Consider the following 72089-nt stretch of genomic DNA (forward strand, 5'->3'; position numbering starts at 1 on the left):
AGTGATAACCCAACCATGATGACCAAAGATCCCAAGATCATGATTCAAAAGGGACACCTAAGCACAAAATTTGAGACACCTATGAGTAATTATTTCAATTCATTCTTGGAGACAAAAAAAGTGTGACCTGTAAAATGAATAAAGGATACGCAAAAGCTCTTAATGATTCCTGTATTATATTGTAGATGGTATAATGGGGTCAAGCATTACAAGATATTCTTAATAAAAAATCACCTATATAAATGTGAAGATGGGGTACTTCGAAAAAACTTATGAATCTCAAGTCCATAGCCAAAACAGACATGATAGAGAACTAATAGAAGCTTAGGGGTTATTGTGTGGGTATATTTGTCTTGGTTTATACTAATGGTTGAACAATTCAAGATATAATTCATTTGGCAAGCAACTAAATCCGATCGGATCCCACTATGGAAGGTTCAAAGTGACAAGGCAACTCTCCTAACGTGATAATCTTCCATTGAAACTCTTATTTGGGACTTAAAAACTTATTCATAATTTTCATTCATGTGGGAGATTATTAAAAAAAATTAATTTTGATAACTAATAAATTAAATAGTGATAGGATGATTATTTTGTAAGTAGAACATCATAAATAAATTTCTTGAGTGAATGAGAAAATAATGTTTAAGATTATTTGATTAATGAAGGGTTGGTCTAGTATAATTAGATAAAAGTTTTAGCTTGCATACAAGCTGAGTTCATGGACATGAATATATGAATACTAACTCGAGTATGCATGAATGTGAATCCACGTGGAACTATTAAGGGGTAGAAAAAGTAGATTAAAAATCAAAATTATTTTTTTATATTTATTTGCAAATTAAGATTGAATAGTACAAATCTTGGCTCGATTTGGCTTGTCAATAGGCCTATTTAGAGTCTTAAGATTGAATAGCATAAATCTTGGCTTGATTTGGCTTGTCAATAGGCATATTTAGAGTCATCAATGACTTTGTACCAAAAGTATTTCATGTCTCATGATCAAAGTGTTTAGTGGCTCTAAAGATTAAGATTTGTGTCAAATAAACACAATTACACTCTTAGAGACCCCCTTAAGTCTATCCATATTATTTATTTTTTCAAAATTTTGAGCTCTGTAAATGTGTCAATGAGTTTTGATCACAGAGTCATTGAGTTTTAACTTTTTGCAACCAGTTTCCGGCAGCCAAAAGCCCTGCCCTGAAAGCTGAAGTCCACTCCGTCAGTTGAGGCCAGAAAACCAACTCTCTCTCCACCCACTGGAACGACTGGTGCTTCGGGTTCAATCCCATATTCATTAGCTCCCGGTGGCTGGCGCGCGAGTAGAACCCACCGTTGATGCAGGTGCCGCCGCCGAGGCAACGAGCTCGTGTATTGATGACGCCATCCTCGGAGACGAAATGCTGCGCCGGCGAGGTCGGGGTGAGGTCGGCGAGGGTGTCGGGCCAAGAGGCGAGGTTGGAAACGTTAGGATTCCCGTAATTCAGCACCAACACGTCGAACCTCTCCGAGAGGGTAGCGGCCAAGGGGCAGCCAGCTGTCCCGCCGCCGACGATGATGTAGTCGTGGTACGACACCCGTGGAGCATCTGCCGCATGCTTCACGAAGCCAAACGCTGGCGCTGTTCGCAAAAACCATGCGTATAACAACTAATTACGATAGGTATCATGGATTAAAAGGGCTCTTAATCATTTAAAAAAGGTATTGATTAATTAAGAAAAGGAGAAACATTACAGTTCTGAGCAGAGCAGAAGCCTTGACTTTCCAACTCCAGGATTCCCTAACTTCCACTTAATCAATTTATTCGGATCGATCTCTATACTTGTGTTTAGTCTTTTTATAAACTTTATAAATTCGTGAGATTGATTGTGTAGGACCGCTAAGATGATACATTTTATTTTTTTATATAAAAAAATAATATGATTGAAAATTAAAATTTATTTTATGATATTAAATTAATATAGTAGGTGGAGATAATAATTGCAGCAGCAGTAAAAATAAGCATACTTTGACTTTCCAACTCATTCATTAACTGCCACTTAATCAATTAGCAGCATCTGCGGTGCATGGATACGATTGGATCGATCCTCCAACTTTTATATAAGATAAGGATGACATTGTTGCAGAAGAGGATGACATTGTTAATTAAAATTTATTTTATGATATTAAAATAATATAGTCGGTGGAGATAAAAATTGCAGCAGCAGCAGAAATGAGCATACTTTGACTTTCCAGCTCATGATTCGCTAACTGCCACTTAATAAATTAGCAGCATCTGCGGTGCATGGATACGATTGGATCGATCCTCCAACTTTATATAAGATCGCAGATGCATGGATACGATTGGATCGATCCTCCAACTTTATATAAGATAAGTGTGACATTATTGAAAATTAAAATTTATTTTATGATATTAAAATAATATAGTAGGTGAAAATAATATGTTGATAACGTGATAAATAATGATGGTCCTGCACTACAAAAAATATAGCTGTTTAACAACGAAAATTTACGACAAATAATATTCGTCGTCAATTTGGGACGACTTTTGCGACGAAAATCGATTTTGTTGCAAATTTGTAACGAATTTTCCGACAAAATATTTTTTGTTGCAAATATTGAGATGAAAATTATTCGTCGTCAAAGTCGTCGCAAATTTGCGACGAATCTATAATTCGTCCCCAATTTGCGACGAAATCAGTGGTTCGTCGCAAAACTTCAAGTTTAGGGTTTCACTTAAGTGGCTGGGGTCCACATGATTTGGCGACGAATTTGTGATTCGTCGCCAAAATTGCGACGAATGACGGATTCGTCGCCAAATGGCGACGAATAACAGATTCGTCGCCAAATTGGCGACGAATAAGCAGGTCGCCAATTTGGCGACGAATATGGATTCGTCGCCAAAGCCCTAACTTATACGTTCCGCCGCCCGAGCCCCTTTCTTCCTTCGCGATTTTTTCTTCGTTTTTCCTCTCCTCTGCGCGACGCTGCTCCGGCGATCCGTTTTCTCCTCTCCGATCCGTCCTCCGGCTGCAACGGCGACGAAATCCACTGCCGAAGGTGTCTCATGGTAAGATCTGCTCGTTTTTGTGCATTTAATCGGTTGAAATAGGATTTAGGAAGGCTGGAAATGGAGGAGGATGACGGTGGCCGACCAGTGTGGGTGCATTGGCCGGCCGAAGGTGTGGCTGCGGCTTGTTGCTGGCGGTCCGTTGCGCCACAGGGGTTGCTGGAACTCGCCGGCCAGCAGTGCTACGGTTGCTGGTGCTGGCCGGCGGCGGGCGGCGGGCGGCTGCTGGTGGCGCCGGTGGAGGGGTTTGCCGGAGTGGTACTGGCCAGATTTCATTGAATGATGGAGGGCTGCTGGTGGTGGGTTAGGGTTTATTGGGTTAGCTAGTGTTAGTGGTGGGTTAGAGTTAGTGATGAAGGTTAGTGATTAAAAATAGGGTTTAGGGTTAGTCTTATAGTTAATGTTTAGGGTGAAGGATAGTTTTTATATTTAATATTAGGGTTAATTAACATTTAGAGTTTAGGGTTTAGATTAGTGTTTAGATTGGATTAGGTTTACGTTGGCGGGCGGATAATGTAACGCCCGCCCTTCTGGCTCTCTAAGAGCGGGGTTACTTACTTACTTTACTTACTTTGTTACTTGCAATGCTACTCTAATTTAACCATAATTTAAATTTTCTCTAACTTGTGCGGAAACTTTTCTAGCATGCTCATTTATTACTTGTATTAAACATGGTGGCTTTTCTTTCTTCCAGACTTTTCTTTTAACTCCTTTTTTTCCTTTTTATACTTCACTAGTCGACTGTCCATATCCCCAGTCGACTGGGCATCAGTCGACTACCCATAGCCTCAGTCGACTGCTCAGTCGACTGGCCTATAGTTTTCACTCGACTAATTTTTATCTGCATCAGTCGACTGATATCTGCACCAGTCGACTGGTCTCAGGATTTCAGAACTTCTACAACTTCATACATGAATCTAAACCCCATTTAAACACCTAACTATTAGTTCTAAAATAACCTAAAGCATTTCTATCTATAATGGCATGCATAGGATTATAAATGAACTTCTTAAACTCTTTAAAACTAATCTAAACATAAAGTATCAAATCCTATGTTCTATGTGCCAAGAATATTAAAAAGTAGCAATATTAAAAATAGATCATGCATTGGTTCATGTCATTGCTTTGTAATTACATGAATATTTATTGAAAAGACATGGAATCACAATATGTTACTAATACTAACCAGAACTAATCTTATTGATTATTAGCAATGAAAATACCAAATAAAAATCTAACGACTGAAAACTAACAATTCACAAGATTTTCTTAACAATGCATAACAGTAAAATCTCTAAGTTCTCTTAGTAATTTAATATCTTAATTTGCTCTTAGCAAATTCCCAAGGCTTTCCATAGTCCAGGCACCACACACACCACCACGCATCCCCTTGTCGTCTTCCTTCACATTTGCTTTCCTTTTCCTTTGTCTGCAGTAAGAGGAAATGCAACTATAAGCGGATAGCTTAGTAAGTACTATCTAGCTCACAAAAACTGAGATGTGCATATGTATACGGAAAGTATGAAAACTACATGCTCATGATAAGAAACTTTTCCATGCTTTGAAACTCTTAAAACATAAAACATGTGATCTTTCATGCTCAAGCTATAATATCCTGCAATTACTAAAGATTCTCATTACATAACAGGAAATTGCAGATGATACTCTTTCTTAACTAAACTTGCTGAAACTTGAAACTTTTATAAAAACTTATTACAAAAACTTGCTTTACTTGTCTTGAATACTTAAAACTTATACTTCAAAATAGTAATCAACTTTCTCTTGGGGCCCAGGCGTAGTACCAAAGCGCGCGCCCTAATAGAGATTGGGGTAGCGAGCCACCAATCCTAAGAGGGTAAGGACCTCGGTCCTACCAGGGCCAAGACCTCGGAATTGGTCACCTGGATTTGTTTTACGACAACCTCGGAAGTCGGGTACTAGCCTTTTCAAAGTAAAATACTTAATATCTTTTTCTTTTCTACAATACTTGGCATTTCTTCAAACACTTGGTATGCCTAAACCTCTAAATCCTCGGATTAGAGATTCTTGGAAGGCCTCGGCCTTGTAACTTTCTTATAATATGATCATATAACGATAAAAATATGCTTTTGATCATATAACAAAACTTCTATGCTTAAAAAAAAACTGAGATTTCATGCTTAACTTGAAATAGAGATTTCTACTAAATCTTAACACAAGAAATATGCCAAATAAATTCTAAAAGCATGAAAACGACTTCGAAACTACTCTTACTGTAGGTGAGCAGTACTTACATCGATTCTTGCACTTACTACGTGTAGATCACGGGATTTTTAGGGAAAACCTATGATCTTTGGAGCGTTGTAAGCCTTTCCTCCGCAAACTCATAATCTTCTCTATATATTTTCAATGTAAGACTTTGATTGTAATCCCAACAATATATACTTCTTGAGGATCTCTCCAATGTGAATGTAATCTTAGTTGATACTCTGATTAGACGATTATAGCTGTGACTCAATGAAATTGGAAGACCAAGGCACTATATTTTCTAGATTGAGCATTTTCAAGAACAGGTGCAATCATGGTCATCATTCTGATTAGGTAATCACAGTTTTGACTCGGTGAAATTAAAAGATCAAGGGATACATGCTCTCTAGACTAATTGATTCTTAAGAACATACACAACTTTGGTCAAACTTTGATCAGACTGTCGTAACTTTTGATTCAGCATGATTAAAAGACCAAATCAGGATGCATGGTTCTGAACGAGATTGTGACTTTATGTCATGCAAGGGGAACTTTACCAAAGGTGTTACAATCTTTGCCTTTTTTTTCAAATGACACCCCTTCATTAATTATTGAAGGAGTTATGAAGACTTGCTTCTAAGTAAGATTGAGACTCTTGAAGTGTTTAAAAAATATTGAAAATGTCGTTAGAAAAATCTGTTGGGATACAATCAAAGTCCCACATCAAAAATACATAGAAAAGATCATGGGTTTATAAGATAAAAGATATCTTCATTGATATGAAACCTTTTGGGTTGAGCTCAAAAATAAAATTATAAGGGCTTAGGCCCAAAATAGACTATATATCATACCATTGTAAAAATATTTTAATTTCATCTGTACTAATAAGTAGTATCAGAGTCATGCTCTATGTAGAGCCATGTGGGGACCCTCAAGAAAAAAATGAAAGAGGTAGGGGAGGTCCGGACCATAGGGATAATGGTAGGGGGCTCTTAGTAGGAAGAGTTCGGACCTGGACCATGAGAATAATGGCAGGGGGCTCCCAGGGGGAGTTTGGACTCGAATCATGAGAGTTAAGACCCGAAAATTATGGGAGGAAGTTGTCCTCTTGGAAAACCATAAGCCCCCATGATATAGAAGTGAAAAATCTCTATTAGTCATTGCACAAAATGCATCCATATGTGCCCATAGATCATTATGGTCTCTATGAAGTTACAAGAAGGGCACTGGTGTGATTTGGTAAGTCTTGAAAAAATTATCAAACTTAATATCATTAAAGAAATAGATCTCTAGTGGTAAAATTTCTACTAAATATGGAACCATGATGACCAAAGATGCTAAGATCATGGTTCAAAAGGGACACCTAAGCACAAAACTTCAATTCATTACGGGAGACAAAAAGGTGTGACTTGTAAAATGGATAAAGGATGAGCAAAAGAATGGTATAATGGGGTAGGGGGTTACAAGATTTTCATAATAGGAAATCATCTATATATATAAATGTGAAGATGGGTCACTTGGCCAAAATGAACATGATAGAAAACTAATAGAAGCTTAGGGGTTATTATGGGTGTGATTGTCTTGGTTTATACTAACGGTTGAACAATTTAAGATATAATTCATTTGGCAGTCAAGTAAATCCGATTGTATTTCACTACGGAAGGTTCAAAGTCACAAGGTAACTCTCCTAACGTGATAGTCTTCCACTGAAACTCTTATTTGGGACTTGAAATTGTTGGGTTGCAAGGGTGCAAACATAGTCCCACATCTAAAGTACATGGAAAAGATCATGGGGTTAAAAGGATGAAAAGTATCTCCATTGATATGAGGTCTTTTGGGGAGAGCCCAAGAACAAAGTCATGAGGGCTTAAGCCCAAAGTGGACAATATCATACCATTGTGGAGATATTTTGAATCCATCGGTACTAACAAGTGGTATCAGAGCAAGATCGCTCTTCACCGGACTAACCGCTGGATGAGCCATAATCCAGATCTAACCATGTGGTTTGAACCTTAAATAAAGAAAGTGGGTACTCCCGTGTCTGAATCAAGAGGATCAGACACCAGGTGAGAAGTCCTAGTAGGTCGGATGGACCGAGGGGCAAAAAGTCCTAATTGCTACTAGGTGAGAAGTCCTAGTAGGTCGGGTGGACTGAGGGGCAAAAAGTCCTAGTTGCGACTAAGTGGGAAGTCCTAGTAGATCGGGTGGACCGAGGGACAAAAAGTCTTAGTGGGTCAAGGATTCAGACATCAAAAAACGACGTTGAGGGGGGTCTGTGGTTCTTTGTTTGAGGGGGAGATTGTTAGGTTGTAAGGGTACAAACTTAGGCCCAAAGTGGACAATATCATACCATTGTGGAGATATTTTGATTCCATCGGTATTAACAGAAACTTATTCATAATTTTTATTCACGTGGGAGATTGTCAAAAAATTAGTTTTGATAACTAATAAATTAAATAATGATAGGATGATTATTTTGTGAGTAGAACATCATAAATTAATTTCTTGAGTGAATGAAAAATTAATGTTTAAAATTATTTGAGTAATGAAGGGGTTGGTTTAGTATGATTAGATAAAAGTTTTGACTTGCAGACAAGCTGAGTTCATGGACGTGAATATATGAATACTAACTCAAGTATACATGAATGTGAATCCACATGGAACCATTAAGGGTAGAAAAAGTTGATTAAAAAATCAAAATTATTTTTTTATAGTTATCTGCAAATTAAGATTGAATAGCACAAATCTTGGCTCGATTTGGCTTGTCAATAGGTCTATTTAGAGTTAGTCGACTGATGTAGTGAATCAGTTGAATCGATTCGCTTATGTTTACTTCCAAAACAGAATCAGTCGAATGATATAGTAATTAGTCGAATCGATTCTCTTCTATTTGCTTCTGAAATAAAATTAGTCGACTAATGTGGAGAATCAATTAAATCGATTTGCTTCTGTTGGCTTCTGAAATAGAATCAGTTGATTGATATTCTTTATCCGTCGAATCAATCCTTAAATCAATCTGACTGACATGGTTATCAGTCTACTAGTACATAGAATCAAAGCTGAAACCCAGTATCAGCCAATTGCTTATTATCTTTCAGTCGACTGATACCAATATCAGTCGACTAGATATCAATCAATCGACTAATGGAAGTTTTTATTGAATTTATCTAAATTACCTCTCATGCATTTAATCCGTGATGCATTTGATGTTTCTCCTTTTGCCAAGAATCTGGTCATCAACCTTCTTGGATTTCATTTGCCTCATATTTTGTCTTTTAACTTATAAGAGCTTTCGCTCGTCAAGAGTTCGCTTTTCGACTTTGTTGGACTTCCCTTTGCTTCACATCTGATCTTGTTACCTATAAAGACTTTCCTGCACTCTTAATACACAATAGAGAGATTCCTCATACTTTACTCTAAGTTTTACTGATGTCAACCATGAAAACTATAGGTCATGGGCACGATTGCATCAACACATGATACACCTAGTTACCCCACTTACCATGAGTTACCTCTTTTCTTACAAGGCCTTAGGGCAGGCAGTAGAGGAGCACTTGGGATGAGCATTATCATCTTTTATAACAATAATACACCCTGGTTACCTTCTTCACTGAGTAGATTGTGTTTACCTCGTATTAAATTGTGCATAAGAGGTTTCAAATCAAATATTCAATTAAAGTAGGCATTCTCTGTGTATATATTTGGCTTCTATTCTAATTTTCCAAAGCTTTAATAGTGATGTTGAAAAATAAAAACATTAAGAAAATATATAAACAATTTCGTAAATACATCCTGAAGCAAAAGTACACAAATATTATTAACAAATTAACACTACAAATTTGTAACTTTTCAAAGGACACTTAGTATGAATTTCATTACTACTACTACAAAGAACGCTTTCTTTAAAGTCATTTTGGCAAACTTAATATCTAAGATTATTTGAATAATAAAGGGTTGATTAGTATACAAAAGTTTTAGCTCACGTACGAGTTATAGGTTCATGAACGTGAATATATGAATGTCAACTTGAGTATGCGTGAATGTAAATTCGTATGGAACCATTACCTTAAAAAATTAAAATTAATTTTTGAGGTTTATCTACAAATTAAGATGAACTAATTAATCAATAAATTAATTTAATTAATTAGTGAATTAATTGATGATTAATTAAATATTAATATGCGATAGCATTAATTAATTAATTAATTAATTGATAATATGCACAACCATATTGATTGAAAGGATACATGGGTTATATTGAGTAAAAGACATCCTTATAACTTTTTACCTCTTGGAAAAAGTCTTTCACCTTTTGAAAATAACCTATTATCCTTATAAAAGGAACTCTACTCTTTTTCCTCAAATAACTCAATTCAATTCAAGTTGTGAAATCTCCTCTTGAACTCTTTTCTCTTAAAAGTTGTAAGTCTTCAAAACTTCGCTAGGACTCAAAATTTGTAGTGCTCCTATTTCAAGCATAAGTCATTATATCTCGGGAGGCGATTGTTGATAAATTGGAAATACTTAAGCAGGGCAATATCATTTTAATGAATGAAGGTCTTGTCTTTACCTCGACCTTAACAGGCTTACCCGAAGGGGTATGTTGATATCCAAATGGATAACTTGATAACCGATGAGATTAAGTCAGTAACGATAATACCAAAAGGGTACCTTTATTACTCAATGAGTGTCTTGATAATCGAAAAGGTATGTGAAGAATATAAATGGGACCAGTTGGCCCACGTTGCCATACCGAGGTTCTACTGGTTTGAGCCATCGACTCATTGATGAATTGATTGATTAGACTCAAGCTATTGGATCAACACTGACAATCTATCCAACAATAAACTTAAGATGATATTGGCAGGTATGATGGCCTGGGCCCCACTCCTACTAGAGAGAAACAAGACATACAAGATATATTCTCTGTAATCATTTTCAAGTAATGATAGTAAAAGCCATTGTATTATTTGAAGAAAGTAAACCGCATAAGGTTACTATCCAAAGATGCATTCAGTGCATCTGAAGGTGAACCTTATGTGAAGGGAGAATTATTCGCAAGGAAAAATAAAATTTTCCTATGCATGAACCATGCCTTAAAGGGTTGAATGACAAAACTATAACATGGGTATAATGTAATGGTCAAGGCTTTGTGAAGGTCATTGGGTTAAAATCACAAAGTTAAGGATGGTGATTTTAACCAAAAAAGGGCAATGGAAGGCTTTAGGTAGAAGCTTAAACGCCGCCCTATTAAGAATCGAAAAAAATGGAAACCGCAGAGATCGCGACACCTGATCGCGATCTCCACCTTCCTCGGAGATGAAATCGCGAGGGACACTATATAAAGGAGGAAAACCCTAACTGTCACGTTCCGGGAGGTCGTCCGAAAAATTTCGACAGCATCTCTACAGTAACTATGACAATTTCCCTGAATACATGCATAAATACTCAGCCACAAGCGGCTGGAATAGGACTACTCGTCCAATCGATACACACAACCACAGACAATTATAAAATAAGGCCTACACGGCCACACAATCATATCACGTGCACTATAACCAAAATATGCAAAGTTTATAAAGCAGAAACAGCGAAAAATCTAAACGACACAAATAACCACAGTGCAAATCCAACATAACTACAGTCATAGCAAATCTAACCCACCACTACAGTCCAGACCATAACTACATGTCTACGAAACGTAAAACATAACCCGAAACAACAATAAACCACATGCGAATTGACAAGAAAACCTTCTGATGTGAGACAGCAGCAGTTGATCGAAACTCCAAGCTCCAAGTACCTATCTGTTACTTGGGGAGAAAATAAAATAACCCCAGGGTCTGGGTAGTGAGCATTAGGTGCTCAGTGGGTACAAGAAATGTGCATGTAAAATAATCATAAGGAACAGCAAGGATATACAAGTCTGAGTAAACATGTATAGAAGAAACAAGATAACATTTACATGGTAGCAAGTATCAACAGAGTATCAAGAGTATCAACTAATCAACAGGGTATATCAGCTGAGATGTTATTACTCAATGAGTGTCTTGATAATCGAAAAGGTATGTGAAGAATATAAATGGGACCAGTTGGCCCACGTTGCCATACCGAGGTTCTACTGGTTTGAGCCATCGACTCATTGATGAATTGATTGATTAGACTCAAGCTATTGGATCAACACTGACAATCTATCCAACAATAAACTTAAGATGATATGGGCAGGTATGATGGCCTGGGCCCCACTCCTACTAGAGAGAAACAAGACATACAAGATATATTCTCTGTAATCATTTTCAAGTAATGATAGTAAAAACCATTGTATTATTTGAAGAAAGTAAACCGCATAAGGTTACTATCCAAAGATGCATTCAGTGCATCTGAAGGTGAACCTTATGTGAAGGGAGAATTATTCGCAAGGAAAAATAAAATTTTCCTATGCATGAACCATGCCTTAAAGGGTTGAATGACAAAACTATAACATGGGTATAATGTAATGGTCAAGGCTTTCTGAAGGTCATTGGGTTAAAATCACAAAGTTAAGGATGGTGATTTTAACCAAAAAAGGGCAATGGAAGGCTTTAGGTAGAAGCTTAAACGCCGCCCTATTAAGAAACGAAAAAAATGGAAACCGCAGAGATCGCGACACCTGATCGCGATCTCCACCTTCCTCGGAGATGAAATCGTGAGGGACACTATATAAAGGAGGAAAACCCTAACTGTCACGTCCCGGGAGGTCGTCCGAAAAATTTCGACAGCATCTCTACAGTAACTATGACAATTTCCCTGAATACATGCATAAATACTCAGCCACAAGCGGCTGGAATAGGACTACTCGTCCAATCGATACACACAACCACAGACAATTATAAAATAAGGCCTACAAGGCCACACAATCATATCACGTGCACTATAACCAAAATATGCAAAGTTTATAAAGCAGAAACAACGAAAAATCTAAACGACACGAATAACCACAGTGCAAATCCAACATAACTACAGTCATAGCAAATCTAACCCACCACTACAGTCCAGACCATAACTACATGTCTACGAAACGTAAAACATAACCCGAAACAACAATAAACCACATGCGAATTGACAAGAAAACCTTCTGATGTGAGACAGCAGCAGTTGACCGAAACTCCAAGCTCCAAGTACCTATCTGTTACTTGGGGAGAAAATAAAATAACCCCAGGGTCTGGGTAGTGAGCATTAGGTGCTCAGTGGGTACAAGAAATGTGCATGTAAAATAATCATAAGGAACAGCAAGGATATACAAGTCTGAGTAAACATGTATAGAAGAAACAAGATAACATTTACATGGTAGCAAGTATCAACAGAGTATCAAGAGTATCAACTAATCAACAGGGTATATCAGCTGAGATGATACGAAAAGATCAACTGTGCAACATGGTATAGATATCAGGTACATGTAAGCATGTATGCAATGTCATACAAGTGCAACAATCATAGCAAGTAAATGCAACAATCCACAAGCATATGAATAAAGTAAACTATGAAATAACCTACCAACAAATGCATGTAATATGCATCAACTATCGCAATAAAAAATAACACGTCAAGTCACTGTCTGTACTCGTCGTCCCCAGCCACTCCTCTCGGAAATGAACATGGGGTGCACAACAGGACATACTGCGCAAACTCCAACAACTGACCACTAAAAATAAGTGGGGAGTGGCAGTGTAGTAGGAGGGCAATGTAGCCAGTCCTGGTCGCACCTAACTGTAGTGCAACCTCTTACCCATGTGACACCACAACACGGCGTCGGGTAAGAGCCAACAACATACAACACCTACAACTACTATGGATGCATGATGATCATCCCAACATGTAATAGCTAACTTAATTAGCATGCTCAATTGGAATTTATGAAGGTCAACATATGTCGAGAATACGGTAGTAATACTGGTCTAACAGTGGATAAATAAATCAGGATCAGATAACATGAGTCAAACAACATCTAACACTAGTATCAACAGAGTAACTGACATAATTAGCAAAGGTATCAACATGATAGGAATACGAGCATCACAAGGTCAACAGGTAAGTATCAAATGATGATTATCAATATATACCAACTAGATCAACATCTTAAACAATATGAGTAGCAACAGGATTAGTAAAGTAGCAACAAAGCATGCACAGAAAGTGAACTTGTATTGACCAAGTACAGGGTACCCACCTGATCAGATGATCGTCGATAATAGAACCCCCAAATCTACTCCTCCGTATATAATAGAATCAACCAAATCAAGATCCTGAAATTACAACAATACTTACTGATACAATACTATATTTAATTCATAATAATTAAATCCCACAACCTAACCTAACTAAATTTATTTATTATCAACATATCAACCTAATCAACCCGATCCCACAAAATAGGACTTCAACCCCACCAATCCATTCCACATTCAACTCAACCCTAATCAATCTAATCACAACAACTAACCAACAATTCCTACTAACACGATTCCACCACTAATCAGTCTTGACTTGGAACATCTAAACCCCATACAACCTACACGAAATCAGTAAAACAACACACACAGGCCCTAGAACAAATCAAATCCCATAATCTAACTCATTCATACCAATCCAACACAAACAAGGTCCAACAATCAACCACAACTGGATCAAACGGTAACCAGCTCAACTTCCCTTAAACAGAACAACACAAATCAACCATAAATCCTTAACACACCATATCTCAACTAATCCATCAACAACTTAGCAACCCAAGCCACAACAGATCAACCGACCAGTCCCATACTGATCCATAGAAATCCTATCAAACAGTAACTCACACGAACAGAACAACAACATCCTACTAGTTTAGAAATCTAGCCAAATAACAAAGAAATTTACCTCTGATTTATGCCCTAGCTCAGCCCTTTCTTCTCCTTTCTGCCGATCCAGCTTTCACCACTTGATTGAGTTACAATCAACCGAACTACGAAAGGAAAAATCGATCAAAATAGTAGGGCATTTAAAACAACCCCCAAATCCAAAGACAACCAATAAATCCAACGAAATCCCTAATTCCAACCCTTACCGATCGGTCCTTCCTCTCTTCGATCCGTCGATGCAAGCGTTGCCCCCTTGAACTGCTGCCACCGATTCGAGTTCCTTCAGCGAGATCCAGTCCCCAACAACACCAAGCTTTGGGTTGCCTGTGCTCTCTTAGCCCTAGCTCCAGCGTCGGCTGGATTCTCTCAGTGTCGGCAGAGACGAAGCTGTGGCGGCTAGAGTCGGGATCCAGCGGCGGCGTCGGTAGGGAACGACGATGATGAAGAAGGAAGAAGGGAATCGGCGTCGGCCAGCGCACCCTCTCGGCTTCGGCGGAGACAAAGAGGAGAATAAGCGGTTGTGCGTCGGGAGAACGGAGGAGAAGATGAGGATCGCAATTGGGAGAAAAGGGTCAGCGCTGTAGCTTCTCAACCTAGAACCGGATCTTTTAAAGATTCCTTAATGGATCCCTAATGGGTTTGGGTTTAAACCATTAAGCCATTAATCCATCCTATACCCTATAACCATTGATTCAATTAGATGAGTTAGGGTTTGATCAATTCAACCAATCAACTCATAATTAACTTAATTAAATCCATCTTCCATAAACCCCATAAATTAAGGTTAATTATATTTTACGATTTACCTCTTTAAGTTCCGGTATTTTACACTAACCGCATCCCTCTCCCACCACAACGTCGTCGCCTCCCACAGCCGCACGCCTTCTGCCCTAAGCGACGCCATTTCCCATCGCGAGCGCCGCCTTCAACCGCCCCTGTTTCTCTGCATCGCGATCGCTGCTACCGCGCTCGTGACGTCGCCTATTCCCACCCACACGATCGTTGTCGATCGTCGCCTGCAGCGCCCGCGACGCCACCACCTTCTGCCCGCGATGCCACTGCCGACCACCTGTCGCTCGCCCGCGTGGAGAAGATCTATGATTTCCCTTCGTTCTTCTTCTCTTCTTGGCTGCTCATCGCTGCCTCCACCGATTGTGATTAAGCCAACCATGCGGGGTTGAGGCTGGAGGAAAATGTCGAGGTCGGGGTATAGAAGATGAGGATTTATTCATGGATTTCATCCCAGATTCATGGCATCAGCCGAGCTTGGATTCAATCCAACATCAGGTCTGGCCTAGTTTCCATCAATGGTTGAACCATTAATAAGACTTCTCATGTTATTAACGTAAGGGACATGGTTTACTGCATGGTTTCTAGGTTGCAACCTTTGAGGGCTGAACCAGAAGATATACCTTTGGATATTGTATACGAAGATGAGCATGTTCTAGTCATGAACAAACCTGCACATAGATACTAGTTCGAGTGGAGCACGCTGATCTACTGACACTCAGAGCCTGGTAGACACAAAAAGTGGGTATTTTATATCCTTAGACTCTTAATCTTCCCTGTGCATGAATAAATAAATAATAAATTGATATATATTTATATGTGTATAATTGTTTTAAAAGGGGATTTAAAATGATCTTTAAACTATTGAAACGGGGTTAAAATAATTAAATTATTAAAGGGTAAATAATTAATTTATTTTTTGTTCACACATGGGATGCATTTGGGGGTAATTAAAATGGGAAAGTGTATTTTTAAAATTTTAATAGATACTTTGACTTACTCTGTCTATTGATACTTGTCATTACATTGCTTGATCTATTATATTTATTACTGTTAATATTTCATTCTGTTGATACTTAGCTTTTACCTGTTGATACTTACCTTTACCTGCAAACCTGATTATGATACCTAAATGAATGAATAATATGTACTTTGATTTGAGTTGGTTGTTTAGACCAAATGATGAAGATACATATTGAGAATGGAACAATAATGATAATTGATGAAAAAGATATAACGTGAAATGAGATAAAAGAAAATGATAAATATTAAAAGGTGTTAATTAAAAGCCTAGCTTTATACCAGAGTTTTACTAGAGTAATGGACCGTACACCTGAGGAGTGGTGGCGTGATGTAGCCCTCGATCCAGAACACTAACCGATCACATATTATTGTGGTAGAGCAGAGGCCACGGTCAGTATTTATCTTGTCTTCCACTGGTGAGAGTTGTTAGCTCATACGTTAGATAACGTATGCGATAGTATATTCTGAGGAGGCTGTTAGCCTACATATATATGAGTTATTACTACACTCTGATGATATCGGCTCCTATTATGCACTTTTTAATTAATTATATGAATATTGATACTATTTATAACATTTAACCATATTGAGATTATAATAGTGATGATATAACTTGCTTAAATAACAAGGATTGATAACACTGGTGATGATAGATAATAGTAATATTACCTAATTTTCATATAATAATAAATGAAGAGAATGATATATATATATATATATATATATATATATATATATATATTCTGAGCGACACCCAGTGCACGCCCCGTGAGCGCCTAGATCTCGGCCGTCCACCCGCGATCGCGATAAACGTGAGCCGTCCGATTGCACAGTATTTCTCCTCGGACCTTCGCCGCTTCCCGCCGCCCGTTCATCGCCGTCCGACCACCGTCGGCCGCCGGACCGGACCCGTTGGAACCGCAACTCGCAGGCGGTCCGGCGGTGGCCGGATTCCGACCGGATTGGGCCGAATCCGGCCGAATTCCGGCCGCAACAGTGCCTGGCGCCACTATCGGACGGTCTCCGGCCCCGTTCGGCCAGAATCCGGCCGGATTCCGGCCGACAGTGGCGCCAGGCACTGTTGCCTTGTTTTGGCCGAAATTCCGGCCCAATCCGGCCAGAATTCGATGCCAGAATGTGCGCCGGCGAGTTGCGGTTCCAACGGGTCCGGTCCGGCAGTCGTCGGTGGTCGGACGACGATGAACGGACGGCGGAAGCGGGTGGAGGTCGGCGGTCGGCGTGCACGGGCGCGTAGGAAACCGTCTCTCATAATAGCATTGCAAGAGGAGCAAAAAAGGTATTCGGATCATGTGAATGTCCATCAGCCACTTTTGGACAAAACCGGCTGATGGCTTTTTTTATAATAAAAAATTCAAAATTTTATATCTACGAGTGAGGGAGTCTAAGGAACTCATTGGTGTCTTTAGACATCAAGTATCATCTATGTAGAATTGAAAATAAAATTTTCACCCCAATCCACATGCCGAGCACGCAAAAAAATTCCTGCTTCCAACACGATGTATCGCAATGTATTCTGAGTTGATATACACATTATAGAGTGCGGTGGTCGGACTTTAAGTCTATCGCCACTTTTGGATAAAACCGGCTGATGGCTTTTTTTATAATAAAAAATTCAAAATTTTATATCTACTTGAGTGAGGGAGTCTAAGGAACTCATTGGTGTCTTTAGACATCAAGTATCATCTATGTAGAATTGAAAATAAAATTTTCACCCCAATCCACATGCCGATCACGAGCGAAAAAAATTCCTGCTTCCAACACGATGTATCGCAATGTATTCTAAGTTGATATACACATTATAGAGTGCAAGAGGAGCAAAAAAGGTGTTCATAGGTCTTAAAGTCCATCAGCCACTTTTGGACAAAACAGGCTGATGGCTTTTTATAATAAAAAATTCAAAATTTTATATCTACATGAGTGAGGGAGTCTAAGGAACTCATTGGTGTCTTTAGACATCAAGTATCATCTATGTAGAATTGAAAATAAAATTTTCACCCCAATCCACATGCCGAGCACGAGTGAAAAAAATTCCTGCTTCCAACACGATGTATCGCAATGTATTCTGAGTTGATGTACATATTTTTCCAGCAGATAAAATACAATTGGATAAAATATTTGCATTTCACAACAACAATAATGCATACTTCAACATGGACAAAATACAACTGTATAAACTTACATTTCACAACAAGTCTAATATATACAATTTCGTTTCACAACAAATAGATTTTTAAATCATTCAAATTTATATTTACAAAACAGTTTGTCCCTAAGGATTACGATCCACTTATTTATGCTTGGGTCATACACTTCGACACTTGATCAGCAATCACCGTAGGAATCAATTCCACCTACAACATATATATAACCATCAAGCTCGGCACAGGCAAAGTCACAACGAAAAATATTCATCTTGACCATTGTGCTCCATCTGTAAAACAGAAAAACTTTCTTAGATTAATATTTGTGGACAGATATTATGCAGTGGAGCAGTATTGAATGAATCAATTAATTAATCATGATAAACAAAGTGTCTAGACAGACACCACAATCAATCATAAAAATGACAGAATTAGGCAACAAGATGAAATCATGGTTCATTGGAGGTCAATGCATAAAACATAATAATTACTTCAATACAGATAAGTGGCTCAATAACTAATACATCGTCCTTGAGATCAGTGAAGGAGAGGCGCGAGGGCGGCAAGGAACTGAAGTGGATGAGTCGTTCGATGTAATTTCTCTATGAGGAATGCTGGAGAGGAGTGTTTGGTGATGGTTGAAAGGGGAAGTGAGGCAGCGTTTGGTGCCTTCGGACGTTGTCCGAAGGCCTGATCTTCCATCATCCATCATAATTGCATAAGCTTCAATAATAAGTTGTGGCCTGATCTTCTCTTATCTCGTTTTATCTTAATAGTTGGATTGCGTTACTGAAAGTTATCAAAAATTTAGTGGAGGATCGATTACAAAATGGAAAAGAAATGGAGGAAAAACATACAGAAACATTCTTGTTCCAAATAGTTTGTGCATTTCGCAGGGCCAAAAAGATTATCTACATACATGCAAAAAAGGAAACAAATGAAAACGGAAAAGAAGCTGACAAGTTGATCGTACCGCTAGCATCGCCATGCCGAGACGGAGAAGAGCGGACGGTCCTGCCAGCACATCATGAGGCGGCCGCCGCCCTCCTCCCGTACCTTGTAGCCGTCGCAGCCGAAGCCCTGCAGCAGGCGGCGGGCCTGCAGGAGCGCGTAGTAACCGAGCGGCACCGCGGCGTTGAGCCGCCGCGCCCACTGCTCCAGCTTCTCGTGCCGCTCCTTCCTCTCCCACCCCTCGCACGCGATGATGTTCTTGATCTCCTCCCCCAGCAGCATCTTCTCCAGCCGCAGCCGCTCCACGGACTGCCAGGGGACAGTCGAGTCGAGGCAGTCGAACAGCGCCGCGTAGTAGAACAGCGCCTCCACGAACCGTTCCGTCAGCGCCGCGCTGTTGTGGTCCTCTCCAGCATTCCTTTCGGCACATGGAGGAGAGGGCGCGACTGGCGGCCGTGTGCTTCGATGATCTCGCTGGCGGCGGAAGCGATGGCGGAGGCGGCACATGGAGGAGAGGGTGCGGCTGTAGTGGGCGAGGGCGGCGATGGGATGCCGCGTGATTTTGAGGTTTGGCCGCGCGATTTGGGAGAGGCAGGATTTTGTAGGATTTTGCTTCGTTTCGGCCACGGTGGAAGATGAACAGTGAAACTCCTCGCCACGTCAGATGCCGGGGACGGAGTCGCGCAAACTGTTCGGGCAGGATATCAATCCTATATATATATATATATATATATTTTGCAGGCACAGATCTAATACTACCCTAGTCCAGTTTGTTTTGGAGTTGCTCAGAGACCTTGACGTGTTGCGTTTCGGTCTGTTTTACCTTAGTTGATGGTTTATGTTATTTTTTTCCCTTTATGAGTACAAGTGGTTGTCCCTAGACTTAATAAATGGTTGTATGAACTCATGCTCAGTTTATTTTATCTAATAAATTATGGGGGGTTCCTTTATGTTATGTCTCTGTTCGTGTACTGGTTCCTTTATTATATCGTCACCGAGTGAGGTACCTCCCGATGGGCAGGAACGACACCTCCGAGTCGTGACACACCCACTTAGCTAAAGGCCAAACTTGAGCTAACTTAAGATAAAATGAGACCTATATGGAAGTCAAAATGGATGAGTTAGAAAGATTGCATCATACATGTTTCAATTGACAAAGAAATTAAGTCTAACTCTTGTTATGTTGAAGAAAAAATGATTATTACTTACATCGCTTCAATTGTAACCAATGGACATGTCTTTGGCATTAAGTTGAAAGGGCAATCGTGTAAATCTGGTCTCTTTTGCTCTATTGGTCAGACTCCAATCAAACGATTGTAGCTTACGCTCGGCAAGATCAAAAAATCAAGGGATATATATTACTTGAGTTGAGTGTCTCTCGAAGAATAAATGCAATCCTGATCAGCACACTAATTAGATGGCCGTAGTTTTGGCATGGCGAGATCGAAAGACCAAGGGATATATGATAGGATCGATGGAATTAATATATCTTCATAGTGGTATGATATTGTCCACTTTGAGACTAAGCCTTCATGGTTTTATTTTTAGACTCTTTTTTTTAGGTTCCCTACATGGCTCCACATAGACCATTACTCTTATACCAATTAATAGGACCGATGGAATTAATATATTTTTACAATGATATGATATTATCCACTTTGAGCCTAAGCTCTCATGGTTTTATTTTAAAATTTACCCAAAAGGCTTCATACCAATGGAGATGTTTTCTATCTTATAAACTCATGATCTTCTCCATGTATTTGTAATGTAGGACTTTGATTGTAATCCTAACAATATATACTTCTCGAGGATCTCTCCAATGTGAATGTAATCCTGGTTGATACTCTGATTAGACTACTATAGCTTTGACTCAATGAAATTGGAAGACCAAGAGACCATATTTTCTAGATTGAGCACTTTTTGAAAACAAGAGCAATCGTGGTCATCATTCTGATTAGGCAATCACATTTTTGACTCAGTGAAATTAGAAAAATCAAAGGATACATGCTCTCTAGACTAATTGATTCTCAAGAACATACACAACTTTGGTCAAACTTTGATTGGATTGTTGTAACTTTTGATTTAGCACGATCAAAAGGCCAAATCAGGATGCATGGTTCTGAACGAGATTGTGACTTTATGTTGTGTAAGGGGAACTTTACCAAAGGTGTTACAATCTTTGCCTATCCTTGCAAAGGACACCCCTTCACTAATTATTGAAAGAGTTATGAAGACTTGCTTCTAAGTAAGAATGAGGCTCTTGAAGTGTTTAAAAAATATTGAAAATGTGGTTAGAAAAATCAACTAAGTAAGATCGTCTATGGTGATCGAGATCGAGAACGTAGGATATCACTCAAGGAATATTTCTCGAGGAAGAGAAACATTCATTGATCGACTATATCTCATGCACCTTAATCGAACGATTCTATGAAACATTAAAACTAAATATTAAGGAGATGATAGAGGCTATGTTGATAAGTTTTGGATTTATTCTGAAAATTGTGGGAGAAAGTTGTCATCTCGATAAACCATATGCCCCAATGATATAGAAGTGAAAAATCTCTATAAGTCATTCAAAGGTCATGAACCTTCCAATGGAACTAATAAATATTGGGGTGAACCAATAAATGTGAGTGTATTTGGTTAAGGTACAAATACCTAATTTGGGGTCGAAAGAATGCACATGATGCATCCATATGTGCAAATAGATCATTATGGTCTATATGAAGTTACAAGAAGGGCATAGGTGTGATTTGATAAGTCTTGAAATGATTATCAAAGACTTCACATCGTTAAAGTAATAGATCTCCAGTGGTAAAATTTCCATTGCATATGAAATTGTGCGAATCAGCTAACTAAAAAGGCTTATCAAGAGATCAAATATATTGCATGTCTAGGGAAATAAGTCCAAAACTTAACATTTGAATTAATTAGTGATAACCCAATCATGATGACCAAAGATCCCAAGATCATGGTTCAAAAGGGACACCTAAGCACAAGATTCGAGACACCTATGAGTAATTACTTCAATTCATTCCTAGAGACAGAAAGGTGTGACCTGTAAAATGAATAAGGGATAAACAAAAGCTCTTAATGATTCCTATATTATATTGCAGATGGTATAATGGGGTTAAGTATTACAAGATATTTTTAATAGGAAATCACCTATATAAGTGTGAAGACGGACCACTTCGAAAAAAAACTTATGAATCTCAAGTCCATGGCCAAAACAGACATGATAGAGAACTAATAGAAGCTTAGGGGTTATTATGTGGGTAAAATTGTCTTGGTTGATACTAACGGCTAAACAATTCAAGATATAATTATTTGGCAGTCAAGTAAATCCGATCGTATCCCACTATGGAAGGTTCAAAGTCACAAGGCAACTCTCCTAACATGATAGTCTTCCATTGAAACTCTTATTTGGGACTTAAAAACTTATTCATAATTTTCATTCATGTGGGAGATTGTTAAAAAAATTAGTTTTGATAACTAATAAATTAAATAGTGATAGGATGATTATTTCGCAAGTAGAACATCATAAATTAATTTATTGAGTGAATGAGAAATTAATGTTTAAGATTATTAATTCGAGTAATGAAGGATTGGTCTAGTATAATTAGATAAAAGTTTTGACATGCATACAAGCTGAGTTCATGGATATGAATATATGAATACTAACTCGAGTATACATGAATCTAAATCCACATGGAACTATTAAGGCGTAAAAAAATTTGATTAAAAAATCAAAATTATTTTTTTATATTTATCTGCAAATTAAGATTGAATAGCGGAAATCGTGGCTCAATTTGGCTTATCAATAGGCCTATTTAGAGTCTTAAGATTGAATAGTCACAAATCTTAGCTCGATTTGGCTTGTCAATAGGCCTATTTAGAGTCATCAATGACTTTGTACCAAAAGTATTTCATGTCTCTTGATCAAAAGTGTTTAGTGGCTCTAAAGATTAACATTTGTATCAAATAAACACAATTACACTCTTAGAGACCCCCTTAAGTCTATCCATATTATTTATTTTTTTCAAAATTTTAAGCTCTAGCTTTAAATTTATCAATGAGTTTTGACCATAGAGTCATTGAGTTTTAACTTTTTGCCAAAGGTAATTGATGGTCTTAAAAGGACTTTAGCTAACTAGTTATTAATGGATGCAAAAGGCTCGTTCATTCCTAAATTTTTTCTTTAAATGACTTTTACAACCAGTTATTCGCTAGAGATGAAAGGTCCAAAATATTAATTAAGGAGGTGGGTGGTCCGATCTCATAAATTAGTCATTAGATAAATTCGAAAAGCCTTGTATCACCAGTAGTTCGAATTCCGTGAGTGTTCGAAAATGTTGAAGTGAGATTCAAATCCCTATTATATGGAAATCATCCTTGCCTCTTGCCACCCCACTGTACCTTTTTATTAGCTCTTAATAGTTCAATTTAGTGTCTTATTGGGTAACTAAAGTACATAAGCATAGATCATATTACATTTATTGTGAAAATAAATAGAGGATCGGCTACACACGTTTGGATATCAGCAAGAAGATCAATCACTCGGTTTAACACCACCATTTCCTATCAGAACTCCCATGTACCTACAAATATCACCATCACAAAAAAAAAAAAAAAAACGCATTCATTAGTGATTAGCCATGCTTTTATAAAAATCAAAATTAGACGTACGCTATTGTATATATGATTTTATGATCACTGAAAATCATAAGATTATTATTACCTGCCCAACATCATGATAGTAGCTTGAGGATTAGTTCCTGGGGAGAAACTGAAAGTGGATGCATCAATCACCCTGAGCCCGTTCACGCCTATCACTCTGTACTCATGGTCGACCACCTTCCTTACTTCACACCCGCCATGGAAATGGTAAAGGGTCTGAGCGAGGTCCCTGCAGTATTGCTCCAACGAAGTGGCGTCTTGCGCACTTCTTGTTCTGTTATTGACGACTAAGCTTGCAGTGAGAACCTGCAAGTACTCCACCGTTTGATTCGGATATGTGAATTTGGACAACGCTTGGGTATTGATCACTCTCGTGACCGTCTGCAATGCTTCCACGCATGTTCTAAGATCTTCAGGCTCCGTGAAGTAGTTGTAGGTTACTGATGGATTGTCCTCTGGGTCGAGATTCTTGAGACGAAGATGTCCTCGGGAGAGAGGCCTTGCCAATTTCTCAGCTATTAAGCCTCCTTGGAAGGAGTTGTCTCCCAAAATTGCTGCGGCCAAAAAGCCTGTCAAGGACTCCACGTAGTAGCCCGGACGGATTCCGACGACTTGAGGCGGAGTGATAGTCAGTGACTCAGGCGAAGGCACGGCGAAAATGTTCAACGGGTTGTCGGCAATGCCATGGCCGACCATCGGCTGGTCCAGGACAACCTCGATGCCGAAAGACTTGAGATGGTCCGCGGGGCCGACGCCGCTCAACATGAGCAACTGAGGGCTACCGAGAGCGCCGGCTGCCAGTATGATTTCGCCTGCTGAGAAGCCCTTAAGGCGGGCCTCGTGGATGTTGCCAGTTTCGTCCTTGTACACCACTCCGTACGCCTGCGGGTTCTTATGCTGGCCGTTAACGTTCTTGAACAAGATCCTCTGCGCAGTGGCTCGCAAGAGCACGGTGATCCTGGAGTGGTCGGCGTACTTGAGCAGATCGGCGGCTGTGTGGCGATGGCCGGTTGGGTCGAACGTGGTCCCCCCGACCTTGGTGCCTTCAAAGTGCTCGTAGGTGAAGCCGTTATCAGGGGTGACCCCGGCCTCCAGAAGTCCTGCTCTGAAGGCTGAAGTCCAGTCCGTCAGCTGAGGCCGGAAAACCAACTCTCGCTCCACCCACCGGAACGACTGGTCGGCCAGCTTCCGGTTCAATCCCATATCCATCACCTCCCGGTGGCTGGCGCGCGAGTAGAACCCGGCGTTGATGCAGGTGCCGCCGCCGAGGCAACGAGCTCGTGCATTGACGACGCCATCCTCGGAGACGAAACGCTGCGCCGGCGAGGTCGGGGTGAGGTAGGCGAGGTTCTCAGCGAAAGAGGCGAGGTTGGAAACGTTGGGATTCCCGTAAGGCGATCCGCCTCTTTCCAGCACCAACACGTCGAACCTCTCCGAGAGGGTGGCGGCCAATGGGCAACCAGCTGTCCCGCCGCCGACGATGATGTAGTCGTGGTACGACACCCGTGGAGCATCTGCCGCATGCTTCACGAACCCATACGCTGGCGCCGTTCACAAAAACCATGCATGTACAACTAATTAAAAGGGCTCTTAATCATAAAAAAAAAGTATTGATCAATTAAGAAAAGAAGAAACATTACAGTTCTGAGCATAGCAGAAGCCACTGAAGCAGAAGAAGATAGTAATTGCAGCAGCAGCAACAGAAATGAGCATTCTTTTACTTTCCAACGCCATGATTCACTAAATGCCACTTAGTTAATTAACAGCTTCTGCGGTGCAGTGCATGTATTGGATTGATCCTTCAACCTTATATAAGCTAAGAATGACGGCCATAATTGACTAAGATAATCGTTAAGAAATACGTACTTCGGATAAAATATGATTAAATACATGTTAGTCACGTTTAGTCCATTACTATACGGTTTTGCGTGGGGAGACAATTATAACTTCATGAAAATAAATAAAATAAGCAATATAGAAAAAGGAATAGGTCAATAAGATTTTAAAAATATAAAAAGAATTAAGGTCAATAATAATGACCCCGTCAATAAGATTTTAAAAATATAAAAATTAAGAATCAGGTCAATAATAATGACCCCGCTGGTTGTTGAAACGTAATTGCTGATCGATACATTACGATATTGTGTTGATTTGATCTTTTAAAAATTTATATTCTAATTCATTCTGTTGACAAAGATTTTAGAAGATATTTATTTTTCAACATAGTTTCGTTTCCTTAGCAAGTCAAGTCAAGACGATAAATAATTTATTAAAAACCACAAAGTGAAGATCAACTATGTTGCGTCATGCGTGGGGACTAGTATCCGTGACTTTTGAGCCCTGATAAAGCTGATGGTCTATGTAAAATTGAATTATATTATTCTAGTACCCTAGAAAATAGATGTAAAAGTTAATTTTGAATGCTAATATTAAATTGAATTTAAATATTAACTTTCGAGCCCTGATAAAGTTAATATTTAAATTGAATTATTAAATATTGTAAAAGTTAATACATAGAATGCTAATATAAGTATTTGAAATATTAAGAAATTTAAATTGTTAATATATATAGTACTTACAAAGTTTTATTAAAGTAGTATGAGTACTTAAGTTGCATATACCTCTTTTACTTGTTATTCAAATATGTAATTTGTAAAATCGCTAGTATAAATTTCTTTAATAATTTATTTTTGAATGACTGAGGCATCTTATATGCATATTGATATGTTGGATCTTTATTGATCTGACATAGCAAAAAGATCTATAATTAATCTGAGCTGACATTCGACCTGGTGGATCAACGGTCAACGGTCAAACCATGTCTTGACTGACCCAGTAATGCCTCGGATGGCCCAATTACAATAACCTTCGGCCCGGACAGTCTCATTCGGCCTGACCCATCAGTTAGCTTGATCACTCAGTCTCGGCCACCTGTTCATTCAGTTCGGACTCAGCTCTTTGACCCCATGCTCAGTCAGCTCAGCCATACAGCTCGGCCACATGGTCCTACAGCTCGGTCGCTCAGTTATGCATTTCAGCCATTCGGCCCCGTGCTCAGTTAGCTCAGCCACTCATTCTCGGGTACCTGTTCAGTCAGCTCAGCCACACCGCTCGGCCACATGCTCCTACAGCTCGGTCGCTCAGTTATGCATCTCGATCATTCAACCCCATGCTTAGTCAGCTCGACCACTCAATCTCAACCACCTGTTCAGTTAGCTCGGACTTAGCTCTCCGACCACATGCTCACTCAGTTCAGCCATACAGCTTGGCCACATGCTCCGATAGCTCGACCGCTTAGTTATACAACTCGGCTACTCATTCCTAAACAGTTCAACCCATCTAATCGGCTTGGGTTCGGTCTCTCTTTCAGACACATTTGGTACTAGAAGACAACCAAGCATGTGAACTCTGCCAAAAGGATAAGGATGGTTACTAGGTTTCCAAATTTGGTCCCCTAGATCCTTGCGCTTGTACCTACAGCCGCCAGATGAGAATAAACAGTTCTGTCAAGCCGCTGGGTGTGGTTAGAGATCGTCAGAGATGGTGCCCTTAATGGCGCATCACCAGCTCATTTGACAGCGAATCATAAAATTTGCTTCCTAAAACATTGCATTATCTGCTCCTCTGACAGAGGAAATGTTCTCCTCAGCTACTATATAAGCCCTGCAGATATGAAGAACTCTCTCTCTCAAATTCTCGACACTTGATATACTGTTTCTTTCTTCTCTTCTTCTTTCGTGCTCTTTGCTGACTCGAGCATCGGAGTAGCCTGTCGAGAATTCCCGACACCTCGCTGACCCCTTCGCTCAGCCCTTTCTTTTCAGGTTTCTTCATCGGCGGGACCAATAAAGGTTGAGGTGATATATCCTTGACTGGTGACTTGACCATCTGTGACATCCCGCCGAAACACATATATTTTAAAGTATATATTTTTAAATAGGGAGTTTGATGTATTCCTTTAAAAATATTTTTGGTAGCCACGTATCACATATTTTAAAAATATTTTTGATGGAGTAGTTTTTTCCATTAATTGGGTGAAATTTGGAAAGGGTCCTTCTATTCCCAAATATATTTTTCTATTATGATTTTAGTTTGAAATAAAATTTGGTGTTTTAGTTTGAGATTTCTTATGTTTTTGGAATTTGTGATTAGTGGATAGCAAAGATGTTAATCGTCCATATATATTTTACTTTTACTTAATTTGAATTGGTTCTTACCGAGTTTAGTACAGATCAGTGCTAAATCCCACAAGATTTATGTTAATTAGATATTTTAGTAATTAATTAGATAAGTTTTAGTTAACTAACAAACTAAGAAGCACTTGTGGAAGCTTATCCATATAAAACTTGAGGCTACAAATAAAGTGCAAAAGAGACCATAAATTAATTTAGTTTTTACGCCTTCAAGGGCTAAAAGGGCTTCTGTTCTAATGATGGTTTTAACTTTCATTTACAATAGATCAATTTAGTGTCTTATTTGGGAATTAAAGTACATAAGCATAGATCATATTACATTTATTGTGAAAATAAATAGAGATCGGCTAGATACTTTTGAATATCATCATTTCCTATTAGAACACCATTTCCTATTAGAACTCCCATGTACCTACAAATATCATCATCACAAAAAACAGTAGCAGCGCATTCATTAGTGATTAGCCATGCTTTTATAATAATCAAAATTAGATGGTACGCTATTGTATGATTTTATGATCACTGAAATTCAGAAGATCGATTATTACCTGCCCAACATCATGAGAGTAGCTTGAGGATTAGTTCCTGGGGAGAAACTGAAGGTGGATGCATCAATCACCCTCAGCCCGTCCACGCCGATCACTCTGTACTCATGGTCGACCACTTTCCCTACTTCACACCCGCCATGGAAATGACTAAGGGTGAGCACATGGTCCCTGCAGTATTGCTCCAGCGAAGTGGCGTCCTGCCCATTTCTGGCTCTGTTATTGACGACTAAGCTTGCAGTGAGAGCCTGCAAGTACTCCACCGTTTGATTCGGATATCTGAATTGGGACAAAGCTTGGGTATCGATCACTCTCATGACGGTCTGCAATGCCTCCACGCATGTTCTAAGATCTTCAGGCTCCGTGAAGTAGTTGTAGGTTACTGATGGATTGTCCTCTGGGTCGAGATTCTTGAGACGAAGATATCCTCGGGAGAGAGGCTTTGCCAATTTCTCACCTATTAAGCCTCCTTGGAAGGAGTTGTCTCCCAAAAGCGCTGCGGCCAAGAATCCCGTCAAGGTCTCCATGTAGTAGCCCGGCTGGATTCCGACGACTTGAGCCGGAGTGATTGTCAGCGGCTCCGGCGAAGGCACGGCGAAGATGTTCGAAGGGTTGTCGGTAATGCCATGGCCGACCATCGGCTGGTCCAGGACCACCTCGATGCCGAAGGACTTGAGGTGGTCTTCGGGGCCGACGCCGCTCAACATGAGCAACTGCGGACTACCGAGAGCGCCGGCTGACAGTATGATTTCGCCTGCGGAAAAGTCCTTGAGGCGGGCCTCGTGGATGTTGCCGGCTTTGTCCTTGTACACTACGCCGTACGCCTGCGGGTTCTTATGCTGGCCGGTAACGTTCCTAAACAAGATCCTCTGAGCCGTGGCACGCAAGAGCACGGTGATCCTAGCAGGGTTGGCGTACTTGAGCAGATCGGCGGCGGTGTGGCGATGGCCGGTTCGGTCGAACGTGGTTCCCCCGACCTTGGCGCCGTCCAAGTGCTCGTAGGTGAAGCCGTTATCAGGGGTGACTCCGGCCGCCAGAAGCCCTGCCTTGAAGGCCGAAGTCCACTCCGTCAGCTGAGGCCAGAAAACCAACTCTCGCTCCACCCACTGGAACGACTGATCAGCCAGCTTCGGGTTCAATCCCATATCCATCACCTCTTGGCGGCTGGCGCGGGAGTAGAACCCGCCGTTGATGCAGGTGCCGCCGCCGAGGCAGCGAGCTCGTCTATTGATGACTCCATCCTCAGAGACGAAGCGCTGCGCCGGCGAGGTCGGGGTGAGGTAGGCGAGGTTCTCGACGAAAGAGGCGAGGTTGGAAACGTTGGGATTTCCGTAAGGCGATCCGCCTCTTTCCAGCACCAGCACGTCGAACCTCTCCGAGAGGGTAGCGGCCAAGGGGCAACCAGCTGTCCCGCCGCCGACGATGATGTAGTCGTGGTACGACACCCGTGGAGCATCTGCCGCATGCTTCACGAAGCCAAACGCTGGCGCTGTTCGCAAAAACCATGCGTATAACAACTAGTTACGATAGGTATCATGGATTAAAAGGGCTCTTAATCATTAAAAAAAAGTATTGATTAATTAAGGAAAGGAGAAACATTACAGTTCTGAGCAAAGCAGAAGCCATTGAAGAAGAAGATAATAATTGCAGCAGCAGCAGCAGAAATGAACATACTTTGACTTTCCAACTCCATGATTCACTAACTGCCACTTAATCAATTAGCAGCATCTGCGGTGCATGGATACGATTGGATCGATCCTCCAACTTTATATAAGATAAGGATGACATTGTTGAAAAGGATGACATTGTTGAAAATTAAAATTTATTTTATGATATTAAAATAATGTAGTAGGTGGAGATAATATGTTGATAAGATGATAAATAATATAATGATGGTCATGTAACATTAATAGAAACAGAGGAATAAAATAACGAAATTAGTAATTTTATATGAGTTATATTATTAACTTATAAATATGTTAATTATTTATGAATGAAACAAGCAGATTGAATCTAGAGTTTAAAGTTTAAGTGTTTTAGTGCTTTTTTATTTTTCCTCTTTCACATAAGTGAAATTTTTTTTTCATAAATTTCTTTTATTTTTCTAATAAAGTGGTATCAAAGTCATGTCGAATGAAGATATGATCTCCTTCTAAGTTTCGGTACTCAAGATGATTAATTACGACAATTGGAGTATCGAGATGAAGACATTCCTTGGAGCTCATGATGTTTAGGAGGTTGTAGACAAAGACTACAATGAGTCAAATGATGAATCAGTACTATTTCCTACTCACAAGGATAGTTTGAAAGATTTAAGAAAGAGAGACAAAAAGGTTCTCTTTCTCATTTATCAAGCCTCAGATGATAATGATTTTGAGAAAATCTCAAATGCTACTTCAGCCAAGCAAGCATGGAAAAAAACTCCATGTTTCATCTCAAAGGAAGAAAAGGTGAAAAAGGTACGTCTTCATATATTAAGAAGTCAATTTGATGCTTTTCGTATGAAAGAAGGTGAGTTAGTATCCGATTATTTTTCTTGAGTCTCGACCATTTCTGATCAACTAAAGAGAAATGGTAAGAAACTAGAAGAAATAACTATCATTAAGAAAATTCTTCGATCATTGGATTAAAGATTTGATAGTGTTACAACTATCATCGAAGAGACCGAAGATCTACAAACCATGATGATAGAGTAACTCCTGGATTCATTATAAGCCCATGAAGAAAAGAGGATGATAAATGAAGAGATCACTCGACAACTCCTTAAGACGTTTCTTCAGCCAACTAAGAAGAAAGTAAACCTCATAAAGTTACTATCCAAAGATGCCCTCAATGCATTTGAAGGTGAACCTTATGTGAAGGGAGAATTATTCGCAAGGAAAAATAAAATTTTCCTATGCATGAACCATGCCTTAAAAGGCTTGAATGACAAAACTATAACATGGGTATAATGTAATGGTCAAGGCTTTGTGAGGGTCATTAGGTTAAAATCACAAAGTACGTCACCCACTTAGCTAAAGGCCAAACTTGAGCTAACTTAAGATAAATGAGACCTATATGGAAGTCAAAATGGATGAGTTAGAAAGATTGCATCATACATGTTGCAATTGACCAAGAAATTAAGTCTAACTCTTGTTATGTTGAAGCAAAAATGATTATTACTTACATCGCTTCAATTGTAACCAATGGACATGTCCTTGGCGTTAAGTTGAAAGGGCAATCGTATAAATCTGGTCTCTTATGCTTAGCTGGTCAACACTCTAATCAAACGACTGTAGCTTAGGCTCGACAAGATCAAAAAATCAAGGGATATATATTATTTGAGTTGAGTATCTCTCGAAGAATAAATGCAATCCTGATCAGCACTCTGATTAGATGACCATAGTTTTGGCTTGGCGAGATCGAAAGACCAAGGGATATATGATAGCATCGATGGAATTAATATATCTCCACAATGGTATGATATTATCCACTTTGGCTCTAAGCCTTCATGATTTTATTTTTAGACTTTATTATCCCCATTGTCCAGGCCTCCCCTACCTTCTTCATTTTTTTTCTAAGGTTCCCCACATGGCTCCACATAAACCACTCTGATACCAATTGATAAGACTGATGGAATCAACATATCTCCATAATGGTATGATATTATCCACTTTGAGCCTAAGCCCTTATAGTTTTATTTTTTGATTTTACCCAAAAGGCTTCATACTAATGGAAATGTCCTCCATCTTATAAACTCATGATCTTCTCCATGTATTTCCAATATAGGACTTTGATTGTAATCCCAATAATATATACTTCTTGAGGATCTCTCCAACATGTGAATGTAATCCTGGTCGATACTCTGATTAGACTACTATAGCTTTGACTCAATGAAATTAGAAGACCAAGAGACGATATTTTCTAGATTGATCACTTTTTGAGAACAACTGCAATCATGGTCATCATTCTAATTAGGCAATCACAATTTTGACTCAGTGAAATTAGAAAATCAAAGGATACAAGCTCTTTAGACTAATTGATTCTCAAGAGCATACACAACTTTAGTCAAACTTTGATCGGACTGTTGTGATGAGATTGTGACTTTATGTTGTGCAAGGGGAACTTTACCAAAGGTGTTACAATTGGTAGGACCTTGTGAGCTAGAAGGGGGGGGGGGAGGTTGAATAGCTCAACTCGCTCAGATTGGATCTATGTCAATGAAAGGTTCTTGCGAACCAGCTACTCTACCAGCACAACGCTAACTCAAATGATTTACTTGATATCCGCCTCCTTGAGGTGACTAATCCAAAGATCCACACTCAGCTCACCACTTCCACTATATCTTCTCATTCTCAGATAAATCCCGAGGGTGGAGAAACCCTCTTACAACAGGAGTTATAGTTGTTCAAAAACAATCAAAAATCACAAAGAATAAGAAGAGAGGTTTTATAATAACCTTGATGGATTTACTTCTTCTTTTTCTAGGAATTTCTTCAAGTATTGTAGTTGAACTCCAGATAGTTTCTTTAGCACTGTAGCAAGAAGACTTGGAGAAAAATGGCATTCAAGGTGCCCATCAATGGTTAACTCTCATCATTTAAACAGGTTCAGCTTCTCTTGAGATCAGTTGACTAATTTTCTCATACCAGTCGACTGATTTGGTTAGCGACAGATAACACCCTCTAAACCTTTTGAAATCGTGTCTGATTTTATCGAATTTCAAATGCTAGTCGACTGATTTTTCTTATCAGTCGATTATTATGGATGAATCAAGTCACCAGTCAAATCGATTCTCTTCTATTTGCTTTTGAAACAAAATTAGTTGACTGATGTGAAGAATCAGTCGAGTCGATTCTATCTATTTGCTTCCAAAATAGAATCAGTCGATTGATGTAAAGAATCAATTTAGTCGATTCATAATCAGTCAAGTCGATTCATAATCAGTTAAATTGATTCTATTCTGCTTGCTTCCTAAATAACATCAGTTGACTGATATGAAAAATCAGTCAAGTCTATTCTAAAATCCATTCGACTGACATGAATATCAATCGACTGGAATTTTGAATTTGGCTAAAAAACTTAGTATCAGTCGATTGCTATTTCCTTAAGTTGACTAATACCAATATCAGTCAACTATGTCTTACAATCAGTCGACTGATAGAGGTTTTACTGCATCCATCTAATTTACCTTCTGCGCATCTAATCTGTGATGTGCTCGGTCTTTCCTCGCTTGCCAAGAGTCTGATCGTCGACCTTCTTGGATTTCATTTACCTTACATCCAGCCTTCTGACTTGTAAGATCTTTCTTGCGCCAAGAGTTCGTTTCTCGTTTTTCTTAGACTTCCTTTTGCCTCACATATAGTCTTCTTACCTATAAGGACTTTCCTGCACATTTGATGCACAAGTGAGATTTCTTATATTGTGCTCTAAGCTTTATTGATGTTAATCATCAAAATTATAACTCATGGGCATGATTGCATCAACAATCCCCCCATTTTTAATGTTTGACAACATGAAAACTTTAGAGCACAGTTATCTCCCCCTTTGATAAATATCAAAATATGAGGATGGTATAAGAGGGAGAAGAAAAAACATAATGAGGTCACCTCCCTCTAAAACAATGCATGTAGAAGAAAGGCGCATTTAGCACGCACATAGCAATCAAGATAACAAAGATGGAACATGTATCCAAAAATTGAAGGAAGCATAGATACAATACACAAACACACATCAGAAAAGATACAAAGTGAAATGATTGCATTTACTTTAAAAGGTTTCATACACAGAAGCACTCAGACTGGTGCTAAAAACAAAATATAGAGTGCAAATGTGCATATAACAATACAAACACCCTAGAGAGAAAGACAACAGTCTAATCAAGATCCATATCTGGAGGAGCACGGCTGACAGACAGTCCACCGGAAGTAGAAGACGGTGGAGGAGGATGATCGGACATCCATGACTGAAACATCCCAGTCAGATGGGCAACAGACCCATCAATGGAGTCAAGACAACCGCTAAAATTCAAGGCGTAGCTCCTCAATCCAAGTGTCAAGAGACTCAATAGACGCCTCTAAGTAATCATCCTGATCTGCCAGAAACTCATCGTCATCAGAGTCAACTCAGGCTGGCAAAGGCCACCAGCCTCCTCACAGCCAAGCTCGTCAACATGATTATCATGGTCGTTGTCCCACTTCATGATGTGAAAACCCTCCCTCATCCCAGCTAGGGAGAAGTTCCTCAGCCCAATCCGATCGTAGTCAGTGAGAGGCTTAATGTTCGCTATGTTCATAGTTATATCAATGCCTAAAGATGCAAGTCATGTAGTAATGAGATGAGGGAAAGACATGTGAATCTTCTTCTATATAGGTTTTACAAAATGGGCAATGCAATGGAACATGTTTAGGCTAACATCGACATCTAACCTATTACGAAATGCATATAGAAGAAATAGATGACTAAGCCTCATAGAAGCTAGACCACGCGTGATAATAGGAAGTGAACATCCGACAATAACCTTACAAAGGACATTATCGGGAATCGAGAGACCCTGAGCAAATAAAATTTTCTTATGTAGTGGCCAAACTCGATGGAAAAAATACTCGAACATATGATCCACGGTCAAATAAGCAAAAGACTTCGAAAGAGGCTCGTAAAGACTCGGATAACAAACGAAGTCATTGTCGGCCGAACGACAACCCAAAAAGGAATGCCAAATGATCGGAGAGAAATCAAGGTCACGTTTGGCTACACGAGTTCTATACAAGGGAGGGCCATCATTGACACAAAGGAGGTTATCATAGAACTCAACAATCAAATCTAGATGCATGGGACTGTCACAAAACATGATGGTTTCTAAATGATAGTGGGTGATAATGTCGACGACATCGAGACACTGCTCACGAAAGAATTTATCATGTAAGTAGCAAGCAGGGATAATTTCGAATGAACTAGGGTGTTCACTAGGGCCCTTGCCCTTTGAAGAGGTCCTAGAAGGATCTTGACCCGCCTCAACATGTCTAGATTTATGCCTATATGAATGCATGAATGCATCAACAATAATGGATTAGTGACAAAGCAATATGGAAATATAGAAGGAGAGTAAGGATTAAGATTTTACTTGGGGGCCATTTCCGTAGCGTATACGGGAGTCGGGAGCTAGAGTAGCTGCCACGAGAAGAACGGGAAGAGAGAGGATGTTAAAACAACCCTGGAGACAGGAAAGGATGGTTAAGTTTGATGGAGCAAGAATCCGACAACAAAAGGAATGACCGAGGGTTGATTAGGTAGCGTGCTTACGGGACTACCGGATGTGCTGCCGACGCAAAATCGCTAGAGAAGGAGTCGCCAGAGGAGAAAGAAGGAGAGCTGGTGCTGATCTCAACCGAAAGAACGAGAACAAGGGGGAGAACAATCGACTTGTAGTGGAGAAAGTCGCGAGATTAGGGTTTAGGAGGAATCGCGATGGCATTGGACGGTTTAAACTCGCGTTGGGGGTTAAGTCAGTCGACTGATTTCTATAATCAGTCGACTAAATCAAACCAAAGTCAATTGTAATTTTACCCAGTTGAATCAATTTGTGTCTGTACCGATCGTTTTAACAAACCAATCAACCAGACTTAAATCCAATCGAGTCAATTTGCCACTGTGCCTAACGTTTTACCCAAACAGTCAACTGGAATTAATCCAGTCGATTGAAATTAAATCCAGTCGAGTTAATTTGTCATTGTGCCAAACCTTAAATCAACCAGTCGATTGGAATGAAATTCATTCGAGTCAATTAGTCACTGTGTCAAATGTTTTATCTGAACAATCGACTGGAATAAATTCCAGTCGAATCAATTCGCTACTGTGCTGAAAGTTTTGGCAAACCAGTCAACTAGTATTCTTAAACAGTCGACTGTTATGAGTTCAATCGATTGATTACTAATATTAGTTGATTGAATTTCTGAAGATTAGTTGTGTCATAGGAAATCTAGGATTGTAGGGTTTTCGTTGTGAGTCCTAATCAAGATATCAGGTTGATTAATTTACTTTGAAATGTCCAATCATGATCTTTGAACCAAATACATATTACTTTTGTATCGATCTTCCCCATGGTTGGTCAAATGAATGATTCTTTAAAATTTTTACCATTTAGCCCAAAGTAATGCATTATAAACCAAATAGATGATCCTAGTATCTCATTCCATCTAGGTTGCACAATATACAAATAAAGTATTTCCTACGTGTGTGAGAGATACATTCTAGTTGAGGTTCTAAAGTGATCATGGAGGAGTGATTTATTAGGCTATGGAACACATTCTCAATTCTCATCTTAAGTAGCTAATTTGACTTCGAAAAGTGGTTTAGTAAAAATATCAGTTAGGTTTGATTTTGAATCAATATAATTAAATACAATATCACCCCTAGTTACATGATCTCGTATGAAATGATATTTTACTTCAATGTGTTTTGTTCTAGAATGATGAACTAGATTTTTAGTCAAATTTATAGTGCTTACGTTATCACAAAGAACTTGAATATTTCTATAGATAAGTCCATAGTCAGCGAAAGTGTGAGTCATCCATAACAATTGTGAAACACATTCTCCCATAGCGATATATTCAGTTTCGATTGTTGAGTGCTATACAATGTTGTTTTCTACTTATCTAGCTTACTAGGGACGATCCAAGAAACTGATATTTTCCACTAGTGCTTTTACGATCTAATTTGTAGCAGACATAATTGAAATCAGAATAGCCCACAAGATCAAAAGTTTCAATTCGAGGATACCATAATCCTATATTCTACGTTCCTTTCAAGTATCGTAGGATTCTTTTGACTGCACTAAAATGTGACTCCTTGACACAAGATTGATATCTTGCGCATATACCTACGACAAATAAAATATTAGGTCTACTTGTCGTAAAATAGAGGAGATTACCTATGACACTACGATACAGTTTTGGATCAATGTCTTTTCCTTCACGATCACTATCTAGTTTTGTGTTGATGGCCATATGAGTAGATCCTTGGCGTTTTCCATTACAAATTTCTTGAAGATTTCTTTTGCATATTTAGATTGATGAACGTATATGCCTTCCTTAGTTTGCTTGATTTGTAATCTCAAGAAGAAAGTCAGCTCACCAACTAGACTCATTTCAAATTCGCTCACCATGTAATTTATAAACTCATTTAGATAGTCTTTATTGGTAGAACCACATATAATATCATCCACATATACTTAGGCCATAAAAATATCATCTCCACTATTTTTCAAAAATAATGTAGGATCAATTTACCCTCTATGAAATCTCTTAGACACTAAAATGTTGACAACCGTTCATACCAAGCCCGAGGTACTTGTTTTAGACCATACAGGGCCTTCTTAAGCTTAAATACGTGGTTTGAAAATTTTAAAATTTTAAACTCCAGTGGTTGCTCAACATAAACTTCTTCCTTGATAAACCCATTCAAGAATGCTGACTTCACATCCATTTGAAATAATTTAAAATCCTTGTGAGTAGCAAATGCTAGTTTCATTCTAATGGATTCTAATCGAGCTACAGGTGCATATGTGTCATCATAATCTAATCCTTCAACTTGATTGAATCCTCTAGCAACCAATCTGGCTTTGTTTCTCACAACCTCTCCCTTATCATAAAGTTTATTACAAAAAACCCATTTTGCATCAATAATGGAGTTTTCTTTGGATCTAGAAACTAAGTCTCAAACTTGACTTCTTTTAAATTGAGCCAATTTATCTTGCATAGCTAAAATCCAATTTGGATCAAGTAGGGCATCATCAATAAATTTTGGCTCAATTTTAGAAATCAAAGCTACTCGACTTTCTTCATTTCAAAAGATCGATCGAGTTTTCTCTATCGGATGATTAACATTTGTCCTAGTGGATCTTGGTTCTTGAGTTGTGGTAACCACACACTCAAGAGGTGACCCTTCGATTCTTTCACCCTCACTTTCTTGAATCCCTCCCCCTTGATCGTTTCCCTCAGTTAATGTTAAATTTTCCAAGTTAAATGGTGCATCAACACCAGTTGTCTTCGTTGGATTTGAAGGTCAATTTTCTTCAAAGACAACATTTAGAGATTCTTCAACTATGTGAGATCTCTTATTGTATACTCTATATGTTTTGCTGTGATTTGAGTATCCTACAAGAATACCCTCATCAGCCTTAGCGAAAAATTTACCAAAGTGATCTTTGGTATTTAAGATATATACCTTGTACCCAAACACTCTAATATGTTTGATCGTTGGAGGTTTTCCAAACCACAGCTCATGTGGTGTCTTGTTTAAAAATCTGTGTATTAGGGTTCGATTTTGCACATAACAAGCCGTGTTTATTGCTTCAGCCCAAAGGTAGCTCAGGTGCGAGTGTTCATATAACATACTCCGAGCAGCCTCTTGTAAAACTCTAATCTTTCTCTCAACAACTCCATTTTGTTGAGGTATCCTAGGGGTAGAGAATTCATGTTTATATCCTTTTTCAATATAAAACCTTGTAAATCTATCATTTTCAAGTTCACCTCAATGATCACTTCTTATCCTATTTATCTTGTGATTCTTTTCATTTTCTACCCTTTTACAAAAAGCAATCAAGGTATCTAAGGTTTGATCCTTATATTTCAAGAAAAATACCCATGTATATTTAATGTAATCGACTATCACAAAACAATATCTACTACCATTTAAGGATGTATATCTACTGCTATCAAACAAGTCCACATGAATAAGCTTTAATGCATTTGAAGTACTCATTATACTTTTACCTTTGTGGGTAGCTTTGGTTTGCTTACCCATTTGACATGCATCACATAATTTATCACTCTTTTCTTGATAGCCTTTTGATGTTCCTCATGTTGGTATGAGCAAGTCTCCGATGCCAAAGCTAAGTCTCTTCTTCTTTGGACATGAAACACTTAGCAAACACATTAGTAGCACCAAATAGCTTGACTTGATAAATATTTTCTTTTCTATGACCTATGAGCATGATGGTGTATAGTTCATTATGCTTAATTAAACATTGAGATGAATTAAACTTAATCCTATATCCTGAATCACACAATTGGCTGACACTTAAAAAATTGAAAGTCATGCCTTTCACTAATAAGATATTTTTAATCATAAATTATTCAAAAATTTTAATATCTGCTATTCCTATAACCTTAAGCTCACCACTATTACCAAATGATACGGTACTTTTATTTTTATTCTTTAGTGATGAGAATTTTGATGAGTCTCCTATCATGTGCCTAGAGCATCCGCTGTCTACGAACCATATGGTTGGATGCTCCCCCTTGACACATGCCTGCTCAAACACGATGAATTAAATATTTTGGAACCCAAATCTTGGATCCAACAACATCAATAATATATTGCTTGGGTACCCAAGCTTGCACAATCTTAATCTTGGAAACATTATTTCTACTTGTTAAAGATATAAAGTTCATTTCCTTTTATTTTAGTTTATATCCTAAACCTACTTTGTTATAAACAACCCTCTGAGCTCCTAGCTAGAATCATGTCTAAGTACTTGAAACTTGATGTAAATTTTTTCAATGCATTTCTAAGATCATCTACTTGTAGTTTCAAGGATGCATTTTCATTTTTAAGTTCACGTACTGAAGTATTGTTATTTTCATGATGCAAACAATGATCACATGATGCATTTTCAAGTTTAAACATTTTCAACTCATTTTGCAGCTTTTTAATCTTACCTTTAGATTTTGATAAAACATTTGTTAAACATGCAATGGTAGCATACATCTTGTCAAGCTTGAGAGAAGTTACCTCGTCATCACTGGATGATGACTCACTTGAGGAATCCACATCTTTACTGTAACTGCTTTTATCTTTGCAACTCTCCACATTGTCTAAAGCCATAAGTGCCACATGCCTTGAGTTCTTCCCTTCATCTTCCTCTGATGAGCTTGAAGAGGGATCATCCCATATGACTTTTAGGGCTTTCTTTTTTTTCTTCTTAAGTTTGTCCTCCTACTTCTTTACTTCTGGACACTCAAACTCGAAGCGTCCCTTCTTATTGCATTCAAAGAAAACCACATCAGTTTTAAATTTTGATTTTTCCAGAGATTTACCTCTCCTATTGCTATCAGTTAGAATCTTCTTTACTTCCTTCTTGTCGAATTTTCGAGATCTCCTCATCATTTTCCTTACGAAGTTTGCCATCTCGCTTGATGAACTCTCTTCTTCACTGTCACTTTCTTGATTTGATTTAGATGAAATTTCTTCTTTCTTTTTCTTTTTCTTCTCCTTCCCCTTTTTCCTGCTCTTTTCACCTGCAACCAAAGCTATACCCTTCTCTTTATGACATGCATTAGCTTGTTCATGCAATTCAAGTTCACAAAATAGTTCATCTAGTTTAACAATTGACAAGTCCCTTGAAATGTTGTAGGCATCCACCATGGATGACTACAATGAATGACCACAATGAATCTCTAGGGAATGATTTCAAGGCATACCTAATGAGATCTCTATTTTCTAATCTTTCTCCGATGGCATGAAGTCCATTTAGCAGTTCTTTGAACCTTCCATGAAGTTGACTTACGGTTTCATCTTCCTTCATCATGAAATTATATATTTGGTTGACAAAAAGGTCCCTTTTGTAACTCTAGAATCCTTGGTGCCCTCGTTAAGTTCAATCAACTTATCCCATAGTTCCTTCACACTTTTGAATGGACCGACTTTAATCCACTATTCAGAGCTCAGTTCACATTGCAGGGTAACCACCGCTTTAACATTTGCTTGTGACTTCCATTTTTGTTCAGCTGACCATCGTGTGGATTCGAGTACTCTTCCATTTTCATCTGTTGATTCGGAGAAGCCCTTAGTTATGGAGAACCACATATCTATTTCAGTTCTCAGGTAATATTCCATGCGGCTCTTCCAATATGCAAGGTTGCTTCCCTCAAAGTATGGTGGCCGTGTAGTGTTGTGACCTTCTTTCAACGACATTTTATTATTCTAAGCTTGGCTCCTTTGGATGTGAGTCCTACGAAGCAACCTTGCTTTGATGCCACTTGTTAGGACCTTGTGATCTAGAAGGGGGGTTGAATAGTTCAACTCGCTCAGATTGGATCTATGTCAATGAAAGCTTCTTGCGAACTAGCTACTTGACCAGCACTACGCTAACTCGAATGATTTATTTGGTATCTGCCTCCTTGAGGCAACTAATCCAAGGATTCACACTCAGCTCACCACTTCCACTATATCTTCTCCTTCTTGGATAAATTCTGAGGGTGGAGAAACCCTCTTACAGCAGAAGTTACAGTTGTTCAAAAACAATCAAAAATCACAAAGAAAAAGAAGAGAGGTTTTACAATAATTTTGATGGATTTGCTTCTTCTTCTTCTAGGAATTGCTCCAAGCTTTGTAGTTGAACATCATATAATTTCTTTTGCACTGTAGCAAGAAGACTTGGAACAAAATGGCATTCAAGGTGCCCATCAACGGCTAACTCTCACCATTTAAACAAGGTCAGCTTCTCTTGAGATCAATTAACTGATTTTCTCATACTAGTCAATTGATTTGGTCAACGACAAATAATAGCTTCTGAACCTTTTGAAATTGTGTCTGATTTTATCAAATTTCAAATGCCAATCAGTTGATTTTTCTCATCAGTCAACTGTTATGGGTGAATCGAGTCACCAGTCAAATCAATTCTCTTCTGTTTACTTTTGAAATAGAATCAGTCGACTGATGTGAAGAATCAGTCAAGTAAATTCTATTCTGTTTGTTTTTGAAACAGAATCAGTTGACTAATGTAAAGAATCAGTCTAGTTGATTCATAATCAGTCAACTGATGTAAAGAATCAGTTGAGTCGATTCTATTATGAAACAATATCAGTCGACTGATATGAAAAATCAGTCGAGTTGATTCTAAAATTCATTTGACTAACATGAATATCAGTCGACTAGAATTTTGAATCTAGTTTAAAAACTTAATATCAGTCGACTGATACCAATATCAGTCAACTGTATATTATAATCAATCGACTCATAGAGGTTTTACTACATCCATCTAATTTATCTTCCGTGCATTTAATCCATGATGCGCTTGTTCTTTCCTCGCTTGACAAGAGTCTAGTTTTCGACCTTCTTAGACTTCATTTGCCTTATATCCAGCCTTCTGACTTGTAAAGACTTTCTCGTGCCAAAAGTTTCCTTCTCGACTTTCTTGAACTTCCTTTTGCCTCACATCCGATCTTCTTATCTATAAGAAATTTTCTGCACACTTGATGCACAAGTGAGATTTTTATATTGTGCTCTAAGCTTTACTGATGCCAATCATCAAAATTATAACTCATGGGCATGATTGCATAAACAATAATCTTTGTCTTTCCTTGCAAAGGATACACCTTCATTAATTATTGAAGGAGTTATGAAGACTTGCTTCTAAGTAAGATTGAGGCTCTTGAAGTGTTTAAAAAATATTGAAAATGTGGTTAGAAAAATCAACTAAGTAAGATCATCTATGGTGATTGAGACAAAGAATGTAGGATATCACTCAAGGTATATTTTTTGAGGAAGAGAAACATTCATTGATTGACTATATCTCATGCACCTTAATTGAACGATGTTATGAAACATTAAAACTAAATATTAAGGAGATGATAAAGGCTATGTTGATAAGTTTTGGATTTATTCTAAAATATGGGAGGAAGTTGTCATCTCGGCAAACCATAAGTCCCAATGATATAGAAGTGAAAAATCTATATAAATCATTGAAAAGTCATGAACCTTCCAATGGAGCCAATAAATATTGGAGTGAACCAATAAATGTGAGGGTATTTGGTTAAGGTACAAATACCTAATTTGGGGTTGAAAGAATTGATTGCACAAAATGCATCCATATGTGCCCATAGATCATTATGGTCTCTATGAAGTTACAAGAAGGGCACTGGTATGATTTGATAAGTTTTGAAATAATTATCAAAGACTTAACATCATTAAAGTAATAGATCTCTAGTGGTAAAATTTCCATTGAATATGGAATTGTGCGAATCCACTAACTAAACAGGCTTATCAACATATCAAATATACTGCATGTTTAGGGAAATAAATCCAAAACTTAACATTTGAATTAAGTAGTGATAACTCAACCATGATGACCAAAGATCTCAAGTGTTAGGACCTTGTGAGCTAGAAGGGGGGGGGGGGGGGGGGGTTGAATAGCTTCTCTTGATCAAGTTTGAACTTTCGTCGATGAAGAATCCTGGCTATACACCCTCTCAACTCAACAATGCTAACGCGAAGGATTTACTTGGTATTCGCCTTCTTGAGGCGACTAATCCTAGGATCTTCACTCAGCTCACTCTTCCACTATATCTTCTCCTTCTCGGAGAAACCCCGAAGGCGGAGAAACCTTCTTACAACAGATTACAAGTTGTATACAAACAACCAAGCAATACAAGGAAGAAGAAGAGTAAAGATGTTACACAAAAGTGATGAGAATGCTTCTTCTTCTTCAAGAGGTTGCTCCAAGCTTTGTAGATGAACACCAGCAGGTTTCTTGGTCACTAGAGCACAAGCACTTGGAGCATAAACAGTGTTGAGTCTTCCTCCACGAGTAGCTCTTCACCATTTAAACAGGTTCAATTTTTATGTCATCAGTCGATTGATTTTACCATGTCAGTCGACTGATTTAGTCAAACCCAGAAAATGACTACTGAACTGCTGAAGTCACGTCTGATTTCTGTCAAAATTTAAACTTCAGTCGCTAACTTTTCCCATTAGTCGACTGATCTTATCTCAGTCGACTGATGTGGATGATCAGTCGAGTCGTTTAAGCTTCTGTTCGCTGACAGTCGACTGAAGCAAAACCCCAATCGAGTCGATTCTCTTCTTCCTGCTTCTGAGACAACCTCAGTCGACTAATCAAGGAATCCGACTCGACTGTCGTGTGTTTCAGTCGGCTAACGTAGTGTACCAGGCGTGCCAGTCGACTATCTTCAGAATATAGTGGCTGAAATGAAATCTTACCGAGTTCTTTCCTCGCTTGATCAAGTGTTTGGTCGTCAACCTTCTTGATCTTCATTTGCCTTACCCTATAAGGACTTTCTCATGCCAAGAGCTCACCTCTTGGACTTCCTCGCTTGATCAAGAGTTTGGTCGTCGACCTTCTTGATCTTCATTTGCCTTATCCTGTAAGGACTTTCTCATGTCAAGAGCTCGCCTCTTGGACTTCCCTTTTGCCTCACGTCCGGTCTTCTTACCCACAAGGACTTTCCTCCATTTGCCTTACCCTTGTAAGGACTTTCCCGTGCCAAGAGCTCGCCCCTTCGATCCTCTCGGACTTCCCTTTTGCCTTACGTCCGGTCTTCTCACCCGTAAAGACTTTCCTCCATTTGCCTTACCTTGTAAGGACTTTTACTCACCAAGTGTTCGGTCAACCTTGACCCACTTGGACTTTCCTTTTGCCAACTTCCATATTGGACTTTCCATCTCGTGCCAAGTGTCTGGTCCTCCATGACCCACTTGGACTTCTCACCATCAAGTATTCAGTCAACCTAGACTTACTTGACATCTTGTCAACATATTGATCAAACATCAAAATCCAACTCAAGTCAAACCGAGCTTGGCCAACTTGGTCAATATTGACCTGAGGTTGATTGCACCAACATCAAGATCATGGTTCAAAAGGGACACCTAAGCACAAAATTTGAGACACCTATGAGTAATTATTTCAATTCATTCCTGGAGACAAAAAGGTGTGACCTGTAAAATGAATAAAGGATAAGCAAAAGCTCTTAATGATTCCTATATTATATTGCAGATGGTATAATGGGGTCAAGCATTACAAGATATTCTTAATAAGAAATCACCTATATAAATGTGAAGATGGGGCACTTCGAAAAAACTTATGAATCTCAAGTCCATAGCCAAAACAGACACAATAGAGAACTAATAGAAGCTTAGGGGTTATTGTGTGGGTATAGTTGTCTTGATTTATACTAACGGCTGAACAATTCAAGATATAATTCATTTGGCAAGCAACTAAATCCGATCGGATCCCACTATGGAAGGTTCAAAGTGACAAGGCAACTCTCCTAACGTGATAATCTTCCATTGAAACTCTTATTTGGGACTTAAAAACTTATTCATAATTTTCATTCATGTGGGAGATTATTAAAAAAAATTAGTTTTGATAACTAATAAATTAAATAGTGATAGGATGATTATTTTGCAAGTAGAACATCATAAATTAATTTCTTGAGTGAATGAGAAAATAATGTTTAAGATTATTCGATTAATGAAGGGTTGGTCTAGTATAATTAGATAAAAGTTTTAGCTTGCATACAAGCTGAGTTCATGGACATGAATATATGAATACTAACTCGAGTATGCATGAATGTGAATCCACGTGGAACTATTAAGGGGTAGAAAAAGTTGATTAAAAATCAAAATTATTTTTTTATATTTATTTGCAAATTAAGATTGAATAGTACAAATCTTGGCTCGATTTGGCTTGTCAATAGGCCTATTTAGAGTCTTAAGATTGAATAGCATAAATCTTGGCTTGATTTGGCTTGTCAATAGGCATATTTAGAGTCATCAATGACTTTGTACCAAAAGTATTTCATGTCTCATGATCAAAGTGTTTAGTGGCTCTAAAGATTAAGATTTGTGTCAAATAAACACAATTACACTCTTAGAGACCCCCTTAAGTCTATCCATATTATTTATTTTTTCAAAATTTTGAGCTCTTTAAATGTGTCAATGAGTTTTGATCACAGAGTTTTAACTTTTTCATTGATGGTTTAAAAGGACTTTTAGCAACCAGTTATTAATGGATGTAAAAGGCTCGTTTGTTCCAAAATTTTTTCTTAAAAGGACTTTTATAACCAGTTATTCGCTGGAGATGAAAGGTCCAAAATATCAATTAAGGAGTACATTATAAAAATGTCTAATCTTTATCTTTATTTTCCAAAAGTTAGAATTGTCAAACAACAATCTTATGCACTTGATCTTAATCTCTATACTTGTGTTTAGTCTTTTTATAAACTTAATTACCACACTCATAAAAACCAGTCAATTGGATATTTAGGTAATTAATTAGATAAGTTTTAGTCAACTAATAAATAAAATTAGAAGTAGGAAGCCTATCCATATAAAACTCGAGGCTATAAATAGAGTACAAAAGCGATCTTAAAATTAATTTTGAGGCCTTCTAGACTAAAAGACATTTTTTTAAATAATCTAGATATTGAATTTTTGTCATCCGATTAATTTTGAAGGTGAATAGTTCAATCTTATAAATCAGTCATTAAATAAATCCAAAAAATTCTGCAGCACCATTAATTCGAATTCCATGAACATGCGAAAATGTTGAAGTGATATTTAAATCCCACCGTGCCTTTTTATTAGCTCTTGATAGTTCAATTTAGTGTCTTGTTGGGTAACTAAAGTACATAAGCATAGATCATATCACTTTTATTTCCTATGAGAACTCCCATGTACCTACAAATATCACCATCACAAAACAGCAGCAGCGCATTCGTTAGTGATTAGTCATGCTTTTATAAAAATCAAAATTAGACGTACGCTATTGTATGATTTTATGATCACTGAAATTCAGAAGATCGATTATTACCTGCCCAACATCATGAGAGTAGCTTGAGGATTAGTTCCTGGGGAGAAACTGAAGGTGGATCCATCAATCACCCTCAGCCCGTCCACGCCGATCACTCTGTACTCATGGTCGACCACCTTCCCTACTTCACACCCGCCGTGGAAATGCCAAACGGTGGTAACGAGGTCCCTGCAGTATTGCTCCAACGAAGTGGCGTCTTGCGCACTTCTTCCTCTGTTATTGACGACTAAGCTTGCAGTGAGAGCCTGCAAGTACTCCACCGTTTGATTCGGATATCTGAATTTGGACAACGCTTGGGTATCGATCACTCTCGTGACCGTCTGCAATGCCTCCACGCATGTTCTAAGATCTTCAGGCTCCGTGAAGTAGTTGTAGGTTACTGATGGATTGTCCTCTGGGTCGAGATTCTTGAGACGAAGATATCCTCGGGACAGAGGCCTTGCCAATTTCTCAGCTATTACTCCTTGGAAGGAGTTGTCTCCCAAAAAGCCTGTCAAGGACACCACGTAGTAGCCCGGACGGATTCCGACAACTTGAGTCGGAGTGAGAGTCAGTGGCTCAGGCGAAGGCACGGCGAAAATGTTCGACGGGTTGTCGGCAATGCCATGGCCGACCATCGGCTGGTCCAGGACCACCTCGATGCCGAAAGACTTGAGATGGTCCGCGGGGCCGACGCCGCTCAACATGAGCAACTGCGGGCTACCGAGAGCGCCGGCTGACAGTATGATTTCGCCCGCTGAGAAGCCCTTGAGGCGGGCCTCGTGGATGTTGCCGGTTTCGTCCTTGTACACCACTCCGTACGCCTGCGGGTTCTTATGCTGGCCGGTAACGTTCTTGAACAAGATCCTCTGCGCAGTGGCTCGCAAGAGCACGGTGATCCTGGCGGGGTCGGCGTACTTGAGCAGATCGGCGGCTGTGTGGCGATGGCCGGTTGGGTCGAACGTGGTCCCCCCGACCTTGGTGCCTTCCAAGTGCTCGTAGGTGAAGCCGTTATCAGGGGTGACTCCGGCAGCCAAAAGCCCTGCCCTGAAAGCTGAAGTCCACTCCGTCAGTTGAGGCCAGAAAACCAACTCTCGCTCCACCCACTGGAACGACTGGTCGGCCAGCTTCGGGTTCAATCCCATATCCATTACCTCCCGGTGGCTGGCGCGCGAGTAGAACCCGCCGTTGATGCAGGTGCCGCCGCCGAGGCAACGAGCTCGTGTATTGATGACGCCATCCTCGGAGACGAAACGCTGCGCCGGCGAGGTCGGGGTGAGGTCGGCGAGGGTGTCGGGCCAAGAGGCGAGGTTGGAAACGTTAGGATTCCCGTAAGGCGATCCGCCTCTTTCCAGCACCAACACGTCGAACCTCTCCGAGAGGGTAGCGGCCAAGGGGCAGCCAGCTGTCCCGCCGCCGACGATGATGTAGTCGTGGTACGACACCCGTGGAGCATCTGCCGCATGCTTCACGAAGCCAAACGCTGGCGCTGTTCGCAAAAACCATGCGTATAACAACTAATTACGATAGGTATCATGGATTAAAAGGGCTCTTAATCATAAAAAAATTAAAAGGTATTGATTAATTAAGAAAAGGAGAAACATTACAGTTCTGAGCAAAGCAGAAGCCATTGAAGAAGAAGAAGATAATAATTGCAGCAGAAATGGGCATTCTTTGAACTTTCCAACTCCAGGATTCCCTAACTTGCCACTTAATCAATTAGCAGCATCTGCGGTGCATGGATACGATTGGATCGATCCTCCAACTTTATATAAGATAAGGATGAAACTTGCAGAAGAAAAGGATGACATTGTTGAAATTTAAAATTTATTTTATAATATTAAAATAATGTAGTAGATGGAGATAATAATTGCAACAGCAGCATCAGAAATGAGCATACTTGGACTTTCCAACTCCATGATTCACTAACTGCCACTTAATCAATTAGCAGCATCTGCGGTGCATGGATACAATTGGATCGATCCTCCAACTTTATATAAGATAAGGATGACATTATTGAAAAGGCTGACATTATTGGAAATTAAAATTTATTTTATGATATTAAAATAATATAGTAGGTGAAAATGATATGTTGATAATGTGATAAATAATGATGGTCATGTAACATTAATAGAAATAGAGGAATTGTCACGATCCAGATGTATCGTTCTTGTCCATCGCAAGGTACCTCACTCGATGATGATATAATAAAGGAATCAATATACAAACAGTGACATAACATAAAAGAACCGTCCATAATTTATTAGATAAAGTAAACTGAGGATGAGTTCATACAACCATTTATTAAGTCTAGGGGCAACCACCTGTACTCATAAAGGAAAGAAAATAACATAAACCATCAACTAAGGTAAAACAGACCGAAACGAAACACGTCAATGTCTCTGAGCAACTCTAAAACAAACTGGACCAGGGTAGTATTAGATCTGTGCCTGTAAATCTGGAAGCCAAAGAAAAGTGCAAACAGTTAGCCAAAAAATTAAATGGCTAAATGTGTAATCTTTTATATATATATATATATATATATATATATATATATATATATATATATATATATATATCATTCTCTTCATTTATTATTATATGAAAATTAGTAATATTACTATTATCGATCATCACCAGTATTATCAATCCTTGTTATTTAAGCAAGTTATATCATTACCATTATAATCTCAATATGGTCAAATGTTATAAACAGTGTCAACATTTATATAATTAATTAAAAAGTGCATAACAGGAGCCGATATCATCAGAGTGTAGTAATAACTTATATATATGTAAGCTAATAGCTTCCTCAGAATATACTGTCGCATACGTTATCTAACGTACGGGCTAACAACCCTCAATGGTGGAAGACTAGATAAATACTGACTGTGGCCTCTACTCTACCACAATAATATGTGATCGGTCAGTGCTCTGGACTAAGGGCTACATCACACCACCACTACTCAAGTGTACCATCCAATACTCTGGTAAACTCTGGTATAAAGCTAGACTCTTAATTAACACCTTTTAATATTTATTATTTTCTCTTATCTCATTTCTTGTTATATCTTTTTCATCAATTATCATTAGTGTTACATTCTTAGTATGTATATTCATCATTCAGTCTAAACGACCAACTCGAATCAAATTACATATCGTTCATTTATTTAGGTATCATAATCAGGTTTATAGGTAAAGGTAAGTATCAACAGAATGAAATATTAACAGTAAGAACTAAAATAGATCAAGCAATGTAATAATAGGTATCAACAGACAGAGTAAGTCAGAGTATCTATTAAATTTTAAAAACACTCTTTCCCATTTTAATTACCCCCAGATGAATCTCATGTGTGAACAGGAAGTAAATCCATTATTTTTACCCTTTTATGATTTAATTATTTTAACCCTATTTCAGTATTTTAAATATCACTTTAATCCCCTTTCTGAAATTAGGTGTATAAATATACATAATCAATTTTAATCTATTTATTTATGCACAAAGGTGTATACTGTTGGGTTGCAAAGGTGCAAACATAGTCCCACATGTATAACACATGGAAAAGATCATGGGTTTAAAAGGATGGAAGATATCTCCATTGACATGAGGCCTTTTGGGGAGAGCCCAAGAACAAAACCATGAGGGCTTAGGCCCAAAGTGGACAATATCATGCCATTGTGGAGATACAGACATCCTTGGGGACCCTACAATTGGTATCAGAGCGAGGCCGCTCTTCACCGGACTAACCGTCGGATGAGCCATGATCCGGATCTAACCATGTGGATTGAACCTTAAAACAAACGAAATGGGGGCTCCCATGTTTGAATCAAGAAGGACCAGACACCGGGTAGGAAGTCCTAGTAGGTCGGGTAGACCGAGGGGCATGAAGTCCTGATTGCGGCTGGGCAGAAAGTCCTAGTAGGTCGGGTAGACCGAGGGGCATGAAGTCCTGGTTGCGGCTGGGCAAGAAGTCCTAGTAGGTCAGGGTGGACCGAGGGGCAGGAAGTCCTGGTTGCGGCTGGGCAAGAAGTCGTAGTAGGTCGAGTGGACCGAGGGGCAGGAAGTCCTGGTTGCGGCTGGGCAGGAAGTCCTGGGCAGGAAGTCCTGGTTGCGGCTGGGCAGGAAGTCCTGGTGGGTCGAGGATTCAGACATCAAACGGAGGCTTTCCGTTTGAGGGGGACCTGTGGTTCTTTGTTTGAGGGGGGGATTGTTGGGTTGCAAAGGTGCAAACATAGTCCCACATCTATAACACATGGAAAAGATCATGAGTTTAAAAGGATGGAAGATATCTCCATTGGCATGAGGCCTTTTGGGGAGAGCCCAAGAACAAAACCATGAGGGCTTAGGCCCAAAGTGGACAATATCATGTCATTGTGGAGATACAGACATCCTTGGGGACCCTACATATACGAGTTAAAGGACAGAATGTACCCACTTTTATATCTACCAAAAGCTTCGAGTGTCAGCAGATCAACATGCTCTACTCGAACCAGTATCTACACATAATATAACTCAAATAATCAGACTATTATCTAGTGAGAAGAATAACACAAAGATCCAAACATTATTTACAACTCGAAGTCGACTGATTATTTTTTATCTCGCTTCCTCGTACTATCTACTATCCTTACATGAGTTCTCCATTCCAATCTAAATAACTTTCCTAATTACAAATCGATTAACAAAAGTATACCTTCTACGGATGGTTGTGGTTGCCAGAAAAGAGGGTAGCAATGCGCCCAAGGAGAAGGCAGCAACTAGGGTTCTCTCTTCGCTGTCAACTTCAGCAAGCTCCAACAATAGTCAAGAAGCAGGGACAATAAGGGGGGGTTATTTGCTGGAAAGAGCACAGTAGTGAGGGTGTTACTGTTGGAGTTGTCGGATGAGAAGAAAATTTTAGAAATGAGGGGGAAGTTACCACAAGGGAGGGTAGCGGTTAGGATTGCTTTCCCTTGGTCGCTGGCACCCTCGATTGCGATCGGCGATTGCGAGTCGCCCACCTTCGTCGTTGGCAGCCTCGATCGCGATCGGCGATTGCTGCTCGCCATAGCGTCGCAAGCGAAAGGCGGCAGAGAGGCAATCGCGACACCGGCAGAGGGCCATCGCATCTATGGGAGGAGACGGTGATCGCGGGCGATGGCGGCGTTGCGTTAGGGCAGAAGGCAGCGGCATTGCGTTAGGGCAGAAGGCAAAGGCTATGGGAGGAGGCAGCGGTGGGAGAGGGATTTAGGGCTAGGGTTCCCTAGGGTTTTCGCCGCTCATCTCTTTAAATCGCGTCCCTCACGAATCTCGCGATTTCCTCTCCGAGGAAAACGGAGATCGCGACTCTCTTTTTTTTATCGATTCTTAACATCCTCCTCCACTAAAAAAAATTTGGTCCCTAAATTAAAATAACTTAGGGAAATCGATACCTAAGGAAAATCGATGAGGATATTTGGTGCGCATATCGTCCTCACGCTTCCGCTACGTTACTCTGATCAGAGTGATGCCTCCATCCAACCTTCACGAGGTGGATGCTACATTACTTGCGAATTGATCATAACATAACCCAAACAAGGTTATTATTGATAAACTTGGATAGATAACCAAGGTTATCAATGATAACCCTAAACCAACCGTGCCCTCAAGGTGTGCTATTGGGAATTTGGGATTAACTTCATGCTATCACTCAAAGATATGACATCCCCATATAAAAAGAAAATAGGGCTGTGCATGGACTGGTTTAAGGGTAGATAACAGACTTTCTCAAGGTATTCTCAATGTCTTATGCTCAAAGTACAAGGTGAGTTCAAGAGGTAATAAGTAGGGATGTCAATGCCTAAAGGCCTAAATGGTAGCACAAAACTCTTTATCGTAGCTTAAGTAACACTTTTAAATTTCACAGAGATTTTTGCTAAAAATACAATGGGATGCCTTTCTTGGCTTGAGGTTCCTGTTATCCATATCCTAGAGGCAACTTAGAACGCCTCAAAACGTTTAGAGAGGTCAGGATGTTTTAGAACATAAGCCTTAGTCATATTTTCCTTAATCTCCCTAAAGGATGTAAATGTAGACAAGGAAAAAAATGATGCAGTTATGGGAGCAAGGAAATAAAAGAGTTTGTTATGTGAGCCTTTGTGTTGCAAAGTTTGCTACACACGGTTCCCATAGAACAAGTTACTAGAACAATTTAGAGGAATACTTTTTTTTTTTGAACAATCTAAAATATTATAATTAGATAGACTAACCTACATGTCACTCAAATCTCAGAAGGGCGGCATTGCAACAATCTCATGGTGTAAAGATGTTATGCAAGGTGACATTGATCATCTCTCATAGTGGTGAGCATCAAATTTCCTATAGAGGATGAAGGAGTGGCCTCGAGTGGAGGATCGTAAAGGTATAATTGATTTCGATCACAAGGAAGGTTTGGGGACCGAAGGAGATTAGAAGTTCCTACAGCCCAGGCAAAGGCGAAAGGAAGTCAAAGAAGGTTGTTAGGTGTCTCGTGGTTAGGGGTGAGCAAAAATTCGGTTAAACCGAATAAACTGATCAAATCGAACCGAATTTTTAATTCGGTTCGGTTATTTCGGAAGTTCGATTATTTTTTTTAAAAAAAAATCGGTTAATTCGGTTCGGTTTCGATTTTAAATTTTCTTATTCGGTTAAACCGAATAAATCGAATTAATTAAATTAAAAAAATAATTTATAGATTTTAAGTAAATAAATTTATAAATCTCTAATTTATTAGTAAAATTTTTATAATATTTAAAAAAATTCGGTTATTCGGTTGATTCGGTCGAAAACCGAATTAACCGATAAAATATCGGTTCAGTTTGTTCAATTTTTATTGGAAAATTCGGTCGGTTCGGTTGATTCGAAAAAAATCGATTTATTCAATTTTCGATTAATTCGGTTCAATTCGATTTGGTTTTAACCGAATACTCATCCCGACTTGTGGCTATTGTGCCGACTTGTGGCTATTGTGGTTGTTAAGAATAGGACGAACAGGCCATGAGGGGGGCATCAGTGATGTGGAACGCCATCGCTAGGATTAGGGGTGGGAAAAAATACCGAATTTTTGGTATACCGCAGATACCATACCGATATTTACCGTCCCATATCGAAAATTTCGGTACGGTATAATACCGTATCGAATTTTTCGGTATCAGTATCGGTATGAAATTATTATTTTTCGATATTTCGGTATACCAACATTTTCGGTATAATACCGTACTGAAATTATCAGTATACCAAAATTTTTAGTATTTTCGATGTAATATACCGAAAATTCGGTATATTCGGTGAGAAATTTTCGGTATGAAATTCATGAATTTTCGGTATGGTAACGGTATAGATTTTTTTATGCCGAAATTTTCGGACGATAATAAAATTCGGTATAACACCAAACGCACAAAAAGTGGTGTCATGCAGAAGGTTGTCGTTGTTATTGAGGTGGGTGGGTAGTCAACAACAATGATAGTGAATGAGGACTAGGAACTAGTTAGGAAAGGTTGGTAGCTAGGTGGCCATAGGTTGCTTAGATGGAGATGGCGTTGAGGATGTGACTTCATGTATCTCTGAAGCAAGCTCCAAGAGAATCAGTTAACACCAAACGCACAAAAAGCTAAAGATTAGTATTGAAATTGAAATAGGTTTAGCTAATCTCAAATAATTCCTTAGCATAGAGATGACTCGTTCAGAGGGAGATATTTATATCTCACGATATAACAATGTATTTGATATACTTAAAGAAGTTAACATGCTAAAGACTAAATCAATAGATACTCCCATAGATCTTAATGTGATGTTGATAGAAGAATAGTAAGAACCACTAATTGACCTTGGGATAATCAAAAAGATAAGTAGAAAATCTGAACTATCTCACGATCACTAATTATCTCATAGTCACCAAACTTCAAGTCACCAAATCTGACATCTCAGTTGCTATTAATATGATTTGTTAGTTTCTAAAAAAAAACTATATTACAACCATTAGATAGTATTTACAAGGATGCTACACTACTTGAAGGGTGCAGTACAGAAAAATATCTTATGTTATGATTGAAATAGTATTTAGATCGTATGTTCTCTTAAAAGGAAACCTTTTTTCTTAAAAGAGTTAAAAAGCAAAGAAAATGAAAAAAAAATCAAATACAAAGGCAGAATATAGGGCTATGACCCTAGCAACATACGAGCATGTTTAGACTAAGCATCTAATGATCAAGCTAGTATCAAAGCCGATGAAGTTTTATTGTGACAATCAACCTAAGAGGTATATAGCCTTGAATACGGCTGCTGCTCGCGTCCTTCTTTTTTTGTAAAATGGTTAAACAATATAAATATTGGTCGTCACTCGACATGGCAGATAAAATGCAAGATTATCATATCATTTGTTAGACTTCCATGTCTGATCGACTGGCGCCTCTGATAGCTTTTGACCCTGATCGACTACAAATCCACCCGAGTCGACTCCAGTCGAAGTGGCGCAAAATCGTCGCGCTGAATTTTCGGAACTGTCTCTCTGGAGTCGACTCCAGTCCCATCTAGGTCGACTCCAGTGACAGAAATTGGCTTTTTATCTCAGAGTTAGATTTCGATCGATTTTTCCATTCATGCAAAAGTGTTAGCAAATAACATGCAAAATAAGATTATTTTTGAGTCAGTTCCTGGAACCAACTCAAGGGTTTAACTTCACATTTTCAGTGAAATCCTGGGTTAGACCGACGCCTAATGTTCCTTGGGAACGCATCCTCACCCACTTCACTCAAGAGAATTTACCTGAATGTCAACCGCTCTGACTCGTTGGACTTTTGCTCGGCTCTGTCCTCGGCCCCCGGGGTTTGTGCTGCGGCTCGGTCCTTCCCCGTCGACTAGCATTAATCTGCTTGTGCTCCCTGCACCAACAATTATCTCATAGCCAACAAACTTCAAGTCACCAAATCTGACATCTCAGTTGCTATTAATATGATTTGTTAGTTTCTAAAAAAAAAATCTATATTATAACCATTAGATAGTATTTACAAGGATGCTACACTACTTGAAGGGTGCAGTACAGAAAAAAAATCTTATGTTATGATTGAAATAGTATTTAGATCGTATGTTCTCTTAAAAAGGAAACCTTATTTCTTAAAAGAGTTAAAAAGCAAAGAAAATGAAAAAGTCAAATACAAAGGCAAAGGCAGAATATAGTGCTATGACCCTAGCAACATACGAGCATGTTTAGACTAAGCATCTAATGACCAAGCTAGTATAAAGCCGATGAAGTTTTATTGTGACAATCAACCTAAATTGCTAAGCGGGCTTGAAGTTGAATATATTTATAATAACACAGGTTTTTTTTAATATATTGAACTAGCTTAAGGGAAAATGTCATGAGATAATTGGATTCATATATAAATGTATAAGATACAAGGGTCCATTTTTAAATTCCATATTCATAATAATATCTAAATATAGATAGAAGGATCACCTAAGGTCACGTGGATTAATTCCTAATGACTCTAATTTATTAATCAACACATTCAATTTATAATTTTTGGTATAAAAATATATGTCAATCCTTTAATAAACAATATAAAAAAAATGATAAATCCCAGTCAGTCTCGTGGACTCAATCCCTGGGGGTGGCCGGTCCGGTCCCACGGAAGTTTCCCACCGACCACCAGGGTAAATCGGGAAGCGCATACGGCAGTCAATCCAGATGCCCAACATCCTTTGATTGTGTTCCCCATTTAGAGAAAAATTCCAGCAAATACGCCGTAGCTGGGGATCGAACCGCGGGTCCCTGAGTTACAACCCGGATGTCCTACCGTTGCACCATTGCCCCAAGGATTTTAATAAACAATATAGAATAATATCTAAAGTGTCCATCACTTATAAAACAAGTTGATACTTATGAGTTATATGCTATCAAATAGCATTAACTCATTAGGTTAAGATTTAGCTAGAACGGAAGACAAACCAAAAACTTAAATCTAAATTGAATCATGGTTCAATTATGGTTACAGTTAAAATCAAGATTTGGCTCCTGTTTGATCTGGCTATATGTCAACGACTGCTGAATCTAACCATAAAAAGGTATTAAAATTTAATTGCCTAACATTAATACTAAGGCATAAAGATTTATGTCAAGTCAAGCTTATAGAGAGATAGAGTTCAATTGTCAAGATTAGTCTCTAATTAATTCACAATTCAAAATAAATATCTAGTTAAGATTTAATAAGTTAACAATCATTAGATTATGAATGTATTAAAGAGAATAGTTATTAATGAAAATATCTAGTGATTACGATTTAACTAATTCAAATTCAATTTTATTAAAATTTTAATTAGACTAAATCAAGATTATGAAACACAGCCTTAAGAGTAATGAGCAACTCATAATATTCAAATCAAAGCTATATGGTATAAAAAGTCCACTGTAATATAATGAATGTGTATCTAACATGCATATCTATTGAAGCAATAATAATTGTGGATTATAAAACTTATATCATATCCAAAAAGAAATATGAGTTGAAGCATCTATTAGCATTTACTGATGGAGAAATGAGGTTGTATAAATATATCAATCAAACTTCTCTACTTTCATGCCAACTAAAATTACATATCATGCCTCATCTACTCACCGTATTTGTTTTTTTTTTTATATTCCATCAATTTACACTAGTAACTAAAACAATCATCATTAATGCCCTTAACAAAATGTATGCAATATAATAATAATTTTGCCTCAATATACTTCCTTTAATTAGTCGAGAGAGAAGTACTGTTTATTTAGAAAATCAAAAAAAAAAATATAGATGAGTCTTTTTTTTTTCGTTCTCTCATTTTTTTTTCACTTTCTTCTATTAAAGAAAAGATATCGATAAATCAATCAAGTTGATTTTGATGACGAAAAAGGCAACGATGTCATAGTCTTTGGAGCTAGATGTGCTATAGATGTACAAGCACACTTAACTTCAGAGTTCTGATGAGATCCGGTGAACATAAACACCAAGTTACAGATGAGGTTCTGAGAATAACTCATCTATTCTTGATTTACAAAGTTTAACTGCATATAATCCGTACAGAGCCTTCAGGAACCATCTTTTTTCTTCACGAACAGAACTGGAGCTTCTCAAGGAGAAATACTAGGGCGAATGAAACTCTTGTGGAGTAACTCTTAAAGCTAGACCTTGAGTTCCTCCAGTTCTTTTTGGTGTCATCCGATATGGAGTCATAAATTAATTAATTGAGTGAATGAGAAATTAATGTTTAAGATTATTCGAGTAATGAAGAATTGATGTGCATACAAGCTGAGTTCATATGAATAGAATACATCAAGTATGCATAAATCTAAATCCACGTGGAACTATTAAGGGGTTGATAAAAAATCAAAATTATTTTTTTAAATAAATTTAGATTGAATAGCACAAATCTTGGCTACACCAGTCTTAAGATTGAATAGCACAAATCTTGGCTTGATTTGACTTGTCAGGCCTATTTAGAGAATGACTTTGTACCAAAATCAGTCACTCTCTAAAGATTAACATTTGTATCAAATAAACACAATTACACCACCCCCGTCTATCCATATTATTTATTTTTTTAAAATTTTCTTTTTAAATTTATCAAGAACTACCCATGTAGTTTTTGCCAAAGGTAATTGACAAATATCACCATCACTTAAAATGACTTTTACAAAAAAAAAAGGTCCAAAATATTAATTAAGGAGGTGGGTGGTCGTTAGTGATTAGCCATGCTTTTATAAGTGAAATCAAAATTGGAAAGACGTACGCTATTTTATATTTATGATTTTATGATCATTGAAAATCATAAGATTATTATTACCTGCCCAAAAAAAAAACATCATGATACGTAGCTTGATTTTATGATCATTGGATTAGTTCCTGGGGAGAAACTGAAGGTGGATGCGTCAATCACCCTGAGCCCGTTCACGCCTATCACTCTGTACTCATGGTCGACCACCTTCCCTACTTCACACCCGCCATGGAAATGGTAAAGGGTCTGAGCGAGGTCCCTGCAGTATTGCTCCAACGAAGTGGCGTCTTGCGCACTTCTTGTTCTGTTATTGACGACTAAGCTTGCAGTGAGAACCTGCAAGTACTCCACCGTTTGATTCGGATATCTGAATTCGGACAACGCTTGGGTATCGATCACTCTCATGACCGTCTGCAATGCCTCCACGCATGTTCTAAGATCTTCAGGCTCCGTGAAGTAGTTGTAGGTTACTGATGGATTGTCCTCTGGGTCGAGATTCTTGAGACGAAGATATCCTCGGGAGAGAGGCCTTGCCAATTTCTCAGCTATTAAGCCTCCTTGGAAGGAGTTGTCTCCCAAAATCGCTGCGGCCAAAAAGCCTGTCAAGGACTCCACGTAGTAGCCCGGACGGATTCCGACGACTTGAGGCGGAGCGATAGTCAGTGACTCAGGCGAAGGCACGGCGAAAATGTTCAACGGGTTGTCGGCAATGCCATGGCCGACCATCGGCTGGTCCAGGACAACCTCGATGCCAAAAGACTTGAGATGGTCCGCGGGGCCGACGCCGCTCAACATGAGCAACTGAGGGCTACCGAGAGCGCCGGCTGCCAGTATGATTTCGCCTGCTGAGAAGCCCTTAAGGCGGGCCTCGTGGATGTTGCCGGTTTCGTCCTTGTACACCACTCCGTACGCCTGCGGGTTCTTATGCTGGCCGGTAACGTTCTTAAACAAGATCCTCTGCGCAGTGGCGCGCAAGAGCACGGTGATCCTGGAGTGGTCGGCGTACTTGAGCAGATCGGCGGCTGTGTGGCGATGGCCGGTTGGGTCGAACGTGGTCCCCCCGACCTTGGTGCCTTCAAAGTGCTCGTAGGTGAAGTCCTGGGGTGAAGGCCTCCGAAGTCCTGCTCTGAAGGCCGAAGTCCAGTCCGTCAGCTGAGGCCGGAAAACCAACTCTCGCTCCACCCACCGGAACGACTGGCCGGCCAGCTTCGCGTTCAATCCCATATCCATCACCTCCCGGTGGCTGGCGCGCGAGTAGAACCCGGCGTTGATGCAGGTGCCGCCGCCGAGGCAACGAGCTCGTGCATTGACGACGCCATCCTCGGAGACGAAACGCTGCGCCGGCGAGGTCGGGGTGAGGTAGGCGAGGTTCTCACCGAAAGAGGCGAGGTTGGAAACGTTGGGATTCCCGTAAGGCGATCCGCCTCTTTCCAGCACCAACACGTCGAACCTCTCCGAGAGGGTGGCGGCCAAGGGGCAACCAGCTGTCCCGCCGCCGACGATGATGTAGTCGTGGTACGAGACCCGTGGAGCATCTGCCGCATGCTTCACGAACCCATACGCTGGCGCTGTTCATAAAAACCATGCATATACAACTAATTACGATATATAGTTAACATGGATTAAAAGGGCTCTTAATCATAAAAAAAGTATCGATCAATTAAGGAAAGAAGAAACATTACAGTTCTGAGCATAGCAGAAGCCACTGAAGATAATAATTGCAGCAGCAGCAACAGAAATGAACATTCTTTTGCTTTCCAACGCCATGATTCACTAAATGCCACCAAGTTAATTAACAACTTCTGCGGTGCAGTGCATGTATTGGATTGATCCTTCAACCTTATATAAGCTAAGAATGACGGCCATAATTGACTAAGATAATAGTTAAGAAATACGTACTTCGAATAAAATATGATTAAATATGTGTTAGTCACGCTTAGACCATTACTATAAGGTTTCGCGTGGGGAGACAAGTATAACTTCGAGATGGAAATAAATAAAATAAGAAATATAGAAAAAGGAATTGGTCAATAAAATTTTAAAAATATAAAAATTAAGAATCCGGTCAATAATAATGACCCCGTCAATATGATTTTAAAAATATAAAAATTAAGAATCAGGTCCATAATAACGACCCTGCTGATTGTTGAAAAGTAATTGCTGATCTATATATTACGATATTGTGTTGATTTGATCTTTTAAAAATATATATTCTAATTCACTCAGTTGACAAAGATTTTAGAAGATATTTATTTTTCAACATTTTGTTTTAATTTCCATAGCAAGTCAAGACGATAAATAATTTATTAAAAACCACAAATTTAATTTCTTCAAAAACGTGAGAATTATATATTGATCATCTAGATGTGTTGATCGCAAGAGAAGATCAAATATGTTGCGTGGAGACTAGTATCAGTGACTTTTGATTATTCCTTATAAACGTGAGAATTATTATTCGAGTACCCTAGAAAATAATAGATTCACTTCCTATAGTTCAGATTGCTTTAGACACCATGTGATTTGTTAATTAATTTTAAAATATTGTCTAGTTAATTTCTTAAAAGAGGAATAATATAATGTTTTAAATGTGGTGAAAATATTTTCTATAAGTCAAAATTATAAGATTCTCACGATAGTGTTCTTAGGTGGGTCTTTTTTTCATTTATATCTTTAACCTCTATTTAAGGCACACTGTTGTTGTATTACCCTTTAAACATTTTTTGTTGGTTTAATCAATCATTTTAGTTTTTTAGCCAAGAACATATGATATACTAAGGAAATATTTTCTTTTTTCATTTTCATAGTATTATTAGAGCTTCTCATCCAATTTTCTCATAAAGTCTATCAAAGAGAGGCCCCATGACCTTTCCCTCATATGTATAAGTATTTCTCTTAATTTTTTATTTTTCATCTAGTTGCACTTGTATACTTTTCTATTCTTCATATCATTATTTTCAATCATCATTACACTAGGAACGAGACCTTATAAATGTGAAGCTTATTGACACTTATTTCTCTATACCTCTCTGATTCGATCAAACTCTTTTATCATTGCATTTTATAGTTTGTTCTTGCATTCTCAATTATCATGGCACTAAAGTTGCATGATCCATCATACACTTGGTTTGAGTCTTCACTAAGTGGATCGTCTTAATTACCTCGTATTAAATTTCGTGTAAGAGGTCTTAAATTAAATATTCAACTGAAGTTCTTTTAAAGTGGTATAAGGTTACAATCTTATTTATATTTGGCTTCTATTCCAAAATTTTTAAAAGTAATGTTGAAAAATAAAAAACATTAAGAAAAATATATAAACAGTTTCTTAAATACATCGTGAATCAAAATAAAAAAGTACATAAATGTTATTAACAAACACTACAAATTTGTATTTTTTTTCAAAGGAGACAATTAGTATGAATTCATTTCTATGGTGATTTTGAACTTAGGGTTTATTTTGAATTGGGATTCCTTGACCTTTTTTTAATGTTCTAGTGCTAACCATTCCAATCACTTGACTTTTTAATGTAGAGTTTGAAATGTCAAACCGACCAAGTCATAAGGAGCACTTGAGTTCATCTCAATAATTAAATATTGTAAAAGTTAATACATAGAATGCTAATATAAGTATTTGAAATATTAAGAAATTTAACTTGTTAATATAGTAATTACAAATTTTTATTAAAGTAGTATGAGTACTTAATTAGTTGCATATACCTCTTTTACTTGTTATTCAAATATATGTAATTTGTAAAATCGCTAGTATAAACTTTTTTAATAATTTATTTTTGAATGACTGAGGCATCTTATATGCATATATTTTTAAGTAGGGGGTTTGATGTATTCCTTTAAAATTATTTTTGGTAGCCACGTATTACATATTTAAAAAATATTTTTGATGGAGTACGTAGTTTTTTCCATTAATTGGGTGAAATTTGGAAAGGGTCGTTCTATTCCCAAATATATTTTATTATTATGATTTTAGTTTGAAATAAAATTTGGTGTTTTAGTTTGAGATTCCTTATGTTTTTTGAATTTTTGAATTTGGTCGTTCTATTCCCAAATTTCGTTCTTATGATTTTAGTTTGATAAAATTTGATGTTTTAGTTTGTTTTTTGAATTTGTACTGATTAGTGGATAGCGAAGATGTTAATCGTCCATATTTTACTTAATTTGAATTGGTTCTTACCGAGTTTAGTACAGATCAGTGCTAAATCCCACAAGATTTATGTTAATTAGATCTTTTAGTAATTAATTAAATAAGTTTTAGTCAACTAACAAACTACTTGTTGACATATAAAATTAGAAGCATTTGTGGAAGCTTATCCATATAAAACTTGAGGCTATAAATAAAGTGCAAAAGAGACCATAACTTAATCACTTAGGCTACGTTTGGTAGGACGTAATGTAATCACGCTTGTAATATAATCAAGTTTGTAATGTAATGTAATAATGTAATCAAGATTGCATTACTATGTTTGGTAGAAAGAATGCATGTAATTTTTTATTACAAGGATGATTACGTTACAGTGTTTGGTGTTCATTATTTTCAGTAAAGAATATAATTTTTATTATTATAAAATATCAATAATATCCTTTCTCCCTAACGCATCATCTACCAAATTAGTCGATGAATGTCTCCACACAGGTGTAGTAATACAATATTTAAAAGAATAAATAAAAAATTAATTTTAATTAATAAAAACCAATATTTTAATGATAAATCAGAGAAAATAAGTCTGAACAAGAGGACGAATTCTTTAGGATTTGCATAATTGGAGAAAAATAAGGGACCAACTCGCCTTCGATTCAAGCCAAAGGCAGAGCTTGAATTACAGGACCACAACATCCACAACCACATTAGGAAAAAGCAACATCTTTCTTTGTCCAATCGATGATGCTGTAGTTTTCCTAAAGTAAGGATTTTCTTTTGTTCAGATTTAAACTATGTTTTTTGATCAAGAATCGGGGGAATGGTAGCAAAAATGCCGATCAGTAAAGACTAAATGATCGGAGATGAAGGTGTCTCCCAAACGTCGAACACATTCTCCTCGCTATGCAGGGCGAAGAGTCGATCGCCGCCTATCAAAAAGTCGCAGATTGAGCCGCCGAAGCTCCGCCTGAGCATGGACGTCAACACCCATTCGGGCCCGTAGAAGACTGAGATGTCGTCGTTCATGGAGGAGAAGAGCTGGCCGTCGTGCATCGCGAGTTTGGGGTAGCAGCTCTCTTCGTTAGGAGCTTTTCGGTTCGTGAGCTTGCTCCTTGAACTCCACCGCACGCCACCGGTGTGGCTCCTCAAGTCGATGAAGCCGAGGTCGTCGTATTGGTTGACGACGCAAATGGAGCAGGTTTCTTCGACAGCGGTGGCGTGGATGATGCGCTTCTTGTCGAGGGAGGTCGAAACCTATGTGTTGGCGTCGGACCACGACCACACCACGCCCTTGGCTCTGAAGTCTAAAAGGCCGATGAAATTGGTGTCTCTTCTAGGGAACAATGTCGCCACCATGAGACACTTGTCGGCGTCGAGCCACTACAGCTTGTTGGCGTCGCCGAGCGAGCAATCCAACGGCTCGTAGAAGAAGTCAACCTGTTCGCCGAGCGAGCAATCCAGCGGAAGGGTATATTTGGTATGATAAAAATAGAATCCGTAATGTAATCAGATTCCGCATTATTTCCTTTGTAATCGAGATTACAAATCTTGGCTCTTTTTTTGTAATGCAATTACATTACATTACATCTCTAAAATATTACCAAACAAAATAAATCATCTTGTAATGTAATCCTGATTACATTACAAGTTTGATTACCCCTTACCAAACATGTCCTTAGTGGTTTTGACGTAATCCCACTCTTTCCATGTTTATCGTGAACCATGTTTGGCAGAGCTCAAGTGCTGAGATGGCAAAGTCAACGGCCCCTAGGATTGAGTCGTGCATATATGATGGAGTCGAGAGTGGACAAGTCACTTAGTCGGGTGTGAACAACGACCGGAGGAGGGGGGATACTAAAGAGTCGAGAGTATATGAGAGACCTAGGTCAAGGGCCCAAGTATCTTTCCAAAGTTAGTTTGTCGGCTTACGCTATGCTTTCCGAGTGATTCTATTGGTTGGGGTTATGCTTCCTGAGTGACGCTGTCGGCTGGGGTTATGCTTCCCAGATTGATTTGACTCGCTTGGGGTCTAAGTTTCTTGGGCTCAACGGGCTGAGTGAGCTCAACTTAACTCGAACTCACCTTTGATCGAACTTGATTCCAACTGAAACAGGTTTGACTTTGACTTACAACTCAACATAACTCTTGACTCACTAGCACATGGGATGACCGATAATATCCGCTATATCAAATGTATTTAGCAAATTAGTGTATATATATTATAATACATTATGATCCTATAAAATAATATATCGTGTATAATTAGTTACACTAACGAATTATTTTTAATTTTTTTATATCATCATTAGAACTTTTCATCTAATTTTCTCATAAAATTTCTATCAAAGAGAGGCCTCAGACCTTTCCCTCTCATACCTATGTTAGTAGTAACCCTAGAGTCAATTATGTGATGATTGACTAGGAATTTTTGTATCATATTCTATTATTAATAAAGACAAAGTTTGATTATTATATTTACTTCATGTTTGTGCAAAATGATTAAATATAATAATATCCTTGAGTAGTAGATTCTAATCTACATCATATCAATTAGTTGAATTGATAGTGAGATGATGTAGAGAATACTACTCTTAATTATTCCTAGTCAAGAATTAATATTCAGAGACGATATTAATGTGTTGAGACTAGCATGTAGGTCAACTGGATGACTTGATCTTACAAGTCATAGATATGGAATATCGAGTTAACACATGGGTATACATTAGAGAATATATACTGAATTGATCCACCATGAGAAAGTTTCATGGATCGTTATATGAGTGTCATAAACTTTTTCATGTGACTATTGGTATGAATAGTCCTTAGACCTAAAGTCACTACGGTTCCCTACATAAAGAGTTATGTACTTTTGTAAAATATCAGAATCTAAGGAGGTAAATCATAAATAAAAATTAACCTTAATTTATGGGTTAAGGAAAGATTAAGAAGGTTAATTAAAATTAACCCTAAGATTGGTTGGGTTTGATTAATTAAACCTAACTCATTTAATAGGATTAAAGGGTTAATGATGGGTTTTAGGTTAATGGTTTAATGGGTATTGGATGGCAAACCCAACCCGTTAAGGAGTTGATTAAAACCCGACATTGTTCATTCCCAAATTGTTGTTTCCTTCTCCGAGATCCCGATCGTGCCTCCCTCTGTTTCTTCATCGTCTTCGTCGATTGCGGTGGCAGCGGCTTCAGCGTGGTTTGCCATTAGCTTGCAAGGCAACTGAGAGCGTCGATGAGTGGAGTGCGGGTTGGGCAGCGCAGGCAGCAAGTTCGATCGAACGGTGGTGCCTAAATCGTGAAGAACGAGCAACGGTGGGGGTGAGGAATCAATCGGGCAAAGGGAGATTTAGTAAGTTTAAGATGAAAATCTTGGATCTCTAGGTTTTTTGAGCTTAGATCTAAGTTCCTCTTGGATTCCAGAGCTTGTGTTGACTTGTAATTGGATCATGGGATTTCTGGATTTCAGTCGCAAGGAACGAAGGAGATCGCGGATTCTAAGGCAAAGGAATCAGAATTATGGTGAGTTTCCCCTCTTAGAATCTAAATAAGGTTTGTTTAGCCAAGATTTTAGTTTGGATTTGGGGTTCACTGATGGTGTCGGGTACTGTTTGATTGATTTTGGACCGATTTCTTTCCCACAGCTCGGGGATGGGGTCAGATCCGATTGGAGTTTCGGCAGCAAGTTGAAGCTGAGGAGTTGGAACGGATTTAGGGTAAGTCTTGAATTCCGATTACTGTTGGATTGATTTCGGGTTGTTAGTTGTGTTGAATCTTTGTGGCTGATCGGTGTGGATCTTGGTTGATGTTGGATGGGTGTTGTGGTTACTGTTTGATTGGTTTGCGTTGGGTTCGTAAGATTAGATCCATGGTATTGTCAGGTTTCTGAATTTAGATCTCGAATTGGAGGAGTTCTGTTGGTTTGGCTGTTGAGGAAGAGATTGGTAAGTTTCCTATTGAGTTAGGTTTGTTTTGTTGTGGGTTGTGTGTGTAGTTTGAGTTGAGATGTTGATTGATCTTCATCTCCACAGCTTGTGCTGTGATCTGAGTGATTTCTGGTTTCGATAGAGAAGAAGAGAGATCAGAGCTGGTTCTAAGGCTAGATTGGCTTGATCAGAGGTAAGCTCTTTTTTAGAGTTAATTAAATGAGTAGTGATGTTAGGGTTGCCTTGACCTACATTATTTTGATTGGGTTGGTGGATTGACCTTACTTGGTGGGTTTTAATTAAATAATTGAGTTGTTCTTGATTATGTAATTTACCTATTTTTTTTATAAAGGTTTCGGTTAGGAACCTTAAGAGGATGGGTTGTTTTACTATTTAGTTTATATTGGAGTGTTATGGGATTGTTGAATAGCTATTGTTAGATTAGGTTAGATTAAATATAATTTAAGCTAAGTATGGTATTGTTGTTCATTTCAGGACCTTGATTTGATTTGATCCTGATATACACAGAGTGTTACACTTTCTGGGAGTTCTATTGTCGACGATCATCTGATCATGTGAGTACCTTGTACTTGGTCAATACAGGTCTATTTTTCCCATGCATGACTTATGTTGTTATTTTATTCATGCTGCTGTCATCCATGCTATTTGAGATAGTTATCTAGTTGATACTTTTGATAATCGTTTCTTGATACCTATTGTTCAACCCTGTGATGATCTATTTGTTACCATGCTGATACTCTTGTCATCTATAGCTTTTACCCTATTGATACTCGTGTGGTTCGCTGCTTGATCCATGTTGTATGATCTCTGATTAATCTATCTACTGTAGAACAGTCTTAACTGTTGTATTACTAACTCATGTTGACTCCTCTTGATACCTGTTGAACATGCTAATTAACTGTATTTATTACATGTTGGGATGATCATCATACATCCATACCCTAGTTGTAGGTGTTATTGACAACATTGTTGGCTCTTCTTGTTGGCTCTTGCCTGACACCGTATTGTGGTGAGATACAGGGGCGAGAGCATATGTTGCACTATAGTTCGGTGCGACCAGGACTAGCTATATTGCCCTCCTGCTACACTGCCCGCTCCCCACTAGATTGGTGGTGGTTAGTTGTTAGAGTCTGTGCAGTATGTCTTATTGTGCGCCCCATTTCACTGTCCTGGGGGGGTAACTGGGGATGGCGAGTGTAGACAGTGACTTGCATTTGATTGAAATGGTTGTTGCATATTTACATGTATTTGTTGGTAGGTTATACATAGTTTACTTTATTCATATGGTTGTGGCTGTTGCACTTGTTTGCTATGATTGTTGCACTGCGTGACATTACATACATGTTTACATGATTCCTATGACCTTGATTCATGTTATCTGTTGATACTTGTTATCTGTTGAGTATTATTTACTTGTTCTATAGATATCTATGCTGAACTGTATGTTCTTGCTATTCCTGCTGATTTATCTTACATGCACTTCTTTCTGTACCCACTAAGTATCTAATGCTCACTACCCAAACCCTGGGGTTGCTTTGTTTTCTCCCCAGGTAGCAGATAGGTTACTTGAAGCTTGGAGTTTCGATCGGCTGCTTCTATCTCACATCAGAAGGTTTATGTAGTGGTTTATATAGTTTATCATTGTATTCGATTATGGATTTGTATTTCGTGGACATGCACTATAGTTGTGTTGGACTTGCACTTGTGGTTATTCGTTTTATCGAATTTACGATGTTTTCGTTACGTAGATTTTACTTATGTTGGTTAGTGTGCATGTGATAGTAGTTGTGTGGTCATGTAGGCCTTATATTTCATTTTTTGTGGTATATGTGATGTGTTGTTGGACGTGTAGTCCATATTATGGTTGTGTTGGCCCATTCTGTACACATGTATTCAGGAAAAGGTCATTGTTACAGGTGTGATGCTGCCAAAATTTTTTAGATGGCCTCCCGGGACGTGACAACTTTGGTATCGTCAAACGTCACTCGTAACAAGGTGGACTATAAAGGTGATCACTGGATATGTAACAAATTATGCTGAGGGATGTGAGTGATGTAGATGGGATCTATCCCTCCCATATAACGAGAGTGATATCTTACGACCTCTTGATAGAGTAGGACGCGCGGTGGCGTCCACCTTCTCCAGCCAAAAAATAAAGTCCCCGATCCACGATCAGGTCGGTTCTGTCAGTGGGGACCAGAGTGTGGCCTGTAAATGCTACGTCGACATGGTCCAGGTTGATATGCGCGCCGTGCGGAGGAAGCAAACAGCCGAGGTCAACTCAGTTGCAAGAAACATCCCTTACGTCGACCTGCCCAAGCGAAGGTCGAGGTGCAGATTGTGCCCGGGCAGCCCGACCGAGTCACGCAGATAGCGGTCAGACCTGCCCCCGGAGCTGAAGGAGTAGTTGAGCAGCTTGCTTGACCCGGAACCGTGACGCCTTCGCCTGGACGCCCGCAGAGATCAGCGGCGCAGACCCAACCGTGATGGAGCATCGGCTCAACCTCCTCCCCGGCGCCCGACCTGTCCGGCAAAAGCAGGCGACACTTCTCGCCCGACCAAGACAAAATCATCAAGGACGAGATCAACAAACTGTTGAGGGCCGGACAAATAAGAGGAAGTACAATTCTCGACCTGGTCAACGTGGTCCTGGTGCCCAAACTTAGGGGTAAATGTGGTAACTACGTCGACTCAGGACCTCGATAAGGCGTATCCCAAGGACGGTTATCCGCTCCTCAGATAGATCAGTTGGTGGATTCCACATTTGGCGTCGAAGTATGGTGGTCGTGCGGTGCTGTATCCCTCTTGAAACGCCATAGATTGCTCCGGTTGATGGTTTGAATCCTCCGAAACGAACCGGGCTCTGATACCACTTGTTAGGACCGATGCGTTCGCTAGAGGGGGGTGAATAGCGTTTCTCGAACTTTCTTGATCTTTCTCTGCACAGAGATTAGCGGAAGCAAAATAATAAAAGAGATAAAAGATCACAACGCTAACCCGGTTCGATTTACTTGGTCTCCACCTCCGCAGAGGTGACTAATCCAAGGATCCACACAGCCCACACACCCTTTTCACTATGAAAAGATCTCCTTCTCAAGAACTCTTGAAGGCGGAGAAACCTTTTTGATGTGTATTAAAGGGGAGAATGTAGGATTTAAATTAGGAAATATTCATTCATACTTTGGCATGAGAAAAAAAGATGAAGTTGAAAGTGTTGGTGCAATCGACCTCAAATCAAGGTTGATCAAACTCGGTTTGACTCGAATTGAGTTTTGATATTTGATCAATATGTTGATTAGGTGTCAAATAGGTCCAGATTGACTAGGTACTTGATTGTGGATGCCAAATAGGTCCAGATTAATCGGATACTTGACGGTGAAAAATTTAAGTGGGTCATGGAGGATCGAACACTTGGTACGAGATGGAAAGTCTAAGTGGGTTATGGAAGACCAGACATTTGACACTAGATAAAAAGTCCAAGTGGGTCAAAGTTGACCTAACACTTGGTGATTAGAAGTCCATCAAGGAAGTTGGCAAGAGGAAAGTCCAAGTGGTTCAAGGTTGACCGGACACTTAGTGATTTAAGTCCTGGCATGTCAAAGTTAATCAGATACTAGGTAGCAGCACAGTCCTAGTAGGAGTCAACAGAATACTAGGTAACGAGGAAGTTCTGGCTGGTCAAGATTGATCGGATGTCAGGCAACGAGGAAGTCATGGCAAGTCAAAGTTGATCGGATGTCAAGCAATGATGAAGTCTCGGCAGATCAAGGTTGATCGAATTTCAAACAACAAGAAAGTCCTGACAAATTAAGCTTGATCGGATGTCAGGTAATGATGAAATCCTAGTAGGTCAAGGTTGACGTTATACTGAGAAACGGGGCATTTTGACATGTCAAGAATGACCAGATATAATGCAAAGGAAGTTTGGAAATGATAAAGCAAACTTCTAATTAAAGGTCATAACTTTTGACTCGGATATCAGAATAATACAATCTTTAGTGTGAAATGAAGTTTATTCAGAGATGTATCTTGTTACTCAAATCAATTTGATTGATGTATGTGTATCAATTGACTAATTTAGATCAGAATCGAACAGAAATAAATCGATTTGACTAATCAGGATAATTAGTCGACTAATATTATTTTAGAAGCGTACAAAATTAAATTGATTTGACTGATTGAAAAATCGATTCGATTGATATTTCAAAAATTGAAAAAAATGAGATAAGATTTTAAAAGATTCAGAAGTCGTTATTTGATCGCTGACTAAATCAGTCAACTAGTAGAGGATATCAGTTGACTGATAGAGGAAAAATCAACCCTAACAACAACCGTATACGTAGGGTTTCACTTGAAGGAGAAGGAGTCAGTTCTTGGGGGTTTAAGGATGAAGTGTTGCTACATTTTCAGACTAACAAGAGGTTATTCCAAGCAATAAAAAAACATATCTAAAGTAAGATCTCATTTGTAAAGTGTTTTTACTTTTATTTATATTTGTATTCTTATTTCTGTTGGGTTGCAAGGGTGCAAACAGAGTCTCACATCTAAAGTACATGAAAAAAATTATGAGGTTAAAAGGATGGAAAGTATCTCCATTAGTATAAGGCCTTTTGGGGAGAGCCCAAGAACAAAGTCATGAGGGCTTAGGTCCAAAGTGGACAATATCATACCATTGTGGAGATATTTTGATTCCATCGGTACTAACAAGTGGTATCAGAGCGAGATCGCTCTTCACCAGACTAACAGTCGGATGAGCCATGATCCAAATCTAACCATGTGGTTTGAACCTTAAACAAAGGAAGTGGGTACTCCCGTGTCTGAATCACGAGGATCGGACACCAAGTGAGAAGTCCTAGTAGGTCGGGTGGACCGAGGGGCAAAAAGTCCTAGTTACGATTAGGTAAGAAGTCCTAGTAGGTCAGGTGGACCGAGGAGTAAAAAGTCCTAGCTGCGGCTAGGTGGGAAGTCCTAGTAGGTCGGATGGACCGAGGGGCAAAAAGTCCTAACAGCCGGATGAGCCATGATCCAAATCTAAACATGTGGTTTGAACCTTAAACAAAGGAAGTGGGTACTCCCGTGTCTGAATCAAGAGGACTAGACACCAAATGAGAAGTCCTAGTAGGTCGGGTGGACCGAGGGGCAAAAATTCCTAGTT

At 38.8% G+C, this 72089-nt stretch overlaps 5 protein-coding genes and 1 long non-coding RNA gene across 9 annotated transcripts; all 6 read right to left on the reverse strand.

Moving 5' to 3' along the window:
• Positions 1-4461: 4461 nt before the first annotated feature.
• On the reverse strand, positions 4462-14738 carry LOC141831002 (uncharacterized). 4 transcript variants are annotated; one of them, XR_012602009.1, is made up of 4 exons: positions 14379-14738; positions 14192-14276; positions 13503-13578; positions 4462-4499 (listed from the first exon to the last, which is right to left on the reverse strand). It is a non-coding gene; the product is annotated as an uncharacterized LOC141831002 (long non-coding RNA). The 4 variants fall into 4 exon arrangements; XR_012602007.1 differs by lacking the exon at positions 4462-4499 and adding an exon at positions 10852-11103; XR_012602008.1 differs by lacking the exon at positions 4462-4499 and adding an exon at positions 12171-12467.
• Positions 14739-19121: 4383 nt separating this feature from the next.
• On the reverse strand, positions 19122-19604 carry LOC141830534 (scarecrow-like protein 3). The gene has a single exon (XM_074717944.1). The coding sequence runs from the start codon at positions 19602-19604 to the stop codon at positions 19122-19124; it is 483 nt and encodes a 160-aa protein (XP_074574045.1).
• Positions 19605-23610: 4006 nt separating this feature from the next.
• On the reverse strand, positions 23611-25508 carry LOC141830969 (protein HOTHEAD-like). The gene is made up of 3 exons (XM_074718423.1): positions 25415-25508; positions 23836-25315; positions 23611-23695 (listed from the first exon to the last, which is right to left on the reverse strand). The coding sequence occupies exons 1-3, from the start codon at positions 25506-25508 to the stop codon at positions 23647-23649; spliced, it is 1623 nt and encodes a 540-aa protein (XP_074574524.1). The 3' UTR covers positions 23611-23646.
• A 2625-nt stretch (positions 25509-28133) lies between these two features.
• LOC141830421 (protein HOTHEAD-like) lies at positions 28134-30253 on the reverse strand. Its single transcript, XM_074717853.1, has 3 exons — positions 30115-30253; positions 28516-30001; positions 28134-28379 (listed from the first exon to the last, which is right to left on the reverse strand). Exons 1-3 carry the CDS (start codon positions 30203-30205, stop codon positions 28289-28291), a joined length of 1668 nt encoding a protein of 555 aa, XP_074573954.1. The 5' UTR covers positions 30206-30253; the 3' UTR covers positions 28134-28288.
• Positions 30254-46829: 16576 nt separating this feature from the next.
• Positions 46830-48828, reverse strand: LOC141830422 (protein HOTHEAD-like). Its single transcript, XM_074717854.1, has 3 exons — positions 48691-48828; positions 47105-48572; positions 46830-46971 (listed from the first exon to the last, which is right to left on the reverse strand). The coding sequence occupies exons 1-3, from the start codon at positions 48752-48754 to the stop codon at positions 46914-46916; spliced, it is 1590 nt and encodes a 529-aa protein (XP_074573955.1). The 5' UTR covers positions 48755-48828; the 3' UTR covers positions 46830-46913.
• Positions 48829-58916: 10088 nt separating this feature from the next.
• LOC141830535 (protein HOTHEAD-like) lies at positions 58917-60596 on the reverse strand. Its single transcript, XM_074717946.1, has 2 exons — positions 60512-60596; positions 58917-60397 (listed from the first exon to the last, which is right to left on the reverse strand). Exons 1-2 carry the CDS (start codon positions 60594-60596, stop codon positions 58917-58919), a joined length of 1566 nt encoding a protein of 521 aa, XP_074574047.1.
• Between the last annotated feature and the right edge of the window lie 11493 nt (positions 60597-72089).

Source organism: Curcuma longa, chromosome 6 (genome assembly GCF_044706935.1).
Source record: "Curcuma longa cultivar G26 ecotype Majalengka, Jawa Barat chromosome 6, ITB_CL_G26_1.1, whole genome shotgun sequence".
NCBI lineage: Eukaryota > Viridiplantae > Streptophyta > Magnoliopsida > Zingiberales > Zingiberaceae > Curcuma > Curcuma longa.

Bases quoted from the DNA above. Each gene is read 5' to 3' on its own strand.
- LOC141830534 (XM_074717944.1), bottom strand. From the start codon at position 19,604: ATGTGCCGCCTCCGCCATCGCTTCCGCCGCCAGCGAGATCATCGAAGC.
- LOC141830969 (XM_074718423.1), bottom strand. From the start codon at position 25,508: ATGGCGTTGGAAAGTAAAAGAATGCTCATTTCTGTTGCTGCTGCTGCA. The intron at 25,316-25,414 runs GTAATGTTTCTT...GAACGGCGCCAG, and splicing joins CTTCTGCTATGCTCAGAACT to CGTATGGGTTCGTGAAGCAT. The intron at 23,696-23,835 runs GTAATAATAATC...TGATATTTGTAG, and splicing joins ACTATCATGATGTTGGGCAG to GTACATGGGAGTTCTGATAG.
- LOC141830421 (XM_074717853.1), bottom strand. From the start codon at position 30,205: ATGGAGTTGGAAAGTCAAAGTATGTTCATTTCTGCTGCTGCTGCTGCA. The intron at 30,002-30,114 runs GTAATGTTTCTC...TTTTGCGAACAG, and splicing joins CTTCTGCTTTGCTCAGAACT to CGCCAGCGTTTGGCTTCGTG. The intron at 28,380-28,515 runs GTAATAATCGAT...TGATATTTGTAG, and splicing joins ACTCTCATGATGTTGGGCAG to GTACATGGGAGTTCTAATAG.
- LOC141830422 (XM_074717854.1), bottom strand. From the start codon at position 48,754: ATGCCCATTTCTGCTGCAATTATTATCTTCTTCTTCTTCAATGGCTTC. The intron at 48,573-48,690 runs GTAATGTTTCTC...TTTTGCGAACAG, and splicing joins CTTCTGCTTTGCTCAGAACT to CGCCAGCGTTTGGCTTCGTG. The intron at 46,972-47,104 runs GTAATAATCGAT...TGATATTTGTAG, and splicing joins ACTCTCATGATGTTGGGCAG to GTACATGGGAGTTCTCATAG.
- LOC141830535 (XM_074717946.1), bottom strand. From the start codon at position 60,596: ATGGCGTTGGAAAGCAAAAGAATGTTCATTTCTGTTGCTGCTGCTGCA. The intron at 60,398-60,511 runs GTAATGTTTCTT...TTTTATGAACAG, and splicing joins CTTCTGCTATGCTCAGAACT to CGCCAGCGTATGGGTTCGTG.